The sequence below is a fragment of the Protopterus annectens genome, chromosome 5.part0 (assembly GCF_019279795.1).
Source record: "Protopterus annectens isolate FY-2018-M chromosome 5.part0, PAN1.0, whole genome shotgun sequence".
Classification (NCBI taxonomy): domain Eukaryota; kingdom Metazoa; phylum Chordata; order Ceratodontiformes; family Protopteridae; genus Protopterus; species Protopterus annectens.
Window position 1 is genome coordinate 1,265,574,057 of NC_056735.1, and position 72,089 is coordinate 1,265,646,145.

Genomic DNA, 72,089 nt, shown 5'->3' on the forward strand with positions numbered 1-72,089 from the left:
TCCGTATGTGAGATTCTGGCCTCCAGTGTCAATGTGCAATGACATCTCTCACATAATGTATTTCTCTGTCTGAAAATTAAGTGGTTGTCAGTGTATATAAGGCAATTGTCACATTGTCTCAGAATGCCCATGTCCATCAAGCTCGATGCAGAGATAGAAGGAAAGTGCCTATCCATGGTTGCAGGTCCTAATGTGCACTTTGCAAGGAAAAGGAGTGGAAGGTGTTTGTAACCAGATGAGGGAAGGGTCCTTACTTTGGTGTAGTCTACCACTAATCTAGCCATCAAAGCTGCCCAGTGCCCAAACCAGATGCTCTTTGTAGACCTACATAGCCCTAACTAAATGTGTTTATGCTCCTCACCATGCGAACTACCTGCCCTGGGAGTGGTGTGGGACTGAGGTAAAGTTCCACGGTAGTTTTTTATAGGAAAATCTCATCTTCTGGTGATTGAATATAAACAAGGTACCTCTAACAGCCACTGTAAGCAAACAAGAAAAGCATGCCCGAAGGCCACTCAGATAAGCACACAATGAACTTTCTACCAGCACTTCACAGCTCATTTAGATGAAATCAGCCCTCTCATGCCACAAGAGTGCAGACTTTGTCTCTCTTAATGTAAAATGACTGGTTTGAAGCCCAAACACAAACAGATGCCTAATACTAAATAAAAATCATTGGATGCAAAGTATTTAAATCCAGAACACCAGCCCTTACAGTGCCTAGAAAATGCAACATTTAAACTTTAAATAAGTGCAGAAAACAATAAATAGCTCAGAAATCTTTTCACAATATAATGAAAACAAGTAAAGAAGGCACAAAATGTTATGTAACTTCACTTGTCTTGCCAAGGTTGGCTTCAAATGTTTGCAAAATCTCTCAAAGTTTTTGGCGTCATTGCCAAGCCATGACCCGCTCTGGATAAATGAGCTTTGTTTATGGTTAAGCAGAAATCTTCTGCAGATAATCAGCAGCTAATGTTTATAGCAAACCCTTTGGGCTCCATGTGTCAAAAATTTGGAAAATGCCTATAGTGTCCCTGCTTTCATCCCCCCCCGAACAAAAGTAAAACAATTCTTTACATATTTGTTTATTTAAAAAAATACAGTCCAATCATGTGTGCTGCTATGTATTATAAAAGTAAAAGAAAAATCAGTGATTTACAGTAAAGAAAATGATATGTTCACAGATAATGGAGATTAAAATAGTGCACCAAAAATTGACCCTACTTATAATAGTAATTTTGAATTGAACTGAAAAAATATGGAACACACTCAGCAGGGTTCACAAAACCTCTGTGTAAGAGTTAATATGTCTTACATGGAGGCTGCAGTCTAATGGTATGACGTCAGCATGCCATACATATTCATGAGGGCATGCTGAATCATACCCTAGGCTAACACGGTCCATGTAGGAAAGTAGGGGGCGTGTCCGAATGCCGAGTTCTGCAAAGGGATACACCCCCAGAAGAGTCAGAGTCCTGAAAGTAAACTCCCATGAGCGAGTCCGCGGAAATGTCAAGGAACACAACACCACACATGCCCCCACAGACCATAAACCCAACTGTAATGTAAAACGGAAAAATAACAGTTTATTTTTTTTTTTAATTTCCAAAATGTTTGCCCGTAGTTGCGCTTGTTTGCACGGGTATGCCCTCTGTTCAGCCACAGTTAGCAGACAGTGAAAAGCATATAAGATCTAAATATGCAAATTAAGCCAAGTAGCAATAGCGTAGCAGTAGAGACGTTGGCGAAAGAGGAGGTAGTCACGGTTCGAGTCCCTACAACATCATTTTCTATTTTTAGTTAAATAAGCATGAAACAATCCCCTGACATATATATATATATATATATATATATATATATATATATATATATATATATATATATATATAAAACTATAATTTAAGTAAAATATAATGAAATGGGCCATGTATTTTTGAAGAAATCCGACACAATAAAATATAAAAAAGAGATTATGTGCCCATAGCTGAGCAAGGCTTCAAGAAGCCTAATATGAGTGCCCATAGGTGAGCAGTGCTGTAACAAGCTTAATATGACTGCCCTCAGGTGAGCAGTGGTTTAACAGGTATAATATGAGTGCCCGGATTTGAGCAGCACTTTAACACACTTAAAATGAGTGCCCGTAGTTGAGCAACACTTCACACAGTGTAATATGAGTGCTCATAGCCAAGTAACGTGTTACCCAGCGTAAGCCGTTTGCGCGGAGCTGTGCACCACGCCAACCAGCTCACCAGTGGGCAACATTGAGCAAGCTGTATCAAAGCCACCTTTACAAAGACACACCTCCTAGCCTGTCTAGACAGTAGTAAAATAAAAAAAAAATGCCCAGGCTGGAACCCAGGATACTGTGCACCATAGTCAAAGTACTGAACCACTAAGGCATGGCAGTTGTACTGAGAAATGCAGTATTAGCATTTATATAGGAATGAATGGAAATAGAAGCATGACAAAGCAGGTTTTTTTAAGCTGATAAAGATCCAAAATGGCCAATCACAGATAAGTGCGGGAAAACGGGCATATATAAGCCCCATAGGTGGGAATACACAGCATAACTGATTGTGGTACCCATTTGCAGTCAGGATGGCAGCTGCAGGAGAGGGAAGTTGCTTTAGAGCACAGAGGTGGGGTGTTGAGGAGTCAAAATATATGGTTTGGCTCCTAGTCCATGATCATGAGGCACAACTCATGCAGGGCCAGGTTCACTGGGGTGCATACAAGGCAGAGGCGTGGAACCGGTTGGCACATGATCTCACCAGTGCCACAGGCATTCCAAGGACTGGTGAACAGGTCCGTCACCACCATGCGGACCTGAAGAGATGTAAGCAGGACCAACTGAACCATTGGATCCAGGAGGCCCGGCAAATGCCCAACGCCCCACTACGGAGTAAGTATCCATGTAATTAAGTATGTAAGAAATTATCCTAGCCTATAGTATGGAGATGTATGTTCCAATATTACATCGTTTATATTACAGCTGCAGGTGTCCGTTCCATGAATCAGTGAGCCTATGCTGATAGGCTGGTGAGGTTGCGCCACCAGACAGGTTAGTAATTATTTTGTTGGAATTGTTATAGAATATAAGTGAGACAGCTTGTAAAAGAGTTCAGTGTTGTTACATATTAATAAAGTTCAAATAAGCCTAGAAGAAAGATTCTGCTAGTATTGTAAGATTAGATAAGTGATGCAGCCTGTAATCCAGAAATAAACATTAAACAAGTCTCAAATAGAGAGTCTACCCCTGTATTGTAATATCAGATAACTGCTTCAGCCTGAAAATGAGTGGTAATCAATCAACAAAGGATAGACATGTCTCAAAAACATCCCTTTTAAAATCTGCCATATGAAATAAGTGAGTCAGTTGGAAAGGATTGTTGTAACCTGGTAAGAAATGTTAATAACGCCTAGAATGAAGTACCATCCTGAAATGTAAAAATAAAACAAGTGAGAGTGTGAGAAAGAGGGTATGAATCTACCAAGAAAGCTGTAATAAGTCTGGAATAAAGTTATACTGCAGTGAGTACATAATGAAACGAATGAGACAGCCACAACCAAAGAGTGAAATGTGTGTAATAAAGTACTGAACCTAGAATGTGTCTGTCCCACAATTTGGATATGTTGCTGTACCCTTGCAATATGGAGATAGTATGGTTGTATGAAATACTGAACATCCACAGTTGTCTAGAACCATATAAATCAAATGTAGCAGGATGCTGTACCTGAACACAGCCAGATATGAACATGCATAAATAGAAATGGAATGTATATTAATGTAGCAGTAACATTCCCATCACCAACATTCTTAAGGTTACATATAGGAAACTGTACTAATACATGTAGGGGATATATACTAGGAATGTACAGCATATGTATAGGGAGTTTAAGTTGTTAATGTAATATTTTATCACCCTACCCTATTTTCACAAATGATGCCATTCCACACCAAACTGGGTATGTGTATACACAATTAATTCCCATGGACATTTGTCCTGTTGGTTCATACATATCTGCATGTATGTTGATGCATGTGCCCTGTTCACATATCCAAACCTGATGGCCTCTTGCCACCAATCAACCCTGCATGCTGTTGGAATGTGTACTGTTGTTCTAAATATGCATGTATTATGTTTGCTGGTCAATGTTCGGAATTCATGGGTGTTTGGTTAATGGGAATACTGATGCATGCTGTTACAACTAATTTTGACTGGTGTTGTTTGTTACTAACCCAAAATGTCATAAAATACTGCTAAACATAGGACAACAGGGAAGGCGGGTTCCAGCGGACCCACCTCTCCCACCTCAGCTGGCGAGTGCACCTGGAACCAGTACCCAGGCCGGAACCTCCTCCGGTGGCCCTGTGCCACCTTCGGGTGGAAGTGCTGCAGGGGATGGGGCTCGTCCCCCCTTTGCAAGTGTGACCGGAGGAGAACGTCCACTCACCCTCCATAGTGTCCAGTCTGTGGTGCGTAGTGAGATCAGGCATTCTGTGCTTGATCCCCTACACCAGCTTGAGGTGAGGGTGGCGCAACTCACAGGTGTGCCTGCCCATCCTATACAGCCCCCAGCACAGCCCCGTCCTGGGCAGTGAAGGTGCAGTGGTAACTGCCCATGGGTGGGGATCTCAGTTCTACTGTTGCCATCTGTGGGCTCATGGGCTCGCGATATCCAAACATCCGTCCCCGTCAATTGTGTTCCCCCCCCACATGTGTCATACTCCACCCCTGTATGCGTCTTGTTTGTCTTGTCTGTTAACCTCCCCAACCTACCTACCCAAATATACCTACTTCCTGTACCTCACATTCCACTCTCACCTGAAAAAAAAATAAAAAAGGGCACTCTGTTCCCACAAAAAAATTACGCCCCATACATAGCTGCCCATTTTGCAGACATGTCTGCTGGACATGTCAACTGATAATTAAAATTGGCTGTACAACATATTTTGTTGTCCTCACCCCGCTCTCAGGGGTGGAAGGTTTCAAATTTCACACGAAATTACACACATATGCACAGCTGTTGCTGATAAAGAAATGGGCAGCTATGGGCCTTCCCTACATCCTTCCTGCAAATCCCGAGCTTGTTTTCCTACTGTCCTACCCTCTTTGTGCATCCTTTTTCACCCCTTTCCTATCTCTCCATTTTCTTTTCTTTAACAGAAATTAGCACGGGTGTTAGCGAGAGTAAGCACTTGTAAGCAGTAGTCAGCGGGTGTGCGCTTGTGTGCGCTTAGCTAAGCGAGTATGCGCATAGCTAAGTGACTGTGCACATAAATGAGCATCGTGCAAACCAGCGCAAACCCACTTACAACTGCTTAAAAGTGCCTTAGTCACTCTGTATGACAAGGCCTGTAGTCTGCTCATCAGCAAAATAAAATACCCCTGTCAGTTTCGAACCCCGGACCTTGGAAACACTAGTCTGCATGAATTACCACTGAGTCACATCAGACATGCAAGAAATGGTGCTGAAAGAAATATATCATGAAATACAAGGAGTGAATGTAAAGAGAATATAGGAAGGCCATTACACAAAGCTTGTTCCCTGTATGTTTAGTGGCAATTCTTGTGTAATTGCATTACATGAGTGTGATAAGAGAAACAGCCATGCTAGTAGGTAATAATGTTACAGTAGCACCTAACAAACCACACACGGTATCAGAGCAGGATAAACACCACCATATTTGAATAGGTATGAGGCCAGACATCCCAACTGTTACTGATTTACAGGGATGTCCTTGATTTGTCAAAAAATGTTACCTGTGCCCCACTGACTCCCTGTGAAATGTACTAACAGTAGGTAGAAAGGTGGGGAATCCCACGTAATGTTCACCATCAATAAGTTAAAGTAGACACTACTTGCATGTCAGAAATGGTGTAGTAATACATATGCTCAAAACACACACAGTCCCCACAGTCACAACTGCAGAATATCTGAAATATAGCATGGGTGTATCCCACTGATATGTACCTTTCCCTGAGGCTGCTCAAATATATACCTGAGAGTATCTGAGGCCTGCAAGTGTCAGAAACACACCTGCATATCAGCCTGTCTGCTGTTACACACTCTGCAAATAGCTGTAGAATTACTTCCACAAGCACACCCTCATGTAGGAGTACAACACAGAAATATCAAAGGATGTAGCCATCTAACAAACTAAGGACAGTATAGCAGTTTACAAGCACTGCATGTGCCTGATATTCATAACTATTAGTACAAAATACAAGGCCCTACTACTGCTCAGCAGCAAGATAAGATACCATTGTAAGTGTCAAACCCCAGATCTTGGCCTCCCAGACTGCATGCAGTGCCACCAAACCACAGCAAACATATTTGAATTTACTGCTGAAAGAAATATAACATGCATTACAAGGAGTAAATGTAAATGGAAAATAGGAAAGCCATAGCAACACATTCCAGTAAAGAGAAATATCAGGCCTTCAAGGAGTGAATGTAAAGGGAAAATAGGGAAGCCATAGCAACACATTGCAAGAGCTACAGTTGTATACCAGTTAATCCACAAGTCCCACAGGAAAGTACATACTCCCATGTAAACAGTGTTAGCATTAGCAGGTGTGAGTTAACATACACACTGAGAAGAATGAACTGGAAGAAGCAACAGTCAGGTTTCAGTACAACATGCAATTCAGTTGCTATAACACAACCTTAGATATGAGAGACATACCAACCTTCAGAATGACACAACAGTGTCCACAGCAAACCAGCATGGTCCCCACCTTGCAAAACTGAAAGGCCTATGCCTACCTAACCTAACATTTTACAGCAGTGCCCTGAAAGCACATTGAGAACTGCAATTGCCACACAGCAGGCTGCATGCAATTAGTAAATGCTGGCCACCAGTTGGTGCAGAGGCCATCACATGCACATGTGCAGATACCTACAAAAGCAGCCTGTACTGCCAGTCCACACATGCAATACTTTCATTGCAGCAACTGGAGGGAGAGAGAGAGAGAGAGAGACAGACAGACAGACAGACAGACAGAGACCCAAAAAAAAGCAAGGCAGCAAGCAATCAAGCCAGCAAGCAAGCAAACCAGCAAGCAAGCCAGCCAGACATCCAGGCAGCCCGCCAACCAGCCAACCAGGCAGCCAGGCATCCAGCCAGCCAAACTTAAAAAGCTGTTAGAGACAAAGGTAATGTAAACTACATAATCTAATAATCTACATACTGTGAACCCTCTATATGTGTATGAAGATGTGCATAGGGCAAGGGACATACTGCAACTGTTAGCGAAGGCTGGACATACATATGTAGTTGAAGGTTGCTATGTGCACATATCAATGTAGGTTGTAGTGTGTGGCATTGAAAACAGCATGCAGTGCAGGTATATGTCATGTGGTGGTGAACTTCTGTGGGACTAAGCCAGTGAGACCTGCTACAGCTATACGGCCTGAGGACAGCATAATGCATTCTGCACAACACTGTGCAATATCATTACAGAATGGTATGTCTCACAATTGTTGGAACTGTTAGAACTGTAAATTTGTTACTGTGCCAAGATGTGCATGTAGTTGTACAGCAATGGATGTTTATAAGGATGTGTGTGTGTATGTGTATGTATGTATATATACATATATATATATATATATATATATATATATATATATATATATGTATGTATATATACATAGAGAGGTATGTATAGATAGATAGACATATATAGATAGATAGCTAGAATATGTATATACATATTGATGTAATCGACACATACATATATATATATATATATATATATATATATATATATATATATAGATACATACACATATACAGATAGATATGAATGTCTATAGATATGTATGTATATGAATATATCTATCTATTTATCTATATATATATATATATATATATATATATATATATATATATATATATATATATATATATATATATATGTATATATATACATATATATAGTGAGAGAGGGACATGGGGGCAGATGAATTGCAACAGCTGCCTGGTGACCAAGGCATGGACTGAACACCAGTGTGGATACAGGAGTACCATACCCCATTCCAAAACACTTTAACCACTAACTACCACATAGGTGGTTGCCTGCCCACTACTGGAGATGTCAGAAGTGAACATGGGAAACAAGTGTACAATAACCTCCCCTTTGATATCCACAAATATGCCATACCGTGGACTAAACCACCCAGCATTAACAAACAAGGCTCCTCATTAGTAGATGTCAGACATACCCCTGATGAATGTTATAAAGGTAGGTAATATGCCATGTGAGTCACCTCTGTGTAACTGTTTGACAGGAGCAAGTACAATCACATTACATGTATCCCAAGGGGCAGGGTAGCATAAGGCTATGCTGCTGAAGGTCCAGGGCCAATAGCATAGTACCTACCTATGACACAATGCACATACACACATGTACTCAGTGCAATACCAACTATGTGAGGTGGAATGAGTGTGACACTGACTGTGTGCAAGGTCTGTAATGGTGTGATTGCTCAGCGTGACTTTGTGTCTGTCATGGTAGTCTGTGTCCTTGGTGTGAGGCCAGAGAAAGATGTGTCAGTTATTGGGATACTAACATACTAGATTGCCATATGTTGTGCAGTGGTTCCCTGTGTACGACTGCGGTGTAGGTAGGGGTATGGCAGCAAAGACTAGGGTGGATTACCAGTGAAACTGTAGATGTGCATTGCATGCATTGCATGGGATGACAATATTCTCCATCCAGTAGCTTGATACATACCCCCAGTGTGAGGTTGTGCAGTGTACCTCAAACAGTGTGCCGAGTGCTGGTGTATACTAGTTTGTTGTATGGAGTGTGGCAGGCAGTGTCACACAGTTGTAGGCTGAGCACTGATATGTGGTATTGTACATGTGTATCCCCTGATAGACAGACAGATGCTATAAATGGCAGTTCAGTGATATCAGTACAGTAGAGTATTACGTGTGCCATATGACTTGCTCACATATGTATCTTTTCCTTCCAGGGCGATGGTGCATCACCGCAACCCGTGTTATTCAGCTGCAGAGGATGAGGAGATACACCAGAGTCTGGTGCGGGATTTCAATACACTGTTTTCCAGGACCAGCCAGAACCAGCAGGAGAGTTCTGCACTGTGGCAAGACCTTGTCCGTCGAGTAAATGACATAGGCATGCATAACCGGACATATGAGCAGGTACACCATCACGGCAGTGATTTAATTAGAACTGTCCATCAGCGTGCGTCTGGTATCCACAGACAACAGCTTGCCACAGGTGGTGGGGTACCTATCCAACCCCCTCACCAGAATGGAGGAGCTACTCGTAAGTGTTGTAGCTCCAGGCCAACAACAACAACATCCACAGACATGTGTCATGACGGAGGCCTGAGCCACCCAGCATGTGGACATGGAGTGTGCAGGTAACATGCCATATCTGTAGTTGACCATTCTCTGCACTGGTAGTTTATGCATGTGTGAGATGTGTACTGTGTGTGTAGCTGTTATCCTGCCTATTCTTGTGCAAGATTGATATTCTGAATAGCATCACTACACCTGTGAAAGCCAACTCTTGTACTACTGTACTGTAGCATACTCACAGTATCAATGGCACAGTTGTAGCCACTGACAATAACTCTCTTATTTGTGCAGGTCCCTCTGGAGTAACAGCAATGCGGCCAATCCATGCTGGTGAGTGTGTAATAACAATACTATTAATAGTAATAATGATATTAATACTAATAATACCCTCAAACAGTATTGTGTATGTGTTGGATTGCAGGTGTGTGTGTGTTTGTATCTGCTGTACTGAGGAGTGTGCATGTGTGCCCGTGTGCCCGTGTGCATGTGTGCCCATGTGCATGTGTGCATGTGTGCATGTGCGCCCGTGTGCCCATGTGCATGTGTGCCTATGTGCATGTGTGCCCGTGTGCATGTGTGCATGTGTGCCCGTGTGCATGTGTGCATGGTTGACTTTGTGCATGTGTGCCCGTGTGCATGTGTGCCTTTGTGCATGTGTGCATGTGTGCATGTGTGCCTTTGTGCATGTGTGCATGTGTGCCTTTGTGCATGTGTGCCAGTGTGCATGTGTGGTAACATTGTGTACACATTGTAAACTGTGTTTCCTCTCTTCCTCTCACAGGTTCTGGTGTTGCTCTGTTGGTGTGCAGCAGGGAACCTGAAGCCACTGCTGGTGATAGTGATAATGATGATACATGTGTAATGTCACAGGGAGGTGTGACAGGGTCTGTTGTTGGTCAGCCAATCGACAGTACACAGCAGTCAACCCCATCAATGCGCACAGTCATCCTGCCGATACATCCATTGTCACCAATGTCCTCAGCTGAGGGACAGCATACAGTGGGCATTGACCAGGGTAATGTGGTATCAGTGGCACATGCATCCCCTCACAGCAACCATGGCCAGAGTCCTGACATGGTACCACACAGGCAGATGTCCAGGGGTTCTTGTGGGAGCATCTGTGGTCGTACTACCCCTGTCAGACGTGCCCACAGAGGTCTTTCAACCTCAGCTATGTTCCGGGCTACAATGCAGGCACAGGCACGTATAGAACGGTACACCAGATAGGGTCTGAGGGAGCTTAGAGCACATCGCACTGCTATGAATGACACTATGCATGATGTTGCGGCTGCCATCCGTACAGTCGGCGAGGTCATTGATAGACGTTGGGGGGATACATTAGATCTGTTCCACAACTTCATGTCCATGAGCCAGGGCAATGCAGGATGGTTGAGGTGTTGACATGGAGGTATGCCAGCAACATCAGCAGCCGGCAGTCGTTTCGGATGACAACAAACCCGCAGCCACTCCCACAGTGCCAGTACCAGCCCCAGCAATGCTGAATCTGTGCTGTCATCAGACCGTCCTAGAAGACCACGTGCACGTGGCTCTGGACAGTCCCAGCAGGGACATGTGTCCAGTCAGCAACCCACTGCTTCTGATGACAGTACCCAGTCTGGCTTAGTACCTGATACTGTCCGTAGCACCCCTGCCAGGCACAGGTACTGTGTCCGTGGCCAGAGACAGTGATCTGTATGACCTGGCAGGTACAGTCTGTGGCTGATCACAAACACATGTATATGGCAGCCATGTGGTGGAACTGTGTGTATGCATACACACATGCATAATACTAACACCTAGGGCTAACACATACACACACACACCGCATCAACATTGCCCCATGTTGTGCTGTTGTCCCTCACTAACACACACATACATACATGTCAATTGGATGCGTCAATGGCAGACTCTGGCAAACCAAGTACACACCCTGTGCATATGATGAAACTGTGCCACCTCCTGCAATCTGTAACAATGATGCAGGAACAGGATAGCATGGTGCTGATGCACAGGGTGACTACATAGCACTGTAGTAATATTATCATGTTGTTCACAGTACAGTGTTATGATATCATTGTGGGTGTATCTCAGCATGCCTGATGCATTAACACTATGATTGTCATTGTAGTTTTTTATGCACCAGTGTTAATTCCAAAAAGTGTAATGTCTTGCACATGTGCCACATGGCAGTTGTGTGTACCTGTGCCTGCATGTGTTGTGGACTGGACAGTACATGTGTGATGTTTGCAGCACACAGTTGCAGGTGTACATTTGTGAACAAGGTGGAGTTGCATTCTCTGCATGTAGATGCGTAGTGCACACATGGTAAGGGTGACATGCACCATGTGACACAGTAGTCATACATTGTAGTTTATATTGGTGGCCACTTTGTTTTGTACTACACATATGTCTCACCTGGGGTCACATGTATGTATGACATGGTTTGGCAGTGTGCTGTGGGTCATACGGTTTACCAATGTCAATGGTTTGCATTCTGGTGGTAAGGCTCAAAACACAAACCCACCTACATAGGTATCACAAGGGATAAGAAACTAGAAGTAATGATACTCACTGCCAGACATCTAAACCACAAGATGCATGCAGTCCAAACTCTACTCAGCATGGAGAATATTGATATCTGTGCAGTAACAGAAACCTGGTTCAAGGTTCCCAAGAGCACCCTAGCACTACCAGGTTACACCTCATACCATGCTTTACAGCCCCAAAACATGGAACTAACTATGAAAGGGGGTGAGTATCAATAATTGTCAGGGATACCCACACCCCCAGGTTGGTGCCACAGCATGAAGCATCACAGACTATCCACGTGCAACTAACAGTGGGTAAAATTGCCTTCCAGTTCATAGCCTGCTACAGACCACCCTCCTAAACCCAGGAACCCCACCTGGCCTACTTAAGAACACATGAATATATGAAGGTCTCTCCAAACAACATTATATTGGGCAACTTCATCTACCCACACATAGACTGGGAGCATTACTGTAGATCCAACACCCTAGGCCAAAGGTTCCTAGAATTCATAAACTTAAATGCTATGGAACAACTTGTTACCACTCCCACAAGAGGGGAAAACATACTGCACCTGATCATCACCAACATGGGGACTCTATGCTCCAGACCAGAGGTGTATCCCTCACTGGTAAGATCAGACCATAGAGTAATCTCACTGTATATTCACATACCAACCCCAGCCCCTGCCCAGAAAACCACAGTGAAAAAGTTGTCTAAAGCATATTCCACACACCTCAAAACCGAGACAGAGGTGGAATCATTTAAGGCCCCCAGGCCTGTGGAAAATACAGCCCACACTGCTGAATCCTTTATAAACGCATTCTATGAACACCTTCAGGAATGCACAGATCATGCAATTCCAAATATAACCAAGACCCAATCCTCCAAAGACAGGCATCCTTTCTGGTGGACCCCAGCCACATAACAGAAAACAATAGGAGGTATCTACTACATGATCGAGCAATATCCCACAAAGGGAAGGCATCTCTGAGCAGTATTTGGAACAAAATACGGGCACTCATAAAATTGTCTAAGGCCAGCTTCAAGAGAATAATTGCACAAGACACTAAGGATAATCACAAGGCTTTCTTTAGTTATGTTAGGAATCTGGGTGGGAATTCCCAGATATGCTCAGACATAGTCCTAAATGACAAAGAATAAATGTATGTCACAGACATTGCCAACATCATTGCTGACAGGTTCAGCACAAACGTCTCACTTCTGTGTCACTATTACACAGATGCAGAGTATACTAACCTGGAAATAGGCCATAGCAAAATTAATTTAAAATGGGTGGCGAAAGCCAAACACAGTCTGGCTAGGCTTATAACTGCCCTAGGGCAGATAGCCTAGTATGAACCTATTAACCTATTACATGATGTATCCTCAACTGATACACAGATGTAGGAAACCCAGTGTCAGTGATATCCCTGCAGTACTACACTATACCATGTAGCCATTCTTATGTAGCCCCACACATCCCTGAGAAGAATATTGTTTGCCATATAGCAGTCTCACGTACATGCCAACACACTAGGGATATGTTCATCCACGACTGGAAATGCATACAGTGGCCTACAATGCATTCTTCACATGACACACATGACCACCACAAGAGTATCATACAGACAGATACCTGTTATCCAAGCCATTCTTTATTACTGTAACACAACTGTAACTTTGTCATCAGCATGTACATAACATAGTATTCCAATAGTACCATGTAGATGGCAGCACCCATCATGTAGAACGGATAATGGTGTGTACATATGGGCAAGTGTTTTCTTGTCTATTCTGTGATATTCACATTTCCAAAGTCCTTGATGTATTGCCTAAGCAAGCAAGTGTCTTTATGCATATCAGCAACAGTTGCCATACACCTACACTGGATATCCATTACTCACAAACTTTGCTGTGTTATAACATGTGTGACATATACTCCAGACATGAACCCTCACCCACATTAATATATCACAGCTTTCATGACTGTGTGTCACCCAGTTGGCCTAGGACACAGATCACTGCAGTAGCCTGCATTGTCATCAACATACATGTATGGCGTACGGTCTGGGAATCTGCAGCACATGCTGGCAAAGGTAACAACTGTATTCATATGAGGCAGGCTTCACACATAGGAACTATTGCAGGTCACAGGTACATATCTGTATGTGGCACACACATACCTGATGTGTGCATTGCAATTATTGTTATAATTATATGTCATGCAATAATAAAAGCAAAACCCAGTACACATTAACAAATTGTGTGACAAACACACACATGGCTTTTGTAGGATTCAAATCCCTACCTTTGTTATGGCACTGGAGAGAGACGCATTAGTGCAGCACACTATTCGCATTACTGGGGGGTTTGGCTTCTTCTGCTGTACTTATAGGGTGCTGACATCATCAGTCTTAACAAAGAAGAATGTAAATCATGTAGTGTGTTATTCCAGTTGTCAAATGAGCGATTTATTTCAAAGAGCATTACACACACACACACACACACACACACACACACACACACACACACACACTGAGCATTTGCAGGATTCAAACCCCTACCTAATTATGTTTTGACATTTGAAAGAGATGCATTAGAGCAGTGTGCTATTCACATTACTGGGTGGTTTTTCTTCTCCTGCTGTACTTATAGGGTGCTGACATCATCAGTCTTTACAAAGAGGAATCTACATCATGTAGTGTGTTATTCCAGTTGTCAGAAGGGACATTTCTTTCAAAGAGAATTGCACACACACACACACACCCCCGCCCACCAACACACACTGATCATTTGCAGGATTCAAACCCCTACCTAACTATGTTATGACACTTGAGAGAGACATGTTAGTGCAGCACACTATTAACATTACTGAGTGACGTTTCTTTTCCTGCAGTATTTATAGAGTGCTGACATCAGTTTTTACAAAGAGGTATGTACATCTATTACTATCCCTCAGTATGGGGATAACAATATATATGCATTAACAGACGCCTAGTTCAGGGTCACATATGCACATCAGCACTGCCTGGTTATGTTTTATACTATGCTTTGTGAACACAGGATTTGTAACACACAACACAACCAGGGAGTGTATTCATATACATCACAGATACACAAACCTCTGGGTTGTTACCACTGCACTAAGCATGACAGGCCATACATATGCAACTACCATTGTGCAACACTGCCTTTTGGTTTGGTGTGTAGTTCAGACCATCCTCCCCCCCATATCCAGGAACCACACTTGGCTTCCCTGGGAACAGTGTAGGATATGAAGGTGCTCACATACGCCATTACAGTGGTTAACTTCAGGTACAGGAATATTGACTGGGGGAACTACTCAGGCCTCAACAACATCACCCTACAGCCACTACAATTTGTGAATCCATGTGCTATGGCAGCACCAGTCACCACAGCCACAAGGGGGAATACATCGTGGACCTGATCATCACCAACATGGGGACTCTATGTTCCACACCAGAGGTAGACCACCATTGTTAAGATATGACCATAACCAACTTTCCCTGGGCGTCCATATCCCATCCCCACCCCCAGGCAAAGAAATCACTGCTAACAAAGTATTTCTCAAAAGCAGACTTTGCACTTGTGAAGACTGGGGTGGAATACTTCAAAGGCCCTGTGCTGGAGGATTATACAGCCCAATCTGCAGAATCCTTTACAAATGCATTCTATGAGCACCTGCAGGTTTTCATTGATCATGCTATCCCAAATAAAACCAAGACTCCTCCACAACAGGAGACCTGTCTGGTTGACACCAGCCATATATAAGCTGTTCAACAGAAGGAGGGAGCTAATACATAACAGAGCAATATCCCACAGAGGGAGGACATCTCAGAACAGTATTGGCAGGACACTTCAATCCCTCAAAATCATTACTTGCAAGTTTTGACAGTGAAATTGCCCAGACACTACAGATAAGGCTCCCCTCAGCCTGGAATTGAATCCCAATTAATGTTAGACATAGCCCCTCACCAACCCTCTTCCAGCAAACTCCAGCCACATGGATGTGACATTGCAAATTCAACCCCTGGGATCTCCACTGTGTCCCTGCTTGATGGAGGCACAGCAAACTAGCCTTAAACAGTGCCTTCTGTGACCTACTTTACAGAGGCACAGTAGGCTACTGTAGTGGGGGGGGCAGACACCAAATACACTCTGGCTAGGCTTATGTATTCCCTAGGGCAAACAGCCTAGTATCGATCTCTGCACCCATATGTTTATGTTTGGGATGCACAATGTTTGTTGCTGATAAACTGTTTGCAGGTCTTTATTGCCATAGCTTTCCCTGTTTCTATGAACAACTTGTGTATCTGTGGAAGATGTTTGATCATGGCAGGGTTCCAGTATATTACTTATGTCTCTGTTGTCATTTAACTGTGTGCACTGGGCAGATTTCTGTATTGTGGGAGGTTCCTGGCTTAACACATACAAATGCCAGATATGTGTGGCCGACTGCTATACTGAGACATGGCCTAAGTGTGTGAGCATGCCCAGTTCAGGCTTTCCATGGTTTGTTGCCTGACATATGTCTCATTTATCAAACTGTGTGAGCATGCCCAGTGTGACCTTTCCATATGTTGAGATCTGAGGTCCACTACATTTGTGGTTGTGTGTGAACTTGAACAATATTTGACATTTATAGTGTGTGTGTTGGAAGTCATGTTGTTTTCTTACTGCCCAACTGCTTTGTGTCTGAACCCAACAGGGATTATGCTGTGCCTGCAGGGTTTCCATGGGACAGTTTGCATACACTTGTCAACATTCTTTCATACTGACCAAGCATTGTCATAGTGTAGTGGTTCAGTCCTTTCACTCTGGTGCACAGTATCCTGGGTTTGAGTCCCATCACTGCTTTAAATATTCATACTGAGAAAACCAGACTAAGGTATGATCATGTTGCATTTTGTTCAGCTATGGCCTACTTAAACCAGGCTTGTCCAACATTACTAGTGTATTCCGCAACTTGGGTGGACATTGACAAACACTAGGCTATGTGCCCTAGGGCATTTCTAATCCTAGTCAGAGTGTGTTTGTCCTTCAACACACATTTTAACTGGAGTTTGCCATGACATTTTGCAATGTTAGTATACTGTGCCTCTGTCTAACTGTGACATAAAAGTGATACCCAGGGTAAACCTACAATCTGGCATCCACTCATCAAGATTCCTTTGAAGAGAGTCAATGAGGGACTCTCTGGCTAACCCGGACTGTGAATTTACTCAAGAGTGGAGGGAGCTTCTGGGTTATGGATCAATCACTACAGCATGTCCTAATTATTTCAGTGCTGAGGTTCAGGTCTCTCATGTGCATAGCTCAATGGGATTCAGATTTTACAAGGTGCAGCATGTGCATTGATTCCAGGTTGGATATGGCTTTATACATCAGGCACAGATCACCTCTGGGCAACCAGTATGCCACTCTGTGGAGCTGCAGTTTGTTTAATCAGGCAGATTTGGGGTCTTTCCAGTTGCTGGAGGTGTCTGCTAAGGTACATCCCACAAGGGGCATTGTACTCAATTGTGAGCCTGATGAAGGATGACTGAAGAGGCACGATGACCTCCCCTGATCTAGATGTGAATACCTTCATGATTAGGTGGGTATATGAAATGTTTTTATAACCACTATGACCACATGGTTGTCAAATGCGAGATTACTATCAACTTGTGTCCCCAGGTCTCTTATTACTTCTTCTGTACTTAATGGGTTACCACCTATGTGGTAATTGGTGGGCAATTACTGTTTTTCCAAAGGGGATGACTAAACACTTTTTTGTGTTTAGCTTGATGACATGGCTGTGGCACCAGTTGTCTGTTTCCATGAGGCCCTTTTGTAGGATGCTTGTGTCAGCTGGTGGGCCAGATATGGCACCCAGTTTGTAGTCATCTGCAAACTTGTTCAGACACAGTCCTTCCATGTTGGCCTGTACCTCCAAGAAATATGTACCAAACAATGGGGGTCCCAGGACTGAGCCTTGTGGGATGCCAGTTGTAGCTGGTTTTGACTCTGACATGGCTCCAGCATTTCTGATCATATCAGTTCTGTCCTTGAGCTGGTTTGCAACCCATCTAATGACACAGGGGTTTATATTTAAGCTGGTGAGCTTATCTATAATGACCAAGTGGGGTATTGTATGGAAGGCTTTTGCAAGGTCCAGGTAGGCTGTGTGGACCACCTTCCCCTCATCAATGGCCTTGGTGACTGTTTCAAATGACTCAACCAGGTTTAAGGGGCAGGATCTGTCTTTAAGAAAGCCACACTGGGTAGGGTCCAGTGTCTGTAGGTCCCCAATACCTTTATTTCTGAGGTCCATGATGATCCTTTCCATAGCTTTGCAGACCATGTTAGTCAGGATTCTGGGGTGATAGTTTACATGATCCATTCAGGCACCACCTTTGTGGAGAGGGACCACTGTTGCTGTACACTGCTGTTTGGGTACATATCCTGTGGTAAGGCTGAGATTGAGCAGTAGTTTTATTTGGTGTTCAATTCTTCTTGGACTTCATGTTGGATGCAGCCTGGGGCACCATCTGGAACCATTGATGCTGTGTGTTTTGATTTAGGGACACTGGCTGTTACCTGAGCATCTGCGATGTCAGGGGGCCAGCACTCTGCTGGGATAGATATTTGGCCTTTTGGTGGGGGGGGGAGACATTTGCATTGAACCTCTCAGGTCGGATGTTGGCAATGTCTGTGGGTTTGGTGTATTGTTTGTCATTTTGGACTAATTCTGAGCATATCTGGGAATTCCCACCCAGGTTCCTACCATCAGTAAAGAACGCCTTGCAATTATCCTTAGTGTCCTGTACAATTTTTATCTCGTAGCTGGCCTTAGAGGATTTTATGTGTGGCCATAGTTTTTTGTCATAATACTGATCAGTGATGCCTTTCCTTTTTGGGTTTTGCTCTTATCATGTAGTAGCTTCCTCCTTTTATTGCATGGTTTGTTAATGGCTGGGGTCCACCAGACAGGATGCCTGCCTTTGGAGGATTGGGTCTTGGTTTTATTTGGGATTGCATAATCCATGCATTCCTGAAGGTGTTCATAGAATGCATTCATAAAGGGTTCTGAGGTCTGGGCCATATTCTTCACAGACACAAGGGCTTTAATGGATTCCACCTCAGTTTGGAGGAGTGCATAATTTGCTTTACACATGTTTTTCACTGTGGGTTTCTGGCCAGGGACTGGGGTCAGGATGTGAATATCCAGTGAGATTACTCTATGGTCTGATCTTACCAGTGAGGGATACACTTCTCGTCTTGGCCATAGAGTCCCCATGTTGGTGATTATCAAGTCTGGTATGTTTACCCCACTTGTGGGAGTGGTGATAAGTTGTTCCATAGCATTTCAGTTTATGAAGTCCCTGAACCTTTGGCTTAGGGTGTTGGAGCTACAATAATGCTCCCAGTCTATGTTTGGGTAGTTGCAGTCACCCAATATAATGTTGTTTGGAGAGACCTTCATATTTTCATGTGTTCTCAAGTAAGTCAATTGGGGTTCCTGGATTTAGGAGGGTGATCTGTAGCAGGCTACGAACTGGGAAGCAGTTTTAGCCACTGTTACTTGCACGTGGATAGTCTGTGCTGCTTCATGCTGTGGCACCAACCTGGGGGTGTGGGTATCCTTGACAATTATTGATACTCACCCTCCTTTTGTAGATGTTCCATGTTTTGGGGCTGTAAGGCATGGTATGAGGTGTAACATGGTAGTGCTAGGGTGCTCTTGGGAGCCTTGAACCAGGTTTCTGTTACTGCACAGATATCAACATTCTCCATGCTGAGGAGAGTTTGGACTGCATGCATCTTGCAGTTTAGACTTCTGGCATTGGGTAGCATTACTTCTAGTTTCGTATCCCTTGTGATACCTATGGAGGTGGGTTTGTGTTTTGAGCCTTACCTATTCAAGGCACTATGGTGGTGCCAACAGCATTTTCCAGTATCCAAAAGGCCAGGGGTGATAGGTGCAAGCCATCCCTAGCGGAGCATCATATCTTGCTCAGCATGTCATCCCAGGCTGACAGACATTGGATCCCCTTTGACTAACAACAGTACTTAAGCCAATTGTTGTAATTGATCATCTTGTCATCATATTGTGGCATCATGCTTGGTGAGGGTAGGATGTTACTCATGGGTCATCAAGTTTGCATATACTACATGGTGTTACATTGCTTAACTCATGGCAATCATGCCTTAGATGGTGCTGCAGGGCTGCCTATGTTGGATGCACATACTACACTCCCTGTACATGTTTGAAAGCAGGTTGTGTCAACTTAGGCATCCCTTTTACTATATGTGTGTGTCAGAGAGACGTATCATTTCCAGGGTTCCTACTGAGCCAGTGTATGTGCTATGCATTGCCTCTTTGCCAAGGCCAAGGCATACTGGGCACGCCTCCTTCTGCCTACTGGGGCAGGCTCAGGTTGTTCCTCCTCCAAGTCACGCTCTGCCTGTGATGGCCTTGGCAATGGTGGGGGGCTGTTTGGGCCAGGCCTATGTTGGTCCTGCTGCAGCTGTTTTTGCAGAATCATATTATGTAGCATAGCACATACCATGACAATTTGGGTACATGTAGTTGGTGAGTACTGCAAGGCTCCACCAGATGTGTCCAGGCACCGGAACCATGACTTGAGCAGCCCAAACACACGCTCTATTACATTATGTGTTTGTGCGTGTGCCTCATTATGGCATTCCTGTTCAGGTGTGTGTGCGTTTCTGATGGGTGTCATCAGCCACGGCTCCAGTGCATAGCCAGCATCCCCCAATAGGTGACCATGTGGGATGTCCCCATTGGCAAATGTCTGGTACAGCTGCATCAGATGCCAGATATGGGAATCATGGTAGCTTCCAGGGCAGCCAGCACACACATTCATTATTGTGCCCTGGGCATCAAACACAACCTAGCAGTTGATGGAGGGGAAGTCCTTGCGGTTAATGTAGGCCCTACCCCGCTCACCGGCTGGTGCTTTGATGTGTATATGAGTGCAGTCTATTGCACCCACTACTTCAGGGTATTCCGCTATTTGCTGGAAGAGATGCATATTGCTGGCCAATACCTCAAGGGAATTGGGGAAATATACATGATCACCGACATGTGCTGACATGGCATCCAGGAACTGGTGCAGTACCCTGGATGCTGATGCTTGTGATATCCACATCATATCACCAGTTGGTCTCTGGAAGGTACCTGTTGCTAGTATTCTTAGGCCAACACATACCTTGGTTTCCACTGGGATGGGTTCCCCTCTGTTGGTTCTGTGTGTGAGGCGTGGCCTGCACAGCTCAACAATTTGCTGCAGGAGGTCTCTGTCCACTCTATAGCACTCCACTATCTCCAGCTCATGTAACCCCTGGTAGGTGACCCTGGGCCTGTACACTCTTCTCCGTCTCCTCACTGTGGGTTATCCAGCAGCATTTGCAGTGTCACCACCCTCGGCATGTTACATATGTCGCCTTATAACAGCTATGGCAGCCCCTAGCATTTTTTGTCTGAGTGAAGCTTTTTCAGTTTTCACTTCTAGTAGCTTACTCCAGTGTTGCAGTGTCTCTTGAGAGACACATACTGCACTGTTGTTTGCAGAGTTTTCAGTGCTGGGCTGGGCTACTGTTCTGCCTGTGTAATTGCCTGATTCTGATTGTTTTCACCTGCTAGCTCTGATTGTATTTCCTGGTAGCTTCCTACAATTTGTTGTGCTTCCTTTTTCCGGTCTGCTTCCTCAGGGGGGAGCAACGCGCATACAGGGGCAAACACGTGCACAGCAGCTAACATGCGTGCACACATGCTTAGATGGACTACAACTTGCTTATTCGGGTTAAAACGCACGCACACCAGTGCAAACGCACTTATAACTCTTTAAACAGCCTTATACATGCTTACTCCTGCTTAAACGCATGCACTCATGCTTACACGCGCGCACTCCATCTTACTTGGGCTTCCCAGCATGCACACATGCGCATGCACGCTTAGCAAGAAACTTTGGTGTTATCCACAGTGTACACCTTCTATTTCTTGGTTTCCCTTGTCTACCTGTTGACACACCTCTTTCCATGATGTCTGACAGCTTTCACATGCCACTCTGCTCCAATGAGCTTCACTTCTTTCATACATAACCCCCCTGTGATGTCACCTATCTCCTACTCTGTTACTCTCCTTATCATACTCCTACACTCCAGGGAATGTGCTCATTTGCTATGTAAAAGTGCAATCCAATATCCTAACACTCATTTACATAGGATTGCCTACTAATGCTTAGTTACATGTCTTACACTGAGCTTCCCCCCTTAGCAACCCCTACTCGGGGGCCATGCTGTTTTCAGCCTGCTATTCCCTTACATTGTAAATTGATGGTTTTCAAAAAATTTTTATTTTTCTATTTTTTTGCAGCGCAGCCCATTTGCGTGGCGCTGCGCTACGTTTAAACATCTCTATTTTAATTTTGCATGTGGGTACGTTGCCAGTGGCCACATATTTGGTCATTGGCATGCTTCCTGGAACATATGCAACCTTTATTTGGAGCTGACAAGGCTCCATCGTGGTATTTGCAGAATGGTACTCAGTTGTCAACTGAGTACATTTCTGCAGCTAACACAGCTCCTACACGGACAGGTTTGTGCTTCCTGGATTGCAAATTTACCTCATTTGCATGCCTTTCAGCTGCAAGTGAGGTAATTTGCATATCCAAACCCTGTCCATGTAAGAGCCATTTTAGGAGCTCTCTTACACACCCCTACAGGCTGTTCGTGGATCGCTCATCGAACATGATGGCTGCATGGAGTCTTACTCTACTCTTAGACTCCTTGGAAGCCATTGTGAATCCGGCCCATTGTTTTTGATTTGACTATCAATTAATGACTTTTTTGTTGCTGAGTTTTATTAGATAAGTGCAGGGTCACATAGTTCTTGCATTTTTTTTATTCAGTTTCTTTGGTAACTCGGCCATTGGTGAACACTGGTGTGTCACCTAAAATGTCATGGTGTGTCACCTTTGACAAGCGTGTCATAGGTTCGCCATCAGTGATCTAGGATCTTTGCTTAGTGTTTAGTGGAAGTGTTACCACTGCACTTATCAGGCCTTAATGGCCACACTAATTTCCAGGGACAGTAATATGTAGCATTAAGGAACCAATAATAGTCCAGTCAGGAAGCAGATCAGTACAATGCAGTTCTAACTATGCCCTTAATGATTAACATAGTTTCCATCTCATTGAAACTACTCCTTACCCAGATGCCTGTCAGGTACTTTGAAACACAACATTTACTTATGAAGAGTCAAATAATTTACTTATTACAAGCCAACCAACCAAGTGCAATTCAGCTCTTAATTTTGTATTGTGGAGATAATCAGAAGCTAGATTTCATTGTTTACTCCCACCATACCAATCAAGCCTTAATGATATGTGGTATGCACATGCTTATCACAATTTTATCCCTGTAAAATAGCATGACCTTACTTATGAATGATTAATTATAAATATTATGGCATAAATGTGCAAGTTATTCACAGAAACTAGTATAATAAAAGAGGTGTGGGTTGGCATAATGATTAAGGGGTTTAAATTACAGACACAAGGTACAGGGTTTGAATGTCACCTTTGTGAATCATGGCTAGCCTTAACATGTCCCTTGGGATCATAAGACTAGTAATTTCCTATGAACCTATGACATTATTAATTATAGTATGTGGTATATATATATATATATATATATATATATATATATATATATATATATATATATATATATATATAGGTATAATATAAATACTAAACATACTATTATATTATTAATGAGTTTTAATCTTGTAGCATGCTCTCATCTTCAAACCAAGGTAAATACATAGTGTGATACAAAATTGTACCCAGGTTTACAAAGATTTAGACACAATGACTATTATTTTAGAAAGTACAAAATAGATATCTGAAGGATAAAGTTGAATTATTGAAGTTTGTTTTGAAATATGGCAATGTTTTCATGGCCCAGTTATCAAGCTGAAAGCATAATTTTTTTGTTGTTGTAGCAAGAAACAAAATAAATAATTCATAATAGCTCCTCGCTGCTTAAAAATACCAGTAAGTACTTTCATGTTGATGAATTTGTCTTCAATGTCTCACCCACCAGTTGCCGGTTTCCTCTATATAGGAGGCATGTTCCATGGTAGCCTCTTCTTTGGAAGTAGAACAAAGGAGGATAAATAGGGTTTTAGTCATAGGTTTATGTGGAATTATGTTCACTGAATCTTCTAAAAGATAATCTTTTACCTAGTGACCCTTGGTTCCTATCCACAGCTTACTTATATGATAAATTTAGAAAGAAATGAAGACATAACTTATCTTTTGAATTTCATAATCTTTACCCACTTCAAATGCATCTAACTTTCCTTCAGTTACAGTACAAACAGACACCTTTCAACTTTCATTAGATTACAATAGGTACAGAGATCATCATGATAGTTTTCTTCAATGTGGCAAGTCTATAGACATGAACCTCTGTTGTACTGTTCATATGGATATCATAGTAATATTTGTCAACCAAAGTGTCATTTCTTCTGTTAACTCAAATACTTAACATTTCTCTTTCCACTAGGAAAACAAAAATCTCAATTTTTTACTGTTGACATGTCATATATACAGTGGATATAAAAAGTTTACACACCCTGTTAAAATGCCAGGTTTTTGTGATATAAAAAACTGAGACCACAATAAATCATTTCAAAACTTTTCCCACCTTTAATGTGACCTATAACCTGTACAATTCAATTGAAAAACAAACAAATCCGTTAGGGGAAAAATTATAAAAAATTAAAAATGTACATTAAGCTGGTTGCATAACTGTGCACACCCTTAAACTAATACTTTGTTGAAGCACCTTTTGATTTAATTACAGCATTCAGTCTTCTTGGGTACACACCTGCCATCAATTAAAGAGACTCTGATTAACCCCGAATAAAGTTCAGCTGTCCTTATAAGATTTTTCTGACATTTACTCAGTCAACTGCTACAGCAAAAGCCATAGTTTGCAGATAGCTTTCAAAGCATCAAAGGGATCTATCTCATTGTTGAAAGGTATCAGTCAGGAAAAGGGTACAAACAAATTTCCACAGAATTGAATATACCATGAAACACTGTGAAGACAGTCATCAAAAAGTGGAGAAAATATGGGACAACAGTAACATTGCAAAGAACTGGACAGCCTTCCTAAATTAATGAAAAGACAAGACAAAAACTGGTCAGAGAGGCTGTCAAGAGATGTACAGCAACACTGAAGGAGCTGCAGGAATTTCTGGCAAGTACTGGTTGTGTACTACATGTGACAACAATCTCCCCTATTCTCCATATGTCTGTGCGGTAGGGTTGAAAGACGGAAGCCTTTTCTTACACAGAAAAACATCCAGGCTCAGCTAAAATTTGCAAAACAATACAGCAAATCTCCCAAAAGCATGTGGGAAAATGTGTTATGGTCTGATGAGACCAAGATTAAACTTTATGGCCACAATTCCAAAAGGTACATTTGGCACAAAAACAACACTTTGCATCACCAAAAGTGAAGCATGGTAGGGGCAGAATCATGCTTTGGGGTTGCTTTTCTTCAGCTGGAACTGGGGCTTTAGTCAAGGTGGAGGGAATTATGAACAGTTCCAAATACCAGCCACTTTTGGCCCAAAACCTTCAGGCATCTGCTAGAAAACTGAAGATGAAGAGGAATTTCACCTTCCAACATGACAATGACCTCAAGCATACATCCAATTCAACAAAAGAATGGCTTCACCAGAAGAAAAAAAATAAAGTTTTGGAATGGCCTAGCCAGTGCCCAGACCTAAATCCAATAGAAAATCTGTGGGGTGACCTGAAGAGGTATGTGCACAAGAGATGACCTCACAATCTGACAGATTTGGAGAACTTTTGCAAGGAAGAGTGGGCAAATACTGCCGAGTCAAGATATGCCATGCTGATAGACTCCTACCCATGAAGACTCAATGCTCTAATTAAATCAAAAGGTGCCTCAACAAAGTATTATTTTAAGGGTGTGCACACTTATGCAACCAGATTATTGTACTTTTTAAATTTTTTTTATATTTTTTCCCCTAACAGATTTGTTTGTTTTTCAATTGATTTGTACAGGTGATAGGTCACATTAAAGGTGGGAAACGTTTTGAAATGATTTATTGGGGTCTCATTTTTTTTTATATCACAAACATCTGCCATTTCAACACGGGTGAATAAATGTTTTATATCCACTGTGTGTGTGTATGTATATTTATATATATATATATATATATATATATATATATATATATATATATATATATATATATATATATATATATATATATATATAGATCTAGGACTATTGAACGAAAGTTCAATAGTCTGAATCCACAATAACCGAACACACTTTAACAAAAGTGCTTTCACCGAAAAAGTGCTTTCGATAAAGTGCGTTAGGAAAAAAAAACAATAAATCTTTTACGCAGGGGGGCAAGCTGTGCCCCCCACATCTCCCTACTTTTATATTCTCACTCCGAGGTCGCACTACAGTGGGGAAAAGGGAATCTTCCCTTAACCACACCGTAATGCCACCTGCACAATGAGCATACTTATCCGAAAGTGCTGCTTCGGTAAACAGCACTTTCGATTAAGTATGTTCGGTGATTTCTGCTTCTGCAGAAAGTGCCATATATATATATATATATATATATATATATATATATATATATATATATATATATATATATATATATACATACACACACACACACACACACACACACACACACACACACACATGGGTTCACTATAGAATCCTGAAATACTGAAATCCCGAATTTCAGTATTTCGAAATTCTATAGCAGAAACTTTTAAATACCAAAAACCCATAACTGCGAAATTTAAAATCATGAACCTACAGTGCAAATACACCACACACATACATATACACACAATCTTCCCCCACAATCAAACAATCCTACACTACAGACAAGCAGGAGGGCAAGCCCCCCTGCACCCCCTTGTGGGCTCTGCACCCATATCCCCCCTACTTATATATACTAACTCGATCGCACAGTCACACACACAAAGGTAACTCACACACACACACACACACACACACACACACACACACACACACACACACACACACACACACACACACACACACACACACACACTGTACTTATCCACACATACATATACACACTCACACACACACAGTACATATATACATGTACTTAAACATGCTCACACACACTCAAAGTAAATATACACATGTGCATATACTCATTTGTGAGCACGGGCAAGTGTGCGCACACACACACACACACACACACACACACACACACACACACACACACGTACATATATACATGTACATATACATATAAACGCGTACATATACACACTCACTCATTCACTCTCACTGTGCATGCAAGTGCCAAGTCCCCTACCACACAGCTTTAGTATTACCACCATGTATGATTGGTATCGAAGTATACTGTCCTCATTTTCTTTCAAGAAAATTTCAGATCATTACATAGATATATCAATTTTGTAGGTTGCATCACGTTCAGAATGTTCATCCAAAACTGACTAACTGCAATATTTTTGAAAAAAAAAGAAATTAAGTTTAGAACACAAGAATAGCTGTCAGCATTGTTCAGAATAGCTCACATAAAAGCTGCCATCAATGTGTGTATATATATCTTTATCTAATATGTATATATATATATATATATATATATATATATATATATATATATATATATATATATAGATATATATATATAAAATTTAAACCATTACAAATAAAATACCATTGATGAATAAAAATAACACACCACTATTTTTATTATATCTCATAGAAATGTCATTATGCAATTTCTGTTTCTTCTGATGCTACATGGACAATCAAGGTATATTTTAACACTGATTTTCCTAGTAGCATTTCCTGAAAATGTAACTAGAATGTTTCAAACAATTTTGGAGATTGCAGCCATGCTTAAACAGGAATAAAAAGTAATCAAAAGCAGTCGATATTAGAGAGACCAAAGTCTAAAAATGATGAATAGCAAATGGGTTAATGTCTGCATTATCACTGTACTACTAGGTTTCAAAAGTAATTTTAAATTCTAGACTTTTCAGCAGAAGAAATATGCTGATTGATAGTACCCATAAGTCAGAGAATGCTCAAGGCTACTCCTGAATTCTCACTCTTGAATATATCTCACACACACACACACACACACACACACACACACACACACACACACACACACACACACACACACACACACACACACACACACACACACACACAGACAGACACACACACAGAAAATCAAGCTGCATAAAACTGTCTTGTGGAGGATAAGTTGTTCTGTCTCTTATTGTTTACGGCTTTGTTGCCCAAATGGGGAGTTATATCTGTATTGTTAGTGAGAAGATAAGGGGACTCACAGCTATATGTTAAGACCTGTAAGACAATGATGGCTTTCACTACTAAAATATTTAAGTAGGTTTGGCTGTCTGCCATAGAAGGATGAAGCCCTGCCTGTGACCCAGATGACCTGTGTAGTAGCCTCAAGCACTGGAAGGGTAAGGCAGGATTAGAGTGCTCAATGATACAACTTTCATGCTTGGAAGGAGGTAATAAAATGCCCAGGACTGGGCATGTAGTCTTAGTGTTCCCAGGCCAGTGAAAGTAGCCATTTGTGCATGTGGATGATATGTACATTAACACGGTGGGCATAGGTGACCCTATGGAGATGTACTGTTTATTTTGTTTGCCAGAGCAGGGTTAGGACTTAACTAGAAATGTACTTGGTGCTGAGGTGCTGATAAGAGCAGCAACAACCTCCATAGCTGCCTAGAGTATGGCCTCTATGGCTGTCTCTCACCTTCTTACTAGGGACCATCCAGTTGACTGGGGAAAAAATGAGCTCAAGATCCATGGGGAGGCTTGACTGTCTGCAGGCATGTAAGCAAAAATAGCACAGAGTAAAAAAAAAGTGAAGCAATTATGCACCCTGCTTATTTCCTGGTTTCTATCATTAGTAGGGTTAGCTTTCACTGTCTCTTTTTATATCCGCAAATTATATTTTCCACAGACAAAATATACTAACAAATAACCTCTTGAGAAATTAACTTTGTATGCAAATGATTTTTTCTTTTCTTTTTTAATGTACTAACACAAAAATGCCAAGCTCACAATTTATGACTTATAGAAATTTCCATATAGATCATGCAAACTAGAAGCAGCTTAAAACATGCACGTCAGCAGAGAAAAAAAATGTCTGAAGGAATCATTTTTGCATGATACTGTTTCTGCATCAATATTGTTAACTTGCTGTCTTCTGCTTTATAGCATATAGTCAGTAACATGGTTAAAACATTCAAACTGCAAATTAAATAATTATGGGCAGGATTCACGAAGCCTCCGTGTAAGAGTTACGAGTTACAAGTCTTATACGGAGCCTGCAGTTAAACAGTGTGACGTCAGCATGCCATGCATATTCATGAGGGCATGCTGACTCACACCCAAGGCTAACACGGTCCGTGTAAGAAAGTAGGGGGCGTGTCCGCAGGGTGAGTCCTGCAAACAGATATGCCCCCAGAAGAGTAACAGTCCCAAAAGTAAACCCCCATGACAGAGTCCGCGTAAATGTCAACAAACACAACACAACACATGCCCCAACAGACTATAAACATAAAATGTAAAATTGAACATGTTATATTTTTTTTTATAAGTTTTAAAGATGTTTGCCCGTGATTGCGCTCGTTTGCGCAGGCGTGCCCGTCGCTTAGCCACAGTTAGCAGTCAGTGGAAAAGCATATGAGATCTAAATACGCAAAGTAAGCCAAGAAGCAAAAGCGTAGTGGTAGAGACGTCGGCTGAAGAGGAGGCAGTCATGGTTCGAGCCCCCACAACATCAATTTTTATTTTTAGTGAAATAAGCATGAAACAATTCCCTGACATATATGTACATATATAAAATTATATTTTATGTAAAATGTAATGAAATGGGCCATGTATTTTGAAGAAATGTGTGATACTAAAAAAAAAAAAATGTCAGAAGTGCCTATAGCTGAGCTACACTCTAACAAGCTGAGTATATCTGGCCGTAGGTGAGCAGTGGTTTAACAGGTGTAAAATGAGTGCCCGGGGTTGAGCAGCATTTTAACACGCTGAAACTGTGTGCCCATAGCTGAGCTGAGCGTAATATGCGTGCTGACATCCAAATGACATGTACACCAGCGTAACCCGTTTGCGCGGAGCTGCGCACTGCACCAACAAGCTAACCAGTAGGCAACGTTGAGCAAGCTGTATCAAAACTGCCTTTACACAGACACACCTCCTAGCCTGTGTAGACAGTCATAAAGGCAATGGCCAGGCTCGAACTCAGGATACCATGCACCATAGTCAAAGTACTGAACCACTAAGCCATGACAGCTGCTCTTAGAAATGCAGTAATAGCATATATATAGGAATGAATGGAAAGAGAAGCATGACAAAGCAGGTTTTGTGAAGCTGATACCTTTCCAAAATGGCCAATCACAGATAAGTGCGGGGAAAACGACATATATAAGCCCCATAGGCAGGAATACACAGCATAACTGATTGTGGAATCGATTTGCAGTCAGGATGGCAGGTGTAGGAGAGGGTAGTTGCTTCTGAGCACAGAGGTGGGGTGTTGAGGAGTCCAAATATATGGTTTGGCTCCTCGTCCATGATCATGAGGCCCAACTCATGCAGGGCCAGGTCCTGTGGGGAGCATACAAGGCTGAAGCGTGGGACCGGTTGGCACATGATCTCACCAGTGCCACAGGAATACCAAGGACTGGTGAACAGGTCCGTCACCACCATGCAGACCTGAAGAGACAGAAGCAGGACCAACTGAACCGTTGGATCCAGGAGGCCTGGCAAATGCCCAACGCCCCACTACTAAGTTACATGTAATTATTTATATAAGAAATTAACCTAGCTGATATTATGGAGATGTGTATTCCAATATTACTGCAGGTGTCCGTTCCATGAATCGTCAAGCCTATGCCGATAGGCTTGTGCGGTTGCGCCACCAAGCAGGTTAGTAATTCTCTCCCTGTAACTGTTAAAAAATATAAGTATGACAGCTTGCAAAAGAGTGCAGTGTAGTCACATATTAATAAAAAGTGCAAGTAACAGAGTAAGAAAGATTCTGCTAGCACTGTGTGATTACATAAGTGTGATGCAGCCTGTAATCCAAAAATAAAAATGAAACAAGTCTGAAATAAAGATGTTCCACCTGTAATATAATAGTACATAACCTGCAGCAGGCTGAAAATTACAGCTACACAAGCTGAGTAAAACACATGTGTGAAATATATCCCCGTTTAAAATCTGAAACATGACACAAGTGAGACTGTTGGAAAGGATTGTTGTAACCAAGTAAAACATGTCAATAAAGCCTAGAATTAAGTACCATCCTGAATTGTAAAAATAAAACAAGTGAGAGTGTGTGAAAGAGGTATGAATCCACCAATAAAGTTGTAATAACTCCTGAATAAAGTATACTGCAGTCAGTACAGAATGAAATGAATGTGACAGGCACAACCAAACAGTGAAATGTGTGGAATAAAGTACTGAAGCTGGAATGTGTGTCCCAAAATTTGGATATGTTGCTGTACGTTTGCAATATGCAGATAGTATGGTTGTATGAAATACCAAACATCCACAGCTGTCTATAGCCATATAAAGCAAATGTAGCAGGATGCTGTAGCTGAACAGAGCCAGATATGAATGTGTATGAATAAAAATGCAATGTATATTAATGTAGCAGTAACATTCCCATCACCAACATGCATAAGTTTACACATAGGAAACTGTAGTCAGACCTGTAGTGTGCATATATCTGCAGCTAGTAGAAATGTACAGCATATGTATAGGTATATGAAGTTGTTAATGAAATATTTCTTCACCCTACCCTATAACCACAAATAATCCATTCCATATGAAATGGGTATGTGTCTTCAGAATTAACTCCCCTGGACATTTGTCCTGTTGGTTCATACATATTTGCATGTACGTTGATGCATGTGCCCTGTTCATACATCCAAACCTGATGGCCTGTTGCCATCAGTCAACCCTGCATGTTGTTGGATTGTGTATTGTTGTTCAAATTATGCATGTGTTATGCTTGCTGTTCAATGGCTTGAATTTATGGGTGTTTGGTTAATGGGAATACTAATGCATGCTGTTACAACTAATTGTGAATGGTATTGTATATTACTAACCCAAACTGTCATAAAATAATGCAAAACATAGAACGACAGGGAAGGCGGGTTCCAGCGGACCCACCTCTTCCACCTCAGCTGGTGAGTGCACCTGGCAGTAGTGCCCAGGCCAGACCCTCCTCCTGTGGCCCTGTGCCACCTGCGGGTGGAAGCACTGCAGGGGATGGGGCTCGTCCCCCATCTGCAAGTGTAGCTGGAGGAGAACATCCACTCACCCTCCGTAGTGTCCGGACTGTGGTGCGTAGGGAGATCAGGCATGCTGTGCTTGGGCCCCTATGCCAGCTTGAGGCACGGGTGGCACAACTCACTGGCATGCCTGCTGCCCGTCCTACACAGCCCCCAGCACAGCCCCATCCTGGGCAGTGAAGGCACAGTGGCAACTGCCCATGGGTGGTGATCTTAGTTCCACTGTTGCCATCTGTGGGCTCATGGGCTCGAGATATCCAAACATCTGTCCCCATCAATTGTGTATCCCCCCACATGTGTCATGCGTCTTGTTTGTCTTGTCTGTTAACCTCCCCTACCTACCTCCCCAGCTACACCAACTTCCTGTACCTGACATACCACTCTCACCTGAAAAAAAAAAGGGCACTCTGTACCCATAAAAAAATTACGCCCCATACATAGCTGCCCATTTTGTACACATGTCTGCTGGACATGTAAACTGGCAATTACAATTGGCTGTACAACAAATATTGTTGTCCTCACACCTCTCTCAGGGGTGGAAGATTTCAAATTTCACACCAAATTACAAACATATGCACAGCTGTTGCTGATGAAGAAATGGGCAGCTATGGGCCTTTCCTACATCCCTCCTGCAAAACCCGAGCTTGTTTTCCTACTGTCCTACCCTCTTTGTGCCCCCTTTTTCACCACTTTCCTATCTCCCCATTTTCTTTTTTTTTAATTAGCTGGTGTGCGAGTAAGCACTTTTAAGCAATAGTAAGCGGAGCGAGTGCGCTTAGCTAAGCTTGTGTGCATGAAGCTAAGCGTCAGTGCGCATGCGTGAGCTCCGCGCAAACCAGCGCTAACCCGCTTACAACTGCTTAAAAGTGCCTTAGTCACTCTGAATGACAAGGCCTGTAGTTTGCTCAGCAGCAAAATAAAATACCTCTGTCAGTCTCGAACCCAGGAAACACTAGTCTGCATGACTTACCACTAAGCCATGACTGCTATACAAGAACATTGTGCTGAAAGAAATATATCATGAAATAGTAGGAATTAATGTAAAGGGAATATAGCATGTCTAGTACACAAAGCATGTCATGTATATTTACTGTCAAATCTAGTGGATTTGTAAAATAGTACTGTGTGAAGAGAAACAGCCATGTAAGTTGGAAGCTAGTAGGTAAGAATGTCACAGTAGCACCTGGCAAGCCACATACATACTCAGAGCAGAATAAACACTGCCATAGTTGAATAGTTAAGAGCCCAGACATAGCAACTGTGACTGAGTTACAGGGATGTCCCTGATGTGAAAACAAATGTCAACTGTGCCCCACTGACTCCCTGTGAAATGTACTAACAGTAGGCAGAAATGTGTTACAACACATGCAATGGTAACTATGAATTACTGAAAGTATGCACCACTTGCACGTCAGAAATGGTGTAGTAATACATATGCTCAAAATACCCCACAGTCACAACTGCAGAATATCAGAATATTTGATGGGAGTATCCCACTGATATGTACCATTCCATGAGGCTGATAAAAGATGCACCTGAGAGTATCTGAGGCCTGCTCAGCAGCATGATCAAATACCCGTGTAAATGTCAAGGCCCACACCATGGCCAGACCACACTGTATGTAGTACCACCCTACCACAACAAACACATAGGGAATTGTTGCCCAAACAGATATAGCAAGCATTACAAGCTGTGAATGTAAATGGAAAATAGGAAAGCCATAGCAACACATTACAGGGAAGACACCTAGCAGGCATACAAGGAGTGAATGTAAAGGGCAAATATTGAAGCGATAGCAACAGATTGCAAGAGCCACTGCTATATACCAGTTACACCACAATTCCAACAGGAAAGCACACACACCCATATACACAGTATTACTAGTCATAGGTGTCATTTTACATACACACAGAGAAGAGGAAACTGGAGGAAGGAATACTCAGGTTATAGTACAAGATGCATTGCAGTGTCTACAACACAGCCTGAAATATGAGAGACATACCAACCCTTACACTCACAGAACAGTGTCCACAGCAAACCAGCATGGTCCCCACCCTGATAATCTGAAAGGGCTACGCCTACCTAACAAACCTTTTTATAGCAATGTCCTGAAATCACAGTGAGAACTGAAATCACTACACAACAGGCTGCATGCAATTAGTAAATGCTGGCTAACAATTGGTGCAGAGGCCATCACATGGACATGTGCAGATACCTACAAAAGCATCCTGTACTCCCAGTCCACACATGCAATACTTTCATTGCACCCTCTGGAGGTAGAGACAGAGAGAGAGAGAAAGAGAAAGAGAAAGAGAAAGAGAGAAAGAGAAAGAAAGAAAAAAAAAGTAACAACAAAACAAACAAGTTGACAGCAGGCCAAGTATCTGAAAGCCTACGCAAACAGCTGCAACAAACACAGGTAATGTAAAGTACTAATATAATATTCTACATGCTGTGAACCCCTCATATGTGTTATTGGTCTGTATCTATGTATATGAAGATGTGCATAGGGCCGGGGACGTACTGCAACTGACACTGAAGGCTGTACATACATATGTATGTGAAGGTAGCTATGTGCACATAGCAATGTAGGCTGTAGTGCAATGTACAATGTAGGTTGTACAGTAATGGATGTTCATCTGTATGTTACTGTGTGTATACATATGTGGAACTAAAAAGGATTATCTATATATCTATCATGTGTATACATATGTATATCGAGATATGTATATATATATATATATATATATATATATATATATATATATATAATATGCATATATGTATACATAGATAGAGAGGGATGTAGAAATACATAGACATATATAGTTTCACAGTGTCATAGTTTAGTACTAGGCTGTCTGCTCTGGGGCATTTATAAGCCTAGCCATAGTGATGTGGCTTTTGCCACCCCATAATGGTACAATAGTGTACAGAATAGATTTAGAATACTGTGCCTCTGTCTAGTAGTGAAACAGTGAAGACCCCCTTACATAATAGAATTAGTTTACTGTGCCTCTGTCTAGTAGTGACACAGAGATGACCCCTGGGGTAAACCTATGATCTCCCATCCACTCGTCAAGATTTCACATGAAGAGAGTCAGTGAGGGGCTCTGTCTAACATGAACTGGGATTCTGTTCCAGAGTATGGAAAGCCTTTGAGTTATGAATCTGTCCTTCCAGCTTGTCCTATTCATATTTGTGCTGAGGGTTAAATCTTTAGCTCTTGTGATTCTGATGGATTTGGATTTTATGAGATGGAGCATGTCCATCAATTCCTGATTGGACATGGCCTTGTACGTCAGGCACAGATCACCTCTAAGTAGGTGGTATGCTACTGAATAGAGCTGGAGTTTCTTTAGTCTGGCAGCATATGACATATGTTGGAGACGCTTGATCCTCTTGGTGAGGTACTTTTGGGGTCTCCCTAGCTGTTGCAAGTGCCGGGTGAGGTACATACCAAATGAGGCATAGTACTCATTCATGGGCCTGATAAGGGAGGAGTATAGGGGTACAATGACCTCCTTTGATCTGGATGTGAATCTCTTCATGATAAGGTGGGCAAGGTAGGAAGTCTTTCCAACCACTTTGGTAATGTGGGTGTCAAATGAGAGGTCACTATCGACTTGTGTCCCCAGGTCTCTGATTACTTTGTCTGTACTCAGTGGGTTACTGTCTATGTGATAATATGTGGGTACTTTGTTTTTCCCAAAGGGGATGACTATACATTATTTGGCATTCAGTTTAAGGCCATGACTCCAGCACCAGTTGTCCGTTTCAGTGAGGCCTTTCTGTAGGATGTATGTGTCAGCTGGTGTATCGACTATGGCGCCTAGTATGCAGTCATCTGCAAACTTTGTTAGCCACTACCCTCCCATGTTTGCTTCCACATCTGAGAAATAAATTCCGAACATGAGGGGTCCCAGGACAGAGCCCTGTGGGACACCACTTGTGACTGGCTTTGAGTCTGACATGGCTCCAGCGATTTTGACTTTATGGGTTCTATCCTTTAGCCAGTTTGCAACCCATCTTGTGACATATGGATTTACATTTCAGCTGTTGAGCTTGTCTATGATGCCAGAGTGGGGTATTGTGTCGAAAGATTTAGCCAAGTCCAGGTAGGCTGTATGGACTGCTTTGCCCTCGTCAATGGCTCTAGTGACTGTTTTGAAAAGGTCAAGCAGGTTCAAAAGGCAGGATCTGCCCTTTACAAAGCTGAACTGGGTGGGATCAAGTGTCTGTAAGTCCCCAATGTTTCTGTGTATGAGTTCCATAATGAGTCTTTCCATAGCTTTGACCAGGCTGGTTAAGCTTATGGGGCGGTAGTTACCAGGGTCTGTAGAGGTGCCTCCTTTGTGGAGTGGGACTACTGTTGCTGTATGCCAGTGTTCAGGTGCATATCCTGTAGTAAGGCTATGGTTAAATAGCATTTTATGTGCGGGTATAGCTCCTCTCGGAGTTCACGTAGCACGCAACCCGGGATACCGTCGGGTCCCATTGATGCTGTGTTTATAGCTTTGCTGAGGGTGGTTCTCAGCTGGACATCTGAGATGACAGGGAGGTTACATTCAGCTGGGATAAGTATTTCTTCTTTTGGGGGTGAGGGAGGGGAGAAATTTGCACTGAACCTGTCTGCCAGAATGTTGGCAATATCTGTGTGTTCAGTGTATTTTTTGTCATTGTAAATTAACTCTGAACATATCTGAGGGTTTCCGCCCAGGTTTCTAACATAGCAGAAGAAGGCCTTGTGGTTATCTTTAGTGTCCATAGCGATTTTCCTCTCAAAGTTGGCCTTGCATGTTTTTATGAGAGAATGCAGATTTCTACTAGTGCTGATCAGAGATGCCTTCTCTTTATGGGATTTTGCTATGTCGTGCAGTAGCTTCCTTCTTTTGTTATACAATTTGTTCATGGCTGGGGTCCACCAGACAGGATGCCTGCCCTTGGCGGAGAGGGTCTTGGTTTTATTTGGGATTGCATGATCCATGTATTCTTGGAGATGTCCATAGACAGCATTTGTGAAGGGTTCTGCATTGTGGGATGTGGTTTCCACTGGCCCAGTGAGCTTAAAGATACCATCTCAGTTTTAAGAAGTGTAAAGTCGGCTTTTGAGAAGTTTTTCACTGTAGTCTTTTGTGTTGTGGGTGGAGGTGGGATATGTATATCCAGGGTGATTAGTTTGTGGTCAGATGTCACTAGTGAGGGGTATACCTCCAGTGTGTAGCACATTGTCCCCATGTTTGCGATGATCAGGTCTAGTATATTATCTACCCTTGTGGGAGAGGTGACTAGCTGTTCCATTGCATTTGAATTTATGAATTCCAGGAACGTTTGGGCTAGGGTGTTTGGGCTAGAATAATGCACCCAGTCTATGTTAGGGTAGTTGAAGTCTCCCAATATGATGGTGTTTGGTGAGACATTCATATCCTCCAATGTCTTCAGGAAGGCTGAATGGGGTTACTGGGATTGGGAGGGTTGTCTGTAACATGCTACCAGTTGTATAGCAGTTTTGCCTATGGTTAGTTGCACCTGGATGGTCTCTGATGCTTCATGTGTTGCCACTAACCTGGAGGTGTGGGTGTCCTTGATGAATATGGACACTCCTCCCTTTTGTTTTGGCCCGAGTTTTGGGGCCAAAAAGCATGATACGAGGTATAGCCTGGTAGTGCTAGGGTGCTCTCAGGAGCCTTGAACCAGGTTTCAGTTACTGCACAGACATCGAGATTGATAGAATAAGTACGTACAGATATATGTAATACACATACATATATAGATATATGTAGATACATATACATATACAGACAGATCTGACTGACAACAGATATGTCTGTATATGACTATCTCTCTCTCTCTCTGTCCCACCCCCTCTCACTCTCCCTCTGTCTCTCTCTCTCCCCCTCTCTCCTCATATCTATATGTATATATCTATATATATATCTATATATATATATATATATCTATATATATATATATATATATATATATATATATATATATATATATATATATGGATTCACTTCATAACACTGAAACTTCATAATACTGAAAATGACAAAACTTCATAATACTGAAGACCAAAATACTGACTCAAAATACTGAATACTCAAAATACTGAAACTCAAATTGCAAACACATATTATGCGTAGGGCTGTGCAAACAACATAAATCATAGCAATTTCTGCCAAATATGCGGGGGACGTGGCCTGCTGCGTGGGGGCTTGCCCTGACATATTTATATATATCTACTCTTTGGTAGAAATTGTTATGATTTATGTTGTTTGCAGCTTACACATATGTGTGTTTTCAGTATTTGAGTTTCAGTATTTTGAGTATTCAGTATTTTGATATTTCAATGTTATGAAGTGAATCCATATATATATATATATATATATATATATATATTTATATATATATATATATATACATATATATATATATATATATATACACATACATATATATATATATATATATATATATATATATATATATATATAGATTTATATATATATATATATATATATATATATATACTGAGTGAGGCACATGTGTGTAGAAGTATTGCAACAGGTGCCTGGTGACAAAGACATGGAGTGAACACCAGTGTGGATACTGGAGTACCATACCCCATTCCAAAACATTGACACCAGTAACCACCACATATGTGCATGCCTGCCCACCACTGCATGTGTCAGGGGAGAACAGGGACAACAAGTGTACAATAGGCTCCCCATTGATATACACAGTGGCACACTAGTCCTGTAATACCTGTACATGGAATGTGTCAGCAGACATGGTGTGTTAGCTATGGACATGTAGGTCACTGTACCCCTCTACACCCCACAATGTCCTACACGGTATGTACCTCCCATGAAAGCTACAGATAAGGAGAAGGACACATACATACGTAAGTAACTGTGTCAATGCACTCAAACACATTAACGATGCAGAGTGACTGACAAGACCACAGAGCACACCCAGACTACCTACATAGAGGTTACCACTGCTGGATATACATAGTTAGGTCACACCCATGACAGTTGTCCAACAACCATGGTAACACCTCCAACATCCACAACCCAAATTACCTATGTCTGTCATCCTTGTCACCACAGTAAAGAGCACATGGTGAAGGTACAGGTCCCTACCCACAGATAAGACATACCCTGGAGTAAACCACACAGCATTAAGAAGCAAGGCTCCCCATGAGTAGATGTCAGACATACCCCTGCTGAATGTTATGCAGATAGGTAATATGCCATATGAGTCACCCTGTGTAACTGTTTGACAGGAGCAGGTATGATCACATCACATGTGTCACAAGAGGCAGGGTAGCATAACAGTATGCTGCTGTACGCCCAGGGCCAATAGCATACTACCTACCTAAGACACAATGCACACCCACAAACCCATTGCAAACCAAATATGTGAGGTGGAATGAGTGTGCCAGTGACTGGGTGCATCTTATGCATTGGTGTGATTGCTCACCATGACTGTCTGTCTGTCATGGTAGTGTGTGTCCTTGGTGTGAGGCCAGAGACAGATGTCTGAGGTATTGCGATCAACACATACTACATTGCCATATGCTGTGCTGTGTTACCCTGTATGTGACTGTGGTGTAGGTAGGGTTATGGCAAGTAAGAGTAGTGTGCATTACCAGTGAAATATGTAACATGCATTGCATGCAGTGCATGGGTTGATAATGTTCCCCATACAGTACCTTGATACAAACCCCCAGTGTGAGGTTGTGCATTGGACCTGAACCAGTGTGCTGACTACTGGAGTATACTAGTCTGTCATATGGAGTGTGCCAGGTACTGTTGCACAGTTGTCGGCTGACCACTGATATCTGGTCATTTACATGTGTAACCCCCAATAGACAGACAGATGCTATATATGGGGGTTAAGTTATATCACTACAGTTGAGTATTATGTGTATTATGTGTGCCATATTTTGCTGACATATATTGCTGAAATATTTTTCTTCTCCTTTTCAGGGCTATGGTTCACCAGCGAAACCCTGTGTACACCGCTGCGGAGGAGGAAGAGATACACCAGAGCATGGTGTGGGATTTCGCAATACTCGTTTCCCGCACCAGCCAGAACCAACAGAATAGGGCTGCACTGTGGCAAGACCTGGTCCATCGGGTAAGTGACATAGGCACACATAACCGGACATATGAGCAGGTACACCATCACTGCAGTGATTTAATTAGAAATGTCCGTCAGCGTGCGTTGGACATCCACAGGCAACAGCTTGCCACAGGTGGTGGGGTGGCTAGACATCTCCCCCTCACCAGACTGGAGGGACTACTCCTAAGTGTTGTGGCTCCAGGCCAACAGCAACAACAGCAGCAGCATACATGCGTAATGATGGAGGCTGGAGCCACCCAGCAGCAGGACACGGAGCATGCAGGTAACATGCCATGTGTATAGTTGACTGTTCTGTACACAGTTAGTTTATGCATGTGTGAGGTGTGTCCTCAGTTTGTAGCTGTTATCTTGGTAATTATTGTGCAAGAGTGATATTCTCAATATCAGCAGTAGACCTGTTGAAGCCAACTGTTGCACTACTGAACTGTATCATACTCACAGTATCAATGGCACAGTTGTGCCCACTGACAATAAATGTCTCATTTCTGCAGGTCCCTCTGGTGTAACAGCAAGGCAGCCTATCCATGCTGGTGAGTGTGTAATAACAATACCTTCAATACTCTTGATACTAATAGTAATAATAGGCTGAAGCAGTAGTGCTATGTGTTTGATTGCAGGTGTGTTTGTGTCTGTGTGTTGATATCTCATATACTGAGGAGTGTGCATGTGTGCATGTGTGCATGTGCCCATGTGTGCATGTGCCCATGTGCCCATGTGTGCATGTGTGCATGTGTGCATGTGTGCATGTGTGCATGTGCCCTGTGTGCATGTGTGCATGTGCCCTGTGTGCATGTGTGCATGTGCCCTGTGTGCATGTGTGCATGTGCTCTGTGTGCATGTGTGCATGTGCCCTGTGTGCATGTGTGCATGTTTGTATCAGTGGTGACATTGTGTACACATTGTAAACTGTGTTTCCTGTCTTACTCCCACAGGTTCTGGTACTGCTCTGGTGTTGTGCAGCAGGGAACCTGAATCAGCTGCCGTGGATAGTGATAATGATGATACTTGTGTAATGGCACAGGGAGATGTGCCAGGGTCCAGCGTTGGTCAGCCAATTGACAGTACACAGCTATCGACCCCATCAATGCGCACATTCATCCTGCCAATACATCCTTTGTCACCAATGTCCCTAGGTGATGGACAGGATACAGTGGGCATTGGCCAGGGTAATGTGGTATTGGTGGCACATGCATCCCCAGACAGCAGCCATGACCAGGGTCCTGACATGGTACCACACAGGCAGATGTCCAGGGGTTCTCGTGGGAGCATCCGTGGGCGTACCGCCCCTGTCAGACGTGCCCACAGAGGTCTTTCAACCTCAGCTATGTTTCGTGCTGCAATGCAGGCACAGTCATGTATGGAATGGTACACCAGACAGGGTCTGAGGGAGCTGAGAGCATGTCGCACAGCTATGAATGACAGTATGCGTGATGTTGCGGCTGCCATCCGTAACTTCACCGAGGTCATTGACAGACATTGGGGGGACACATTAGATCTGTTCCACAGCTACATGTCCATGAGCCAGGGCAATGGTGGACGGTTGAGGCATCGATGTGGCTGTATGCCAGCAACAGCAGCAGCTGGCAGCCATCGCGGATGACAACAGGCCCGTGGCTGCTCCCATAGTGCCAGCAGCAGCCCCAGCAATGCTGGGACTGTGCTGTCATCAGACCGCCCCAGGAGACTACGTGCACTTGACTCTGGACAGTCCCAAAAGGGACCTGTCTCCAGTCACCAACCACCTGCTTCTGATGACAGTATCCAGTCTGGCTTAGTACTTGATATGGACCGTAGCACCCCTGCCAGGCACAGGTACCGTGTCAGTGGCCAGAGACAGTAATCTGTATGACCTGGCAGGTACAGTCTGTGACTGTCCACAAACACCTGTATATGGCAGCCATGAGGTGAAACTGTGTGCATGCATACACACATGCAAATTGATAACACCTAGGGCTACTGCATCAACATTGCTCCATCTTGTACTGCTGTTCCTCACCAACACACACACACAGACATGTCAATTGGTTGTATCAGTGGCAGACTCAGGCATACCAAGTACACACCCTGTGCATATGATGAAACTGTGCCACCTCCTGCAATCTGTAACATTGGTGCAGGAACAGGTTAACATGGTGCTGATGCACAGGGTGACTACATAGAAGTGTAGGAATAGTATCATGTTGTCAACAGTACAGTGTAATGATATCATTCTGGGTATATCCCAGCATGCCTGATGCAGTTACAGTATGAATGTCATTGTATTGATTTGTACACCTATAGTAATTACCATAGTGTAATGTCTGCACATCTTTGCATACTGGTGGTGAGGCTGTCAACAGATGGCCACCTACATAGGTAGCACAGGGGATAAGAAAATGTAAATATTGATACTCAATGATGGACATGTCAACTGCAAGTTGCATGCTGTCCACACTCGACTCTGCAATGAGGATGTTTGAGGATGTTGATATCTGTGCAGTAATACACAACAGGTTCAAGACTCACAAGAGCACCCTAGCACTACAAGGTCACACCTCATACCATGCATGACAGCCCCAAAGCACAGAACTAACTATGACAGGAGGGAGAGTCTCCATGCATGTCAAGGATACTGTGGTGCCAGGACAGGTAGCATACATCCTACTAAGTTTGGAACTGCTGAGTGAGGGCTCAGTGTCTGTTATTTGAAATGTGTATTAGTTCAGGTATGAGCACTTGGGTTTCAGGCCAGTTATTCTACATTACAAAGGTACATGGTCTGTACACTTGTGGGGGGTGGGGCTGGGCCCAGCCCGTCTGACCTGTGAATGTCTGGGTACAGGCTTATATTGCCTGCATATATGCACTGTTACCTACTGGAAGTCGTACACCTTGTTTGTTGTAGCATAGTCTAGATCCAGGCCTGCTGACTGTAGCTTTGTTTGTATGCATGTTTGCTTGTTATGTCCCTGAAACACTGATTCCACCTGCAATGGAGATTTACAGTGCCTCTGTGGATCCCTAGTGACATCTGTATTGCTTATTGTACTGATGTCCATGTCTCACTTGACAGAACATCACTGTTTGTCCTGTTTGCATGTAAGTTGCCTGTAACACATTGCATATGACTTACCTCGCATTTGTTTACGAAAGCATTTATATATGCCAGCACTAACAAATCAGAAGCACGACACCCTCACATACTCACCTTGAGTACCTTATTCCCCATTGGCCCTATGTGTTGTTAATTATTATGGGATTCACAATGCTATGGTAGCATGTGCAAAGGTCACTTGTCAATCTACTCTCTGGTCCAGTTGGTGAATCTGTGAGTCATGTGGCAATGTTACAGCTGCCTCATGTACACAGACAACCCTCTCCCCTTCCCATAAACGTACAACACATGTGAGAGATGCAACCACATAGCCAAACTGGGGGCTAAGCTCTCTTAACTCAGTACTGGCATACCCTGTCAGGTGGAGTGGGATACTACAGTGAATACAATACCAGTCTCACAAAGACCTGCCACGACAGCAATCCAAACACAGAAACACACAGGAACATTCTTGGAGTCTCAGAATAGCATCCTGCTTGAGCAGCAGACACCTGCGAAGCAGACACACAAGCAAATGTTATGCCAGAACAGAGCACATGCAACACATAGCTCACAAAGCCTGTGTGCCAAACAGTCATAGCCCATACGGCTTAACAACACACCTGCTACAGTTGTAATAGGTACCTCTATCGTCAGGTACACTGAGGTCCTGCTCACCAGGCTGAACAAGGTGAAGGTCATGGTGAGATGCCCGTCGGGCACTATGATCCACCACATAACACAAGCATACAGGTCACTCCAAGGCATGTACAAATATGACTCAGTCATTGTCCATGCCAGTGTGAATGACCTGTGACGTACCTCCCTGGACTACATGTTAGGGGACATAGAGGGGCTCTCTGAGGATGTGGCACAGACTGGTATGACCCTGACCTTGAGTAGCATCTTACCCTCACCAAGAATGCTGCTACAATATGTAGACAGGATGATCAATTTCTACAATTACCTTATGTTTCGGTGACATTCAAAGGGGATCCAATGCCTGTCAGCGTGGGATTACATGCTAGACAAGCCACGTCGCACCTGTCACCCATGGGCCGTTGTATATTGACAGAGACTCTTGCTACACACATAGTGCCTTTTTATGCAAGGCTGAAATTACATAGCCACCTACACAAGTATCACACGGGATAGGACACTAATAGTAATGCTGCTCAACGCCAGCAGTGTAAACCTCAAGATGCATACAGTGGAAACTGTCCTTAGCATGGGGAACAGCAATATCCAAGCAGTAACAGACTCCTGGTACAAGGCTCCCAGATGCACCCCATCACTGCCAGGACATACCTCATACCATGCTTGTTGTCCCCTAAACATGCACCAAACTAGAACAGGGGGGATGTATCCAAAGGCACCTCAGATACACACACCCCCAGGTTGGTGGCACAGCACAAAGCATCAGAGCCTATCCATGCGCAACTAACAGTGTGTTAGACTGCCTTCAGGTTCATAGCCTGGCACAAACCACCCTCCCATACCCAGGAATCCCACTTGGCCTTCCTGACAACACTGAGAATATGATGGTCTCTACAAACACCATTATATGGGTGAACTGCAACTACCCAAACATAGAGTGTGAGCATTACTCTAGCTCCAAGACCCTAGCTGAAAGGTTCCTAGCATTCGTTCCCTGCATTGTTATGGAACAACTTGTTACCCCTCCCACAAGAGGTGAAAACATGCTGCACCTGTTCATCAACAACATGTGGACTATATGCTCCAGACCAGTCGTGTATCCCTCGCTGGTAGGATGACACCATATACAACTCACACTGTATATTCACATACCACATGCAGCCCCTGCACAGAACACCACAGTCATACAGTTGTCTAATGCAAATTCCATGTAGTCACATGAGGCAGGCTTCTGACATGGGAACTATTGAAGGTCACAGGTACATATGTGTATGTGGCACACACATACATCATGTGTGCATTGACATTACTGATATAATGTATCTCGTGTAATATTGGGAACAACACCCCACACACATGGACAAACTATGTGACAAAAACACAAATGGCGTTTGTAGTATACAAACCCCTACCGAACTATGTTATGGCAGATGCAGTAGCAGAGTGCGCTATTTGCATTATTGGGAGGGTTGCTTTCTCCTGCTGTACTTATAGGGTGCTGACATCATCAGTGTTTAGACAGTGGAATATGCAGCATGTGTTGTGTTGCACTAGTTGCCAAAAGGGACATATCTCTTGCACATAGAATTGCACACACACTACTCCCCATCACACATTCACCACACACTCAGCACTTGCAGGATTCAAACCCCTACCTAACTATGTTATGATACTTGTAAGAGATACAGTAGCAGAGCACGTTATTTGCTTTATTGGGAGGCTTGCTTTCTCCTGCTGTACTTATAGGGTGCTGACATCATCAGTGTTTAGACAGTGGAATATGCAGCATGTGGTGTGTTGTATTAGTTGCCAAAAGGGACATTTCTTTTACACATAGACTTGCACACACACTGAGCATTTGCAGGATTCAAACCCCTACCTAACTATGTTTTGACATTTGTGAGAGACGCAGTAGCAGAGCGCGCTATTTGCTTTATTGGGAGGCTTGTTTTCTCCTGCTGTACTTATAGGGTGCTGACATCATCAGTGTTTAGACAGTGGAATATGCAGCATGTGGTGTGTTGTACTAGTTGCCAAAAGGGACATTGCTCTTACACATAGAATTGCACACACACTACCCCCCCCCCACAGTCACACATACACTGAGCACTTGCAGGATTCAAACTCCTACCTAACTATATTATGACACTTGTGAGAGACACAGTAGCTGAGCATGCTATTCAAATTACTGGGTATCATTTGTGCTCCTGACATATGTATAGTGTGCTGACATCATTATTTATGAAGAGGTATGTACATCTGTTACTATCCATCAGTAAGGGGGAGAGCATATATATGCATTAACTTTTCACAGTCACAGTGGCCTACTGTACTGCGGAGGCAGATGCCAAATACACTGTGGATAGCCTTCTGTATTCCCTAGGGACAACAGCCTAGTATTGCACTCTACGGCCATATGTTTACCTGTCAGATGCAAGTATCTGTTGCTCATATACTGTTTGTGGGTCTTTATTGCCATAGCTTTCCCTATCTCTATGAACAACTTGTGTAGTGTGGCAGATGTTTGCATATGAGTGGGATCCAGTACTTTACTTATGTCTCTGTCGTAATTTCACTGTGTGCACTGGTCAGATTTCTGTATTGTGGGAGGTTCCTGTGTTAACACATACAAATGCCAGATATGTGTGTGCAACTGCTGAACTGTGACATGGCCTAAGTGTGCGAGCATGCCCAGTGTGAACTTTCCATATGTTGGGATCTGTGGTCCACCACATTTGCGTTTGTGTGTGGACTTCATCTATATTTCACATGTACAGTTGAGTGTTGGACATCAGGTTGTGTTCTTACTGCCCAACTGCTTTGTGTCGGAACCTAACAGGCATTATGCTGTGCCTGCAGGGTTGCCATGGGATAGTTTGCATACAGTTGTCAACATCCTTTCATACTGACCAAACAGTGTATTGTCGTATAGTGTACTGGTTCAGTACTTTCACTGTGGTGGACAGTATCATTGGTTTCAGTCCTATCACTGCTTGTAATATTTATAGTGAGCACACCGGACTGGTTGAGGGCCAGTTGTGCAGATATGACCATGTTGCATTTTGTTCAGATATGGCCAACATAGAACAAGATTGTCCGACATTGTTAATGTATTCCACAACTTCTGTGGACAGTGACAAACAATGGCCATGTGCCCTAGGCCATTTGTAATGCTAGTCAGAGAGTGTTTGTCCTTCAACACACATATTTACTGGTGTTTGCCATGACATATGCCAAGGTTAGTGTGCTGTGCCTCTGTCTACCCGTGACATACAGGTGATATCCAGGGTACACCTACCATCTCCCATCCAGTCATCATGATTCCTCTGGATGACAGTCAATGAGGGACTCCCTGGATAACCTGTACTGGGAGTTTAGTCATGAGTGGAGTGAGCTTCTGGGTTATGGACCAATCGGTACAGCATGTCCTGTTTATGTCTGTGCTGGGGTTCAGGCCTGTCATCTGCATAGTTCACCAGCATTGAGATTTTACATGGTGCCAAATGTCCATTGATTCCAGCTTGGTCATGGCTTTATACATCAGGCACAGATCACCTCCAGCCAGGCGGTATGGCACTGTGTGGAGCTGCAGTTTGTTTAATCAGGCAACACATGGCATCTGTTACAGCTCTGAGATCCTCCTGGTGAGGTATTTGTGGGGTCTTTCCAGTTGATGCAGGTGTCTGCTAAGGTACATCCCACAAGGGCCATTGTACGCAATTGTGATGCTGCTAATGGATGACTGGAGAGGCACAATGACCTACCCTGACCTAGCTGTGCTTACCTTCATGATTAGGTGGGTATATGGTATGTTTCTGTAACCACTACAGACACATGGTTGTCACATGCAGGATATCTATCACCTTGTGTCCCCAGGTCTCTTATTGCTCCTGATGTACTTAATGGGTTAACACCTATGTGGTAATTTGTGGCCACATACTGTGTTTCCACAGGGGATGACTATACACTATTCTGCATTTAACTTGTTGACATGGCTGTGGCACCACTTGTCTGTTTCTATGTGTGCCTTTTGTAGGATGCTTGTGTCAGCTGGAGGGACCGAAATGGTGGGCAGTTTGTAGTCATCTGCGAACCTGTTCAGACAGAGTCCTTCCATGTTGGTCTGTACCTATGTGACATATATAGCATACAAGAGAGGTCCCAGGGCCGTGCCTTGTGGGATGCCAGTTGTACCTGGTTTGTAGTCTGACATGGCTGCAGCATGATTGACCAGGTCAGTTCTGTCCTTGAGCTGGTTTGCAACCCATCTACTTGGATAGGGGTTTATAGTTAGGCTGGTGAGCTTATCTGTACTGAACAACTAGGGTATTGTATGGAAGGGTTTAGCAAGGTCCAGATAGGCTGTGTGAACCACATTCCCCTCATCAATGGTCTTGGTGTGTGTTTCACATGAGTCAGACATGTGTAAGGGGCAGGATCTGCCCTATGACAGCCACACTGGGTAGGGTCTAATGTCTGTAGGTACCCAATCTCGTTATTCCTGGGGTCCAAGATCATCCTCTCCATTACTTTGCTAACCAAGATAGTCAGGGTTGAGGGGTGATAGTTTGCAGTATCCATTCAGGTACCACCTTTGTGATGAGGGACCACTGTTGCTGTACACTGCTCTTTGGGTACATATCCTGTAGTAAGACTGTGAGTGCGCAGTAGTGCTATTTGGTGTTCCATTCTTCTTACAGTATTTGTTGGACACAACCCAGGACACCATCTGGTACCATTGATGCTGTGTGGTGTGCTTTGTAGATGCTGGCTGTTACCTCAGCATCTGCAATGTCAGGGGGCCAGCACTCTGCTGGGATAGATATTTGGCAGTTTGGTGCTGGTGGGGAGTTTGCAAAGAATCTGTTAGGTTGGATGTTGGCAATGTTGGCAATGTGTGTGGGTTTGGTGTATTGTTTGTGATATTTGAGTACTGCAGAGCATATCTGTGGATTATCACCATGGTTCCTACTATCATTTAGGACAGCTGTGTGATTATGCTTTGTGTCCTGCACAATTTGTATCGTCATAGGTTCATAGGTTCATACTAGGCTATTTGCCCTGGCCATGTTTGAGCATAGACAGACTGTGTGTGACTTTCGACACCTCTTGCAACGTGCATATTATGCCCATTTAGGGTTTACTTTACTAGATGTGACACAGGGATGGCCCCCAGTTTACACCTACTATCTCCCATACACTTGACCGCATTTCTCTTGTTGAGTATGAGTGTGGAGCTCAGCCTATCATGGACTGGGATTCTGTTCCAGAGTGTAAAGAGCCTCTGGGTTATGGATCTGTCCCTCCAGTACATCCTATTTATCTACGTGTGGAGGTTCAGATATCTCACTGTGGTGTCTCTGCTGGATTTGGAGTTTCTGCAGTGGAGCATGTCCATTCATTCTGGATCGGACATGGCCTTGTACATCAGGCATACATCGCCTCTGACTGGGCAGTATGCATGTGAATTGGGCTGTGGTTTCTTCAGCCAGGCAGCAGATGACAAATGTTTGGACCCTTTATCCTCTTGGTGAGGTACATTTGGGGTCTTTCTAACTGCTGCAGGTGTCAGGTAAGGTACATCCGAACTGGGGCATTGTTCTCAAGTATGGGCCTGATAAGGGAAGAGTATGGGGGCACAGTGACCTCTCTTGATCTACATGTGCATCCTTTCATATTAAGGTGGGCAATATAGCAGGTCTTCCTGGCCACCTTGGCAATGTGAGTGTCACATGATGGGTTGCCGTCCACTTGTGTCCCTAGGTCCCTGATTACTTCTTCCGTACATAATGGATTGCCACCTATGTCATACTTTGTGTGTGCCTTGTTTGGTATTTGTTGAGACATTCATACTTTGCAGTGTCTTCAGGAAGGCTGACTGGGGTTCCTGGGTTTGTGAGGGTGGTCTGTAGCAGGCTGCAAACAGGGACGCAGTTTGAGCCACTGTTACTTGCCCGTGGAAAGTCCATGCTGCTTCTTGCTGTGGTACCAACCTGGGGGTGTGGTTATCCTTGGCAATTACTGATAGCCACACTCCTATTGTAGTGTGTTCCTTGTTTTGGAGCTTTAGAGCATGGTATAAGGCATAACCTGGTAGTATTAGGGTGCTCTTCTGGGCCTTGACCCAGGTTTCTGTTACAGAACAGATATTACCATTCTCCATGCTGTGGTGGGTTTGGTCTGCATGCACCTTGCAGGTTAGACTTCTGGCACTGGGTAGCATTACATCCAGGTTGTTATCCCTTGTGCTACCTATGGTGGTGGGTTTGTGTTTCCAGCCTTACCTATTCAAGGCACAGTGGGGGTGACAACAGCCTTTGCCAGTATCCACACAGCCAGGTGTGCTGGGTGCATGCCATCCCTAGCAGGTGGGGCATCCTGTCTTGCTCAGCATGTCATCCCAGGCTGTCAGCCATTTGTTCCCCTTTGCTAACAGCAATACTTCAGCAATTATTGTACTTGATCTTGTTGTCTTCATAGTGTGGCATCATGCTTGGTGAGATATTAGGCAGGGTCTTCATGTTTGCATATACTAGATGGTGTTACATTGCTTAACACATGGCAATCATGCCTCAGGTGGTGCTGCAGGGCTGCCTATGTCGGATGCACATACTACACACCCTGTACATGTTTGAAAGCAGGTTGTGTCATGTTAGGCGTCCCTGTTACTATATGAGTGAGTCAGAGAGGGGTATCATTCCCAGGGTTCCTACTGAGCCAGTGTATGTGCTATGCGTTGCCTCTTTGCCAAGGCCAGGGCATACTGGGCATGCCTCCTTCTGCCTACTGGGGCAAGCTCAGGGTGTTCCTCCTCCAAGTCACGCTCTACCTGTGATGGCCTTGGCAATGGTGGGGGGCTGTTTGTCCCTGCCCTATGCTGGTCCTGCTGCAGCTGTTTTCGCAGAATCATATTATGTAGCATAGCACATACCATGACAATTTGGGTACATGTAGTTGGTGAGTACTGCAAGGCTCCACCAGATGTGTCCAGGCACCGGAACTGTGACTTGAGCAGCCCAAACACATGCTCTATTACATTTCGTGTTTGTGCATCTGCCTCATTATGGCGTTCTTGTTCAGCTGTGTGTGCATTTCTGATGGGTGTCATCAGCCACGGCTCCAGTGCATATCCAGCATCCCCCACTAAGTGACCATGTGGGATGTCCCCATTGGCAAATGTCTGGTACAGCTGCATTAAATGCCAGATATGGGAATCATGGTAGCTTCCAGGGCAGCCAGCACACACATTCATTATTATACCCTGGGCATCACACATGACCTGGCAGTTGATGGAGGGGAAGCCCTTCCAGTTAATGTAGGCCCTACCCCGCTCACCGGCTGGTGCTTTGATGCATATGTGCGTGCAGTCTACTGCACCCACTACCTCAGGGTATTCCGCTATTTGCTGGAAGAGATGCATATTGCTGGCCAATACCTCACAGGAATTGGGGAAATATACATACTCACTGACATGTGCTGACATGGCATCCAGGAACTGGTGCAGTACCCTGGAAGCTGATGCTTGTGATATCCCCATCATATCACCAGTTGGTCTCTGGAAGGTACCTGTTGCTAGTATTCTTAGGCCAACACATACCTTGGTTTCCACTGGGATGGGTTTCCCTCTGTTGGTTCTGTGTGTGAGGCGTGGCCTGCACAGCTCAAAAATTTGCTGCAGGAGGTCTCTGTCCACTCTATAGCACTCCACTATCTCCAGCTCATTTAACCCCTGGTAGGTGACCCTGGGCCTGTACACTCTTCTCCGTCTCCTCACTGTGGGGTGTCTGGCAGCATTTGCATTGTCACCACCCTCAGCAAGTCTCCTATGTCTCCTTATAACAGCTATGGCAGCCCCTAGCATGTTTGGTCTGAGTGCAGCTTTTTCAGTTTTCACTTCTAATAGCTTACTCCTGTCTTGCAGTGTCTCTTGAGAGAAACATACTGCAATGCTGTTTGCAGTGTTTTAAGTGCTGGGCTGCCTAGTATTCTGCCTGTGTAATTGCCTGCTTCTAATTGTTTTCACCTGCTAACTCTACCAGTATTCCCTGCTAGCTTCCTACTATTTCTTCTGCTTCCTTTTCCCTTTCTGTTTCCTCAGGTGGGAGCAGCGTGCATACCAGCGAAAACACACTCACAGTGGCTACCACGTGCACACACATGCTTACACGGACTAGTATCTGCTTATTCAGGTTAAAACGCGCACACACCAGCGCAAACAGGTTTACAGATCTTTAAATAGGCTCCTACATGCTTACTCTGCCTTACATGTGTGCACTCTGTCTTACTCGCGCCTCCCAGCGTGCACACATGTGCGTGCATGCACAGCAAGAAACTTTGGTGTTGGCCACAGTGTACACCTTCCATTTCTTGACTTTCCCATGCTTATCTGTTGACACTCCTCTTTCTATGCTGTGTGACTGACATCTTTCACATACCACTTTACTCCAATGAGCTTGATTTCTTTCTAACATTCCCCCCTGTGATGTCACCTATCTCCTACTCTGTTACTCCCCCTTATCTAATTCTTACACTACACGGGATGTGTTCATTTGCTATGTGACAGTGCAATTAACTATCCTACCACTCATTTACATAGGATTGCCTACTAATGCTTAGTTACGTGTCTTACACTCAGCTTCCCCCCTTAGCAACCACTAAACGGTGGCCATGTTGTTTTCGGTCTGCTAGTCCCTGCATTGTAAATCCATGCATTGCATAAAACCCACATTTGTGGGTTTCAAACCTTTATTTTTATGTCTTATTTAGCGCAGCCCGTTTGCGCGGGGCTGCGCTGCGTTTTAAACCTCACCAATCGCCGAAAAAAAATATTTTATTTCATGTTTGCATCGGGTTATGCTGCCAATGGCCACATATTTGGCCATTGGCATGTTGCCTGATACATATGCACACTTTATTTGGAGGTGTCATGGCTCCATTGTGTTATTTGCAGAAACGTACTCAGTTGTCAACTGAGTACATTTCTGCACCTAACACGACTCTTACATGGGCTGGTTTCAGCTTCATGGATCGCTAATCTACCTCATTTGCATGCCTTTCGGCTGCAAGTGAGGTAATTAGCATATCCACGCCCTGCCCTTGTAAGAGATGTTTTAGCTGGTCTCTTACATGGTATTTCGGGCTGTTCCTGGATCGCGATGGCTGCATGGAGTCTTACACAACTCTTAGACTCCGTGCAAGCCATCGTGAATCCTGCCCTATGTCTACATCAGCATTATACCAGATAGTAAAAGTACTGAAAAAATGAACCAGAAACGCAAGTGTTTTCTGATATATGGGTTGGAGAAAAAGCCTTTTCCCTTCTCATTAAAAAATAAATCATGTTCAACTTCTATCTTTATGGACTTCTTCACTACAGTAGTGAATGCTACTATGTATGTGTGTATAATACTTCACTACACTAGTGAATGCTACTACGTATGTGTGTGTTATATTACTTATATCAGACAATGTCACATGTTTCAGCTTTACATGCTATAGCATAATCTATGCATTTTATGTATTTATTTATGGAATAGGCCAGTGGTGAGCATCTAAGAAATGTTTCTCTCTGTGTCTGAGCAGAACAGTAGCGGATCACTTTGCGGGAGAGGGAGCGGATCCCATATTGCCACTGTTCTTTTCCACTATATGATTTGTGATACTTTCTCTGCCTTTTCCTCTCATTCTTTATCCACCTCCAGTTGTTCAGAAAGCATGCTGTATTGTAGACTAGACTGCAGTTTTAAACTAACACTCAAAAAGTAAAAGGAATGCTAATTTAACCAAGAAAATTCCTTGCCAGAAGTTGTGAATGAAGACATCTATTTCTGTAATTGTCACATTCATGGTATACTGGAAGCATACCTCTCAAATGTCCAGATCTTTGCCTCATATTTTGGGTCAGTTCCTCACAAAATCTGTGGTTTTCTAACAAATCACTGAGGATTGAAAACACTAAATAATGAACATACATTTGAGTCTCAGACTTCATATTGCTCAGAAAGTGCATTCTTCATAGGTTCATAGGTTCATAGGTAGGTACTAGGCTATTGGCCCTAGGGCATATATAAGCCTAGCCAAAAAGGTAGCCTGGCTTTTGCCACCCAAGAAAATTATTTTCCTGTGCCCCTGTTGAGAAGAGCCCCAGAGGTGATCCCCGGGGTGAATTTCCTATTTCCCATCCAATCATCAAGATTTTTCTTGAAGAGTGCTAATGAGGAGCTTTGTTTGATATAGATAGGTAGTTTGTTCCAGAGAATGGGAAGTCTCTGGGACAGGAATCTATCCCTCCAGCATGTTCTGTTTATTGTGGTGACAAGGTTTAGGTCCCTAGAGCATGTAGCTTGGAGGGATTGGGATTTCTTTAAGTGGAGCATGTCCAACAGCTCTGGGTTTGACATAGCTTTGTATGTTAGGCAGAGATCGCCTCTGAGTAGACGATATGTGACAGAGAAAAGCTGGAGTTTTTTTAGACTGTCTATGTAGGACATCTGTTTGAGGCCGGTAATCCTCTTTGTGAGGTATTTCTGCGGCCTTTCCAGTTGTTGTAGGTGTCTTGTGAGGTACATACCAAAAGGGGTGTTGTACTCTATAATGGGTCTAATGAGTGATGAGTAGAGGGGAACAATGACCTCTTTTTTTCCTGGATGAGAGACCATTTGTGATGAGGTGTGCCATGTAGAAGGATTTCCTGACTACTGTGGCGATGTGATTATCAAAGGAGAGACTACTGTCCACCAGTATCCCAAGGTCTCTTATCATACATTCAGTGTTAAGTAGACTACCACCTATGTGGTAGCTCATGGGTACAGAGTTTTTACCAAAGGGGATGACAGTGCACTTTTTGGCATTGAGCTTGAGGCCATGGCTTTGACACCAGGCATCTGTCTCAGTGAGACTCTTTTGTAGAATGTCCACATCATTAGGAGTTTTGATTATGGCTCCTAGTTTGCAGTTACCTGCAAACTTCATTAGCCAAAGACTTCTGTGTTAGCCTGTACTTCAGAAAAGTACTTAACAAACAGGAGAGGACCCAGGATTGAACCCTGTGTACTCCACTTGTCACTGGTCTGAAGTCGGATATGGAGTCTGCTACTTTCACAGTGTGGGTTCTGTCAGTGAGCCAGTTGAGAACCCATCTTGTGACATAGGGATTTATACCTAATTTAGTGAGTTTATCTATAATTCCAGAGTGGGAGGTGGTGTCAAAAGCCTTGGCGAGATCTAGATAGGCTGTGTGAACCACCTTACTCTCGTCTACGGCTTTGGTGACTGCATCAAATAAGTATATCAGGCTCAGGAGACATGATCTGCCTTTTACAAACCCAAACTCAGTGGGGTCCAGAGTTGAACATTACCAGTGTCTTTGTTTATAAGTTCCATGATGATACATTCCATGGCCTTGCAGACAAGGCTTGTTAGGCTAATACGGCGGTAGTTCCCGGGGTCTGTGGTGGCTTCCCCTTTGTGGAGTGGGATAACCGTCACTGTGCACCATTCAGTGGGCACAAAGCCTGAGGTGAGGCTATGATTGAACATTGTGCTTAGGTGGGGTGCCAGTTCATTCTGTAGTTCATGTAGAATGCAGCCTGGAATGTTGTCAGGTCTCATGGATGCTGTGTTCTTGGCTTTGGACAGTGTGGTTTTTACCTGGGCAGCCATGATTTCAGGAACTTTGCATTCTTCTGGTATAGAGATGGGCCATTTAGGGGGTGAGAGAGAGGTAAAGTTAGCACTGAACCTGTCTGCCAGGATGTTGGCAATATCAGTTGGTGCCATTGTGCTATAACTCAGAGTAGATCTAAGTGTTGCCATTGAGATTCTTGACATAGATATAGAATGTTTTGTGGTTGTCTTTAGAATCAGTGGTGATTTTTATTTTCATAACTAGCTTTGGAGGATTTTATGAGGGATCTCAGCTTCTTACTGAGGCTGACCAGGGAGTTCCTCCAATCATGGGATTTTACTGTTTTTTGCAACAGTTTCTTTCTTCTGTTGTAGAGTTTGTTTATGGCAGGGGACCACCAGATTTGCTTCCTTTTTCTGGAGGATAGCATATTGGTTCTGTTAGGGATAGCATGATCCATGCACTCGTGTAAGTGCTTATAAAGTGCATTTGCGTAGGATTCAGCAGTCGTACATCTATTGTCCTTCGGCATGGGTGTCGTGAAGTTTGCCACTTCTGTCTTAAGAAAAGTGAAGTTGGCTTTGGAGAAATTTTTTACTGTGGTTTTTCCTAATGGGAGGTGGGGGTGGGATGTGGATGTCTAGGGTGATTAGCTTGTGGTCGGATCAATCCGAGGAACTGACCTCTGGTGTGGAACACCAGTCACCCATGTTGGTAATGACCAAGTCTAGGATACTGCTGCCCCTGGTGGGGGCATGGATAAGTTGATCCAAGGCATTGGAATTTATGAATTCCAGAAAACTTTGAGCAAATGAGTCGGTACATGAGTAGTTTTCCCTGGTGGAGGTGGGATGGGCATGGTGGGGGATCTGTAGCAAGTTATAATTTGGATTCTGGTCTTGCCCAGAGTTAGTTGCACTTGGATAATCTCGGATGCATTATGCTGAGCAACTAGCCTGGAGGTGTGGATATCCTTAATGAATATGGACACGCCTCCGCCGTTAGTGTTTCTGTCCAGGTTAGGTTGCCGAAAGGTGTGGTATGAATTATTGCCTGGAAATGCAGTGTGCTCTCTGGAGCCTTGAACTAGGTCTCTGCCACTGCACAGATGTCGATGTTCTCCATTTTAAGGAATGCCTCAAGTGAATGCATTTTGAGATTTAGACTTCTAGCCTTGAGTAGCATCACCCTCAGATTTCGCTTGCTTGTACCTGTTACAGTGGTGAATTTGTCATTTGAACCTTGCCTAAAAAAGGCACTATAAGGGTGGTAAGAGCCTTAGCCAGCATCCGGAATCCCAAGGGCAACAGGTGCAGGCCATCTCTGGCAAAGCATCGTGGTCTGTTGATCATGTCATCCCAGGCAGACAGATACTGGATCCCCTTAGAATGACACCAGAAGCTTAGCCAATTGTTGAAGTCAATCATTTTGTCCTTGTACTGTGGTATCATTCTGGGTGATGGCAGGATGTTACTCAGGGCTAGGGTCATACCTGCCTGGGCTACAAGATTCTAACACAAATCCTGTTATTCCAACAACTTTCTAAGTTTGTAATGGAAATATTTAAAAGCTGTCCCCTCTCTATTTTTTGACCTTTTTCTTTCCATTATTTTAGGCTTTGTCCAAATTTCTTGTGCTACAAGGTTGAGAGGTATGCCTGGAAGAGACACACAGACATAATGAGCTGCAACGTATTGCAGAAGGCTAGCATGTCAGGAGAAACCTGCTGCTTTTTTTCTTCTTGCTGCCAGGTGTCTGGTTTTCCATTTAGACAGCAGAAGGGTTATGGCTGGCAATCTTTTACAACCCCTCTTCATCTAGTTTTGCACGTCTTCATCTTAATAAAATCATTCATAACAACTTCTGTGAAATGCATGTTACATGAACAAAGGTGCCCTGAAGAAAGCAATTAGCAATGCACATGCAATTGTTTCTTTTGTTTTGTTAATAGATGTGTTAGTCTTTATTTAATAAAACTTGGTCATAAACAATATCTTCGCTGTACTCCTTAGCTACAGCACTAACATTGTCTTGGCTGATGGTAGCAGAAGTCTGTGAGCTTGGTCATCTGTCCTCCTAATTATACAAGTTAGTGCAAGGCATATGTCTGGACAGGTTCTTAATGTGAACAGTGCTACATGGGTTTCATTTAGCAATCTGCAGAGGATTGGTTGGGTGTGGTTCCTTGGTTATAGGTGTAATGATTCCTTCCATGGATTTATTGAAGTCAGATTTTTTAGTCTGATTATTGAGCCTGATTCAGCACATCCTTGGCTAATTAAATGTTCCCTTCTCAATATCTGGCACTCTTCCTTTCTGTAAGGAGTAGCACCAGGTCCTAATGCCCTACTTTTCATGTCCTGATGTGAGAGCAAAACATAATTAAATATTTTAAAGAAAAGTTTCCTTATCTGATCACTCACACCAACCCTATGCTCTCCCTCATGTCCTACCATCCTGCACTATCATAGTTTATGTGGCCAAACCATTGACACCTTTCTCTAAGGAGGAGCTCCAGGTCCTAATGCCCTTATGCACTACTGCTCTGTAGGGGATGCTTGAGAAGTATAAATTAAAAATAAATAAATAAACATATTTGCCAGTCAAGACCCCTAACACCTAATCTGTCCTTTTTGCCCCACCATAGCTATGCTTCTGAATCTGGCTAGCTGGATGCTAAGAGTGGGGAGCACAGCACTTGCCTCCTTCGAGGCATTTGTTAAACGCTTCCATGAGAATCAAAAGAACAAGGCTCAATGAACTCCTACCTCATGATTTCTTACATACCCAGAATCATTGGTGTGCTCTGATATGGACAGAGTAGAATGAATTACTAGTCATTAAGCTGTGTGCATGGGGGGCAGTCAAGCTGTGATTTTATTTAAAAAATTTAAAACTACTACCAGATTATTTATGTTGTGTACTGCTTAAACCAAAAGTAATGAAGGATTGTTTTATTACATTTCACATTGGTCCCAATTACCAGTTTCAAACACAACATGGACAATAATTTAACAGATACTAATAGCATCACAATAGCAAACAAATCAAATGAGGACTGAGGTTATACATCAGTCACAATAGTAAGCTGATATGCAATCCAGTCAGTGGCCTACATTTATTTATTTTATGTATTTATTTTACATTGCTGACTGTGGAACAAAATGTAAGAGGGTGTACATCACTGAACATTTAATTGGAGAATTAGTATCACATAACAATATCAAGTGGATCAAATAGTAATGAGGTCTTAAATAAAGACATAGAATGCAAACAACTACATATTAAGAAACCATCATGCTTCAATATGAACTGTTTTGAGACCACAGAGGAGCTGTGTGATGTTTTAAACTGTCTTACACTATATACTTTTTAATAATAAGAGTCATAGAATCATTTAACACTATTTGGCATATTACCAGCTCCAAAGCAGAAATGATGGCCCTTGTTTATATAAATAAATGCACATATTATTCAATGTTAATATTGTCAGCCTGTGGGATTGGCTCATATTTTTTCTTTCTGGGGTCTTCATGGAGAACAGGGCAACAGGAGTGGCTACTGATAATTAGCTATGTATTCATCCCCAAGCATACTTGCTAGTCTAGTGTTACTTAGCTAATAGATTCAACAAATGATTTAGCTGAGTAAAATTTGCACTAGGATGAAAAAGGCAGTGGTCACCCCTTCACTCATAAGGGTGTAGTCATTGTATAGGTAAGTCCACTGAAGCAGTGAGGGTGGGGGGTCAGTGTCTATGTGCTTAGATGGGTCTACTTCATAACATTGCAATTTCATAACACTGAATTTCATAACATTGAGACCATAACATCGAAAATTCAAAACACTGAAAACCCAAAGCATTGAAAACTCAGAACATTGAAAGTGTGCTTCATAACATTGAAAAAAATACATTGCACAAGTAAATAATATCACCTCCACCTACAACAACACCTAACTAACAAATACACTTTCTGCTACATTTCTGCAGGGGGGCAAGCCCCCTTGCACCCCCCAATGGGGGGGGCTCTGCCTAGAAGAAAGTCTGTTTGTTAGTTAAGTGTTGTTTTAGGTGGAGAGGATGTTATTTACATATGCATTGTAGTTTTCAATGTTATGAAGCACACTTTCAGTGTTATGAGTTTTCAATGTTTTGGGATTTAGATGTTTTGGTCTCAATGTTATAAAATTCAGCGTTATGAAATTTCAATGTTATGAAGTAGACCCATCTAAACACATAGACATCAACACACCCCCACCCTCATGGCTTTACTGGACGTACCTGTACAGTAACTACACCCTTGTGAGTAAAGGGGTGACCACTGCCTTTTTCATCTTAGTGAAGTAGACCCGTTTAGATATGTGTGTGTGTGTGTGTGTGTGTGTGTGTGTGTGTGTGTGTGTGTGTGTGTGTGTGTGTGTGTGTGTGTGTGTGGAGGGTGTGCATTTGCTAATATGATGCATTGCTAGGCACAGCAGTAGTGTATAGCACGATCAGGTCTGACAGAGCAGTGTTTGATTCATAGTCATGGTAACACTAATGAGTTTTTTCTCATTACGGCTATACTATGTCTCAGAACCAGAATGTCTCTCCTTTGTGCTAATTGACCAACCGTCATTGAATCCCAGGGAGTATGTTACATTTAGCTGATTTTCCCTGTTATCATCATTTATAAATCTGTATAATAAGCAAAAATAATAAAATGACCCACCACAAGACCTCTCTTTTCATAGTTCTACTAGCCACTTCTTTGAAACAGGTTGTAACTAATTTTCATGATCTGTTAACAAAAGACATGCAAGAAGTTATATCTTCAAAGAGTAGATTCATGTCTTTCCTGGATTTCATCTCCTTTTACAATTGCAAGAGAAAAGGCTCCAGTGATGTTAATCATATTGATTATATTGATGACTACTGCAGTAACCTTAGCCATATGCATTATATCATGCATTATTACTATTACAGCTAGCCAGCTTCCAAAGCTTCAGGGCACCTTGCATGTGTCCAAACTGTCAGGCAGCAAAATCTGAGATGACTAAAAGACACATTTGGGCTCAAAGCCCTTCAGAGGTTCACTGTTGCTAAAGGGTACATTCCACTGTGGCTTTTGAGGATCAACAGTTGTTTTGTGCTGTTCCTTTGTTGAGCAGATAGGTTCCTTTTAGGGAACATCACCAATCAAAATAAGTATGAGGAAAAGCGCCTCAAATGTAACTTCCACAGCAAATGAAAAATGAAGCACCTGAAGCCACCAATAACATGAACTTCGACTTTATTAAACAAACACTAATGCAAAAAGCGCTTAACTTATTCACCGTGTTTTTCATCAACCATGTAACTTCTTCATCAAAAACACACATCATAATTTACTCCCCCTTTATATACTTATTAATCCTACACAATTATCCAATCACATTAAAAAAATCATGCTGACTTAATTATTCATAAGATAGTCACAAAGGAAGTATTTTAAAAAATACATATAAACTATATACACATATATAACTATTTGATAGTTTTTGCATTTTTATAAATTTGTAGAATTATTTTATAATATGAGGTGATAGTATATATTAGGATTTTATATAATATTTTCATATATTATATTTCAATGTAGGTTTGATGTAAATAACTTTGATTACGTTTTAGATAAAAATATATATATATATATTTTTAAAATGCTTTCTTTGCGACTATCTTATGAATAATTAAGTCAGCGTGATTTTTTTAATGTGATTGGATAATTGTGTAGGATTAATAAGTATGCAAAGGGGGGATAATTTATGATGTGTGTTTTTGCTGAAGAAGTTACATGGTTAACGAAAAATGCGGTGAATAAGTTAAGTGTTTTTTGTATTAGTGTTTGTTTAATAAAGTCGAAGTTAGTGTTATTGTTGGCTCCAGGTGCTTTGCTTTTCATTTCCTTTTGGGAAAAAAACTTTCACTTAGATTCAGAGTGTCATAGATTGCTACTGCGCTAATGACTGGGTGGGGGTGGGGGGGGCTTTCTAAATCTAGCCAAGTTTTCCCTGAAAGAATAATGGTGTCCTGTATCCAAGCAGGACATTGAGGACAAGGCATTTATAAGCTACATCTGTCCAAAAGGGACGTGGGTACCAGGCCTGGTGTAAATTTACTATTCCCCATGTACTGGTCCAGGTTGCACTTAATAATTTTGCTTATTATTTATACTTTCCTCTTCAGGAAAGTTATTTTAAAGCTAAGAGTTTGTGTTTTAATGAACCGCTATGAAACTGTTCTGTCTTTTAAACAAAAGTATTCATTTTTCCTGTCAGTTTAAAAGTTGGTTAAAGTAGTTGAAAAACATTTCTTTCTGTAGAGAAATTCTGTTTAATTTACTTTTTGGGGCTAAGATTGTGTTTTAAAGTGCTTTGTACTGTGTTTGTTTGACAAAAAAGTGACCTTTAAAGACTTTTTATTTTTACCAGCATTTTCTGCTTATTTTTCAGTGGAAAGAGCCACCATTTTCTGCTTGACCATGGAACAACCTGTCAGTCCCATGGTCATTCTGTCTTCTAGCCAGAAAAATAAAAAGTTAATTAAATAACATTTGCCACCACATCAGGGTAGGTGGGTGACTTTGCTGTAGCCATTTGTTGTACCTCAGATGACTCATAATTTACTCTGAATCCCTCTGATGAAGCAACTACTTCCACTATAGACCAAGGTTTAGCCATGCTCTCTATGGCTATTGAGGTCCCTTCAGTGGGCAAAGGAGACCAACTCTTATCTGTTCTGAGAAAGGGAAAATGGTAGGCTACCCTGTTTTCTTAGAATGTTGTCCCCATTCCTAGGGATGCCACTGCTGTTACCATTAATAACACTGCTGGCACCATTTTTCCTGTCAAAAACAAATAGAAAACTAAGCATTTATCTACTTCTTCTCAAATTTCCTTAGGAGTAGTTTACTGGGTCCAGCTCATGGTTTAATTCAGGCTATTGATCTTTCTTGTTAGGTAGTTTCTGGTAAAAATAAAGAGGCATGCTTCCTTTCCTGAAGAGATTAAAGATTCTCAATCTGGGCAGGAAGGTAATGGGACAGGTATAGCATTTTCTTCTCAGATTTCTGATTCAGTCTTAGAGTAGAGCTCAGTTTATGATTCTCCCTATAGGAGTTTCTCTTTCTCTGAGACTACTTCTAGAATGCGCCAGTGTTTTCAGTGGGAGAGCACTGAGGTTTCTCAGTCCTTCAGAAAATACTATGAGCTGTTACCGAAGAAATTTCCAGAACCTGCACCATTCTTCCAGTTTTGTCTGCCTTGGAAGATGTGTATGTGTTACTACCTGCAGTTTTCCTAACTGTTACTCAGCTGCTTCTAAATAGGCAGATAGGAGGTATGCATTTCCTCAGTCTTTTAAGTTTTTATACATTCTTCCCAAACTTGTCAACTATAGTTTTATTTAATCCTTCTCTTGCTAAACACTTACCCCCAGATTCACAATGGCTTGCACGGAGTCTACGAATAGAGTAAGACTCCATGCAGCCATCATGTCCGATGAGCGATCCAGGAGCAGCCTGTAGGGGAGTGTAAGAGAGCTCCAAAAACGTCTCCTACATGGACAGGGTTGGGATATGCAAATTACCTCACTTGCAGCTGAAAGGCATGCAAATGAGGTAAATTTGCAATCCAGGAAGCACAAACCTGTCCGAATAGGAGACGTGTTAGCTGCAGAAATGTATTCAGTTGACAACTGGGTACCGTTCTGCAACTAGCACAATGGAGCCTTGTCAGCTCTAAATAAAGGTTGCATATGGTTGAGGAAGCATGCCAATGGCCAAATATACAGCCATTGGAAAGTTTCCCCCATGCAAAATTAAAATAAAAATAATTTTTTTTCGGCAATCTCCGATGTTTAAGCGTAGCGCAGCACCGTGCAAACGGGGTGCGCTATAAAAATCATAAAATAAGACAATAAAAGCCACAAACGTGGAATTTATGAAAATTGTTAAATGACAATGTAAGGGAATAGCAGGCTGAAGACAACATGGCCACCGAGTAGGGGTTGCTAAGGGGAGAAGCCCAGTCTAAGACATGTAACCAAGCATTAGTAGGCAATCCTATGTAAATGAGTGTTAGGTTAGTGAATAATACTTTTACATAGCAAATGAGCACAGTCAGTGGAGTGTAGTAGTAGGATATGGGGAGGAACAGAGTAGGAGATAGGTGACATCACAAGGGGGGGGTATGTATGAAAGTAGTGAAGCTCATTGGAGCACAGTGGCATGTGTTAGCTGTCAGTTAGACATCATGGAAAGAGTTGTGTCAACAGGTAGGCCAGGGAAAGGCAAGAAAGGGAAGGTGTATACTGTGGATAATACCAAAGTTTCTTGCTGAGCGGGTATGCGAGTGTGTGCACGCCTGTGAACATGAGTAAGACAGAGTGCGCGCGTGGAAGCGCGTGTACACGCTTTTAAGCTGGAGTAAGCATGTATAAGGCTGATGGAAGACCTGTAAGCGTGTTTGTGCTGGTGTGCGCGCGTTATAACCCGAATAAGCAAGTTTTAGTCCACCTAAGTATGTGTGTGTGCGTGTGAGCTGCTGTGAGTGTGTTTCCGCTTGTATGCACGTCGCTCCCCCGAGGAACCAGAAAGGAAAAAGGAAGCACAATAAATAGTAGGAAGCTACCAGGGAATACTAGTAGAGCTAGCAGGTGCAAACAATCAGAATCAGGCAATTACACAGGCAGAAAGCTAGCCCAGCCCAGCACTTAAAACTCTGCAAACAACAGTGCAGTTTGCTTCTCTCAAGAGACACTGCAACACTGGAGTAAGCTACTAGAAGTGAAAACTGAAAAAGCTACACTCAGACAAAAAATGCTAGTGGCTGCCATTGCTGTTATAAGGCAACATATGCAACATGCTGAGGGTGGCGACAATGCAAATGTTGCCGGACAACCCACAGTGAGGAGACGGAGAAGAGTGTACAGGCTCAAGGTCACCTACCAGGGCTTACATGAGCTGGAGATAGTGGAGCGCTATAGAGTGGACAGAGACTTCCTGTAGCAAATTGTTGAGCTGTGCAGGCCACGCCTCACACACAGAACCAACAGAGGGGAACCCATCCCAGTGGAAACCAAGGTATGTGTTGGCCTAAGAATACTAGCAACAGGTACCTTTCAGAGACCAACTGGTGATATGATGGGGATATCACAGGCATCAGCATCCAGGGTACTGCACCAGTTCCTGGATGCCATGTCAGCACATGTCAGTGATCATGTATATTTCCCCAATTCCCGTGAGGTACTGGCCAGCAATATGCGTCTCTTCCAGCAAATAGCAGAATACCCTGAGGTAGTGGGTGCAATAGACTGCACTCATATACACATCAAAGCACCAGCCGGTGAGTGGTGTAGGGCCTACATTAACCGCAAGGGCTTCCCCTCCATCAACTTCCAGGTGGTGTGTGATGCCCAGGGCATAATAATGAATGTGTGTGCTGGCTGCCCTGGAAGCTACCATGATTCCCATATCTGGCAACTGATGCAGCTGTACCAGACATTTGCCAATGGGGATATCCCACATGGTCACTTAGTGGGGGATGCTAGCTATGCACTGGAGCCGTGGCTGATGACACCCATCAGAAACGCACACACACCTGAACAGGAACACCATAATGAGGCACATGCACAAACACGAAATGTAATAGAGCGTGTGTTTGGGTTGCTCAAGTCACGGTTCCGGTGCCTGGACACATCTGGTGGAGCCTTGCAATACTCACCAACTACATGTACCCAAATTGTCATGGTATGTGCTATGCTACATAATATGATTCTGCGAAAACAGCTGCAGCAGGACCAGCATAGGCCTGGGCCAAACAGCCCCCCACCAGTGCCAAGGCCAGCACAGGCAGAGCATGACTCAGAGGAGGAACAACCTGAGCCTGCTCCAGTAGGCAGAAGGAGGCATGCCCAGTATGCCTTGGCCTTTGCAAAGAGGCAACGCATAGCACATACATTGGCTCAGTAGGAACCCTGGAAATGATACCTCTCTCTGACTCGCACATATAGTAAAAGGGATGTCTAACTTGACACTACCTGTTTCCAAACATGTATAGGGAGTACAGTATGTGCATCTGACATAGGCAGCCCTGCAGCACCACCTGAGGCATGATTGCCATGTGTTAAGCAATGTAAGGTAGTGCTAAACAGCATTTACCTCCATGTAGTATATGCAAACTTGATGACCTTGAGTATCATAATACCCTCACCAAACATGAGGCCACAATATGAAGACAAGATGATCAATTACAGCAATTGGCTTAAGTATTGGTGTCAGTGAAAGGGGATACAATGCCTGTCAGCCTTGGATGATATGCTCGACAAGACATGATGCTTCGCTAGGGATGGATTTCACCTATCACCTGTGGCCTTTTGGATATTGCCAAAGGCTCTTGTCACCCCCATAGTGCCTTTTTTTAGGTAAGGCTCAAAACACAAACCCACCTCCATAGGTATCACAAGGGATAAGAAACTATAAGTGATGCTACTCAATGTCAGAAGTCTAAACTGCAAGATGCATGCACTCCAAACTCTCCTCAGCATGGAGAATGTTGATATCTGTGCAGTAACAGAAACCTGGTTCAAGGCTCCCAAGAGCACCCTAGCATTAACAGATTACACCTCATGCCATGCTTTACAGCTGCAAGACATGGAACAAACTACAAAAGGAGGGTGAGTATCAATATTTGTCAAAGATACCCACACCCCCAGGTTGGTGGCACAGCATGAGGCATCGGAGACTATCCATGTGCAACTTACAGTGGCTAAAACCGCCTTCCAGTTCATAGCTTGCTACAGACCACACTCCTAAACCCAGGAACCACACCTGGCCGACTGGAGAACACATGAAAATATGAAGGTCTCCCCAAACACCATTATATTGGGCGACTTCAACTACCTAAACATAGACTGGGAGCATTACCCTAGCCCCAACACCCTAGCCCAAAGGTTCTCAGAATTTGTAAACCAAAATGCTATGGAACAGCTTGATACCACTCCCACAACAGGGGAAAACATACTGGACCTGATCATCACTAACATTGGGACTCTATGCCCAAGACCAGAAGTGTATCCCTCACTGGTAAGATCAGACCAGAGAGTAATTTCACTGGATATTCACATTCTGATCCCAGCCCATGGCCAGAAAAACACAGTGACAATCATTCACTAAAGCAAATGTCACACTCCTCAAAACTGAGGTGGAATCCTTCACAGCCCCTGTGCCTGTGTAAAATATGGCCCAGACCTCATAACCCTTTATAAATGCATTCTATGAACACCTTCAGGAATGGGTGGATCATGCAATCCCAAATAAAACCAAGACCCAATCCTCCAAAGCCAGGCATCCTGTCCAGTGGACCCCAGCCATAAACATACCATACAATACAAGGAGGAAGCTACTATATAATAGATCAAAATCCCAAAAAGGGAAGGCATCTCTGATCAGTATTATTGAAAAACTACAGCCACACATAAGATCATCTAAGGCCATCTTTGAGATACAAATTGAACAGGACACCAAGGATAATCACAAGGCATTCTTTACGTATGGTAGGAACCTGTGTGGGAATCCCCAGATATGCTCAGAAGTAGTCCAAAATGACAAGCAATACACCAACCCAGAGACATTGCCAACATCTGAGCTGACAGGTTCAGTGCAAACTTCTCCCCCTCCTCCCCACCAAAAGGGCAAATATCTATCCCAGCAGAGTGCTGGCTCTCTGACATTGCAGATGCTCAGGTAACAGCCAGCCTCTCCAAAGCAAAACACACAGCATCAATGGGACCAAATGGTGTCCTGGGCTCTGTCCAACATGAACCCCAAGAAGAATTGAACACAAACATAAAACCACTGTTCAATCTCAGCCTTACCACAGGATATGTACCCAAAGAGCAGTGTACAGCAACAGTGGTCCCTCTCCACAAAGGTGGTGCCTCAATGGATACTGCAAACTATTGCCCCAGAAGCCTGACTAGCTTGGTCTGCAAAGCTATGGAAAGATCATCATGGACCTCAGAAATAAACATATTGGGGACCTACAAACACTGGATCCTACCCAGTTTGGCTTTGTCAAGGGCAGATCCTGCCTCTTAAACCTGGTTGAGTCATTTGATACGGTCACCAAGGCCATTGACGAGGGGAAGGTGGTCCACACAGCCTACCTGGACCTCACAAAAGCCTTCCATACAGTACCCCACTTGGTCATCATAGATAAGATCACCAGCTTCAATATAAACCCCTATGTCACTAGATGGGTTGCAAACTGGCTCAAGGACAGAACCCACATGGTCAGAAATGCTGGAGCCATGTCAGACCCCAAACCAGCTACAAGTGGCATCCCACAAGGCTCAGTCCTGGCACCTCCCTTGTTTGGTATATCTTTCTCAGGGGTACAGGCCAACACAGAAGGACCTTTGGTTAACAAGTTTGCAGATGACTGCAAACTGGGTGCCATAATCGACCCTCCAGCTGACACAAGCATCCTACAAAAGGGCCTCATAGAAACAGACAACTGGTGCCAGAGCCATGTCCTCAAGCTAAACACAAAACAGTGTATAGTCCTCCACTTTGTCAAAAACTAAGTGCCCACAAATTACCACATAGGTGGTAACCCATTAAGCATGGAAAAAGTGATAAGGGACCTGGGGACCCAAGCTGATAGCAATCTCTCATTTGATAACCACGTGGCCAAAGTGTTTAGAAAAACATTTCATATAGCCCACCTAATCATGAAGGTATTCACGTCTACATCAGGGGAGGTCATCGTGCCTCTTAACTCATCCCTTATCAGGCCCATAATTGAGTACAATGCCCCTTGTGGGATGTACCTTATCAGACACCTGCAGCAGCTGGAAAGACCACAAAAGTACCTCACCAGGAGGATCAAAGGGCTCAAACACATGCCATTCGCTGCCCGGTTAAAGAAACTGCAGCTCCACTCAGTGGCATACCGCCTGCCCAGAGGCAATCTGTGTCTGATGTATAAAGCCATGTCCAACCTGGAATCAATGGACATGCTGCACCTTGGAAACTCAGAATTCCATCAAGCTATGTGCTCAAGAGACCTGAACCTCAGGACTGAAATAAATAGGACATGCTGGAGTGACAGATTCATAACCCAGAGGCTCCCCCCACTCTTGAGTAAACCCCCACTCCAGGTTAGCCAGAGTCCCTCATTGACTCTCTTCAAGAGGAATTTTGATGAGTGGATGGGAGATTGTAGGTTTACCCTAGGTATCACTTCTATGTCACTGTTAGACAGAGGCACAGTATACTAACCTTGAAAAATGTCATGGCAAACTCCACTTAAAATGTGTGTTGAAAGCCAAACACACTCTGGCTAGGATTATAAATGCCCTAGGGCAGATAGCCTAGTATGAACCTATGAACAGAATCACACACACCAACTAGTACAACTGTGGTCAATGCGGAGTAATGTTTGGCAATGTCCACCCAAGTTGGTGAATACACAGCAATGTCAGACAAGTCTGGTTTAAGTAGGCCATAGCTGAACAAAATGCAACATGCCCATAGTTGCCCAGTTGGACCTTAACCAGTCTGGTCAGTCTGAACACTTAAAGCAGTAATGGGACTCAAACCCATGATACGGTACATCATAGTGAAAGTACTCAACCACTACACCATGACAGTATTGCAGTAGTCAGCCAGTATGCGAGAATGTTACCAAGTCTTTGCAAACTATCACATGGAAACCCTGCATGCACAGCATAATCCCTGTTGAGTTATGACACAAAGGAGTATGGCAGTAAGAACACAACATGACTTCCAACACACACAGTATAAATGTAAATATTGGTCATGTTCACACACAACCAGAAATGTAGTGAACTCCAGATCACAACATATGGAAAGGTCACACTGGGCATGCTCACACACTTGGATAAATGAGACATATGTCAGGCAACAAACCATGGAAAGCCTGAACTGGGCATGCTCACACAGCCATGTCTGAGTATAGCAGTCAGTCACACATATCTGGCAGTTGTATGTGTTAAGCCAGGAACCTCCCACGATCCAGCAATCTGCCCTGTGCACACAGTTAAATGACAACAGACACATATTAATATACTGGAACCCTGTCATGATCAAACATGTTGCGCAGATACACAAGTTGTTCATAGAAACTGGGAAAGCTACGGCAATAAAGACCTGCAAACAGTAGCAGCAACAAATATTGTGCATCCCGAACATAAACATAGGTGCAGAGGTCAATACTAGGCTGTCTGCCCTAGGGAATTCATAAGCCTAGGCAGAATGTATTTGGCGTCCACCTCCCCAGTAGAGTAGCCTACTGTGCCTCTGTAAGGTAGGCCACAGAAGGCACCCTTTAAGGCTAGTTTGCTGTGCCTCTGACAAGCAGGGACACAGTGGAGATCCCAGGGGTGAAATTGCAATTTCCCATCCATGCGGTTGTATTTCGCTGGAAGAGGGTTGGCGAGGGGCTATGTCTAACTTTAATTGGGATTCAATTCCAGAGTGAAGGGAGCTTCTGGGTAATGAATCTGTCCCTGCAGCATGTCCTATTTATTTTTGTGCTGAGGTTTAAGTCCCTGGAGTGTGTAGCTCTAAGGGTCTTGGATGTTATGAGGTGGAGCATGTCCATTACTTCTGGGTTTGAAATGGCTGCATACATCAGACATAGATCACCTCTGAGTAGCCGTTAAGCAACTGAGTAGAGCTGGAGATCCTTTAGTTGAGCTGCATAGGACATCTGTTTGTAGCCCATGATCCTCTTGGGGAGGTACTGTTGTGTTCACTGTAGTTGCTGCAGGTGTTGGGTAAGGTACACCCCAAAAGGGGCATTGTAGTCAAACATGGGCCTGATGAGTGACTAGTAGAGGGCCACAATGACGTCCCATGATCTACATGCAAACATCCATGTGATAAGGAGGGCTATATAAAGGTCTTTGCAATTACTCTGTTAATGGGATTAGCAAAGGAGAGGTTATGATCTATGAGGGTCTGTGGGATATTGCTCTGTTATGTAGTAGCTTCCTCCTTCTGTTGTACAGCTTATATATGGCTGGGGTCAACCAGACAGGTCTCCTGTTTTGGAGGAGTCATGGTTTCATTTGGGATAGCATAATCAATGCATACCTGCAGGTGCTCATAGAATGCATTTGTAAAGGATTCTGCAGATTGGGCTGTATTATCCTCCAGCACGGGGCCTTTGAAGTATTCCACCCCAGTCTTCACAAGTGCAAAGTCTGCTTTTGAGAAATTCTTTACAGTGATTTCCTTGGCTGGGGGTGGGGATGGGATATGGATGTCCAGGGAAAGTTGTTTATGGTCTGATCTTAACAATAACGGTTCTACCTCTGGTGTGGAACATAGAGTCCCCATGTTGGTGATGATCAGGTCCAATATGTATTCCCCCTTGTGGGTGTGGTGACTGGTTGTGCCATAGCACATGGATTCACAAATTGTAGTGGCTGTAGGGTGATGTTGTTGAGGGCCTGAGTAGTATCCCCAGTCAATATTTGTGTACCTGAAGTCAACCACTATAATGGTGTGTGTGAAGATCTGCATATCCTACACTGTTCCCAGGAAAGCCAAGTGTGGTTACTGGGTATGGGGGGGGTCTGAACTACACACCAAACCAAAAGGCAGTTTTGCACAATGGTAGTTGTATATGTATGGCCTGTCATGCTTAGTGCAGTGGTACCAACCCCAAGGTGTGTGTATCTGTGATGTATATGGATACACCCCCTACTTGTGTTGTGTGTTACAAGTCCTGTGGTCACAAAGCATGCTATAGAACATAACCTGGCAGTGCCAGTGTGCATATGTGACCCTGAACTAGGCATCTGTTAATGCACAGATATTGTTAACCCCCATACTGAGGGATAGTTAAAGATGTACATTCTTCTTGGGAAAGACTGATGATGTCAGCACCCTCTAAATACAGCAGGAGAAAAGAAATCATCCAGTAATGCGAATAGCACGCTGTACTAATGCGTCTTTCTCAAGTATCATAACATAGTTAAGTAGAGGTTTGAATCGTGCAAACACTGTGTGTGTGTGTGTGTGTGTGTGTGTGTGTGTGTGTGTATATGGGTTTGTGTGGGAGGGTGGTGTGTATATATGCAATTCTCTGTGAAAAGAATGTCCTTTTTGAAGACTGGGATAACACACTAAAAGATGTACATTCCTCTTTGGAAAGACCGATGATGTCAGCACCCAATAAATACAGCAGGA